Here is a 69,993-nt window from a genome sequence, read left to right as displayed (position 1 = left end):
ATCATGCTTATTGGTCTAAATTCTCATGCCCACATCCCCATGTACTATTTTCTCTTCAACCTATCCTTCATTGATCTCTGTTACTCTTCTGTTTTCACCCCCAAGATGCTGATGAACTTTGTATCAAAGAAGAATATCATCTCCTATGTCAGGTGCATGACTCAGCTCTTCATTTTTCTCTTTTCTGTCATCTCTGAACGCTATATGTTGACCTCAATGGCCTATGATCGCTATGTGGCCATCTGTAAACCATTATTGATGTATAAGGTCACCATGTCCCATCAGGTGTTTTCTGTGCTAAGTTTTGCTGCATATTTGATGGGATTTGCTGGAGCCACTGCCCACATGGGGCATATGCTTAGACTATCCTTCTGCAATGTTAATATCATCAACCATTACTTGTGTGACATCCTACCTCTCATCCAATTTTCTTTTACCAGTACCTATGTCACCGGGATAGTATTTCTCATTGTTGTGGGTATTAATATCACTGCCAAATTTTACCACCCTAATTTTTTGTATCTTTATCCTTAGTAGCAGTGTTCTTATCAAATCCACTTAAGGGAGATCAAAACTTTCAGTACCTGTAGCTCCCAGATCATTGCTCTTTCTCTTTTTTGGGTGTCAGCAGCATTCATGTTTCTTAAATATTCATCTCCTGGATCTATGGACCCACAAAAATTTTCTTCTAATTTTATACTGATGTGGTGCCCATGCTCAATCCCTTGCTCTACAGTTTGAGGAACAAGGATATCAAAGTTACACTGAGGAAAGCTCTGTTTAAAATCCGGAGGAGAAACATATTCTAATTCAAAGCAGCAATAATGTAAAGAATATCAGTTTTTTATTTAATTTTATTGGTATTTTTCAAGATGAGATTTGCCCATAACCATGTTGCTTCTACAGATTGTGTTATGTGTGGTGTGATAGACTAGTCTTATTATTTCCCTTAAAGCTGACTTTGTCTCATTATTTTGCCTTTGTATCTCTTGCACCTTGTACCAGTTTATTTAATAACTGGGAATGTGTTTATAAAAGGAAGAAATTTACTTTAATTTTTTTCCCCATATTGTCTCCTGGGTTATTCCTAATCTGGACAAATAGAGTTTCATAAGTTACTGAAAGTTAAATAACAGCTTGCTCACCTAAACGCAGAAGTGCCAAATACTATAGAAGCATTCTCATTCTTATCAATATTGTTGCTGGTATAGGCAGCAGGATTCAATGAAATGTCTTCATTACAAACTGTGTATATAGCTTAAAGTATAATCAGATCCCTCTGATCTTTTCCTTTTATTCTATTTTTCTTACCAACTTTCTTTTTATATTCTGTCCTTTCTTGTTCCCTTTGAGAATGGCAAAATCTGTACCATGTGTCACTGTTTTTAAGAGCTTCTATCAGCCCAGTTCATTTAATGTTGAAGAGAATACATATAACTCCACCTTTTACTGCCAAAGAGCATTAACAGAGTATGATTAAAGGCATAACACACATCTTAGGATCTCAATAAGGGGGGTAACTGGTTTATTATAAAATGTACATTCATTACTATCTAAAATGACATAAAATATTTTGAAAAAGAGCATGTAGTTCTTACTGTAGAGTTTATTTATCACTTAAAGGAAAATATTTCACATTAAGTTAGGAGAAACATGTTAGACGTTCTTTTACTTATCTAATAAGATTTACCATGAAAAAAGGTATATATTAATCATAATAAACTATATTGCTAGCAATATTTTGTGAGCTTATTTAAACCTTTGTCTTGGTCCACTTGGGTTGCTATAACAAAATACCACAGACTCAGTGGCTTATAAAAAATAGAAATTTATTTCTCACAGTTCTGGAGGCTGGAAGTCCAATATCAGGGTGTCAGCATGAATGGGTGAGGGTCCTCTTCTGAGTCACACACTTCTCATTATAGCCTCACAGGTTGGAAGGAGTAAGTGATCTCTATGGAGGCTCTTTTATAAGGCACTAATCCCATTCATGAGGATTACATCTTCATGACTTAACACCTCCTAAATGCCCCACCTCCTAATATCAACACCTTTGGGGGTTAGTATTTCAAAATTTGACCGTAGCACCTTGTCTCACCAATAAGATAATAAACATATTCAAAGTAGATGCTGTTTTCTATAATTTCCTTATTTCTCCAATGCTTTTCCCATTTGCATATTTAGTGTGTCAGACATATTTGGAAGACAAGAAATTCTTATTGAATTGTCTTATCTTGTTTAAATAACAACAATAGTAAATTTTACTTTTATAAGTAATGATTAATAAAATATAATAATAAATAACAAGAATATTAAATAAATACATCAGAAAGAACTTTGGAGTACAATTTATTTTGGGGGGCGTGTACTGTGGCAGCCATAGATGTGCTGCTCAGCTCCTTTTCAAGGGACCCAGCTATAGGGAGCATTATGAATGAAAGTCTGTAGCTGATACTTTGGATCCACCATAGTGTTCAGACAGAGCCCATGCTTATTCTGAGATGCCCCAGCCAATGGCTTAGCATGGTTGTCATACAGGAGCTGGCCAATTACTGTGCAACGTGGGTTTTTTTCTGATACACAATCTTTGCTTAGGGAATCCTATTATTCTAACTAAGACTTTTTAGGACTGCACTGTGGTCTGAGACGTGCCTACCCAACCCTTCCCTCTCTCTGTCCTTTCTTACGTGTCAGACTTTCATCCAGGTCTGAAGACCTTTGTGATTGACTGCCACTTCCTCCTATTTTATCCTTCAACACAAAGCTTAAACATAAGTCTTCTAGAAGAAATCATGGGAAAATATGTTGGTATTGGCACAGATTTCTTAGAATTATTATAGAAAGCACTAAACCCCCAAGGAAAAAAAAGATAAAATAAACTTCATTAAAATTAGAACCTCTATTTATCAAAAAAAAATTTCATAGGCAAGGCACAGACTTGAAGAATATTTGCAATACATATATCTGTTAAAATTATTGTATCCAGAATACATGATAACTTAAAAATTAAAAGATATTTAAATAATAAAAAGACCATTTCTTAAATAGGCAAATTATTTGAGAGAAACATCCCAAGGGAAGGAGTGGAAATGGCCAATAAGTGAATGAAAACGTGCATAACTTGCGGCAGCCCTTAGATGTATAGTCAGTAAGTGGACAATTTTCCCTTAGCAGCTGTAGCATCCTCCCTCACCTCATTACCTGGGCTGTGCCCCTTGAGTGGTTCAAGCAGATGTCAGGCCTTCTTGTTGGTCTCCCTCCATGTTGGACCCTGCAGCCTCTGGGCAGAGCCTCTAGTTCAGAGGTCCAAGCACCAGCTGTGGGCACCTCCAAACCCTCCATTAATCCCAGCACCAATCCTATAGAGCTTCTCCTCTGAGATTCTAGAATTTCTGTAGCTTCTTCCTCTTTCTACTTCTTCCACCAGTCCTGGGAGTGGTGGCTATTTTCTGCAGTTTATTAGTCTTTATATTTTTAAGCAACAACTTTTGGCTCTTTCCTTCTTGAAATATCTGTAGAATCGATTCTCTAGTTTAAATACTCTCTGTAGGAACCACATAGTATGCCAATTCTTTTTCTGATTAGACCTTGTCGGATAGAGGATACACAATTTAAGCGATTTTGGTGGACTGACTTGCCCACCTAACAAGACATAATCCTGTGGAATTTGCACCTTGATGACAGTGATTAGTCAGAAATAGCCATTTCAATATAATCTTTTCCACCAAAATTTTTTTAACGAACTTTTCTTTTCCTGGAATTACTGAACTGGTAAGATTAAATCTAGGGATTCTGGTAGTCCTATTTTCACTATATGGGAAAAGCCCATTTGAAATTAAAACCTAGTAGAACCAAGTAGTACAGAAATTGGGAAGGGAAACACAGTCCCATGAATGATTGGCCCTGTCCAGCCAAATAAGAAACCACGTACATCCTTGACTGACCAGTTTCATAGACTTTTTTGGCATAGGCTCTTTTATCTAGGCAAGTTCAACTTGGATTCTTATCACCTAAATTGAAAGAGTCACTTAAATTGAAAGAATCCTGAATGTACACTGTACAAAACTGTTATAGCACATACCACACAATTCTGCATAGGGTAGTGATTACAGAAATCAATTTTGGATTCATACATACCTAAATATGAATCTTACTCTGACAGTAGCTGTTTTCACTTTGTATCAACCAATTAATCCCTCTCACCTTTAGGTTTCTTGTATATGAGACAACGCTGTGTGATTTAGAGAGTGGTTGTAAGGGTGGCCTGAGGGAAGGTGTGTAAAGAATTTAATACTGTGATTGGCTAACAATAAGTAATAGTGGTGCAAATCTCAGTTTCTTTGGTTCTCTCTCTAATTATACTGAGAAATCATAGGGGCGAGGCCTATATCTCATTCTGTGTGTGTTCACTGTGACTTTCCGTCTCCATGCTCAACAAATGTTTATTGGATGAAATGAATCAGTAAAATCTCTAAAATAAAGAGATAGTCTATTGATGGAGTTTTAGGCCTCGTGTACTGTGTACTCTGAGTAGAATAGAGCTACTGGAGACCTGGGGGTTTCACTGCCAGGCTCCAGGTTCCAGCTAATTTAGAGTGCTCCTTGGTGTCATCCTAGAAATAAAGGAGGGAACTCTAGTTAAAAACGGTAAACTTAGGGGCTAGCCTGGTGGCACAGTGGTTAAGTTCGTGCACTCTGTTTTGGTGGCCTGGGATTCATCAAGCCATGCTGTAGCATTGTCCCATATACAAAATAGAGGAATACTGGCACAGATGTTAGCTCAGTGACAATCTTCCTCAAGGAGAAAGAGAAAGATTGGCAACGGATGTTAGCTCAGGGCCACTCTTCCTCACACACGCACAAAAAAAGGTGTATTTAATGTAGGCAACCTGTCTCTATTTCTTCCTGAAACTCATTAACATGATAGAAAAAAGATTAAAAAATGGCATTAGCCACAATGACAAAAAAGAAAAAAACAGATAGTCACAAACAACCATGAAATTTTGGAAGCTAGAAAGTAGATAAATGAGCAATATTTGAAATGGCATACTTATGATATCTGACATTAAGATAGAACTGTGGAAGCCAAGAAAACAACTGATTTACACCATATTATCACTCATATACCCGGGATTTTGTGGCACCAGGTATTTTTGGAAGAACTCATGAAGGTGAGGATAGAACAAATGGAATGCTTTAGAAATCTGTTTAAGAGGTAATTGGATCTTCAGATCTCCTCTACCTCTCCATGCAGCCAGAAGACTGCCTCTATTATCATCCAGTAAAAGACTAGAGGTTTACTGTTAAAGAAAGTAAAACAGAGTCTCTTAATTAGGAGACTATGTGCACATTTGAGGGAGAGTTTACCATGCTGAAAACAGGGCAAGAAAGTAGAAATTTCACCTAGTGAGTGTTGACATCATTAGGCTTCTTCCACTTCTCAGCTCAAATAATGTTGAAAGCTAGGATTATATCCTTCAGGAATATTGAAAGACTCTTTTTTGAGGTATTCATCACCAAAGACCTGTTAGTATTACCACTGAGTTGTTCCCTTGAAATGGAACGTTAGGCAATGAAGCCACAGCTGGCAAGCACTAAGCCCTTACATGGAGTTGCTAGTCAGCTTTCTAGAATCCCACTCTTAAATGTTAATATTGCACAAGTATTCTGAGACAGTTAAAAAGAATGTGTAATATAAAATATACAATGTGACCAAACATAAATAATTTGAAGGAAATAGACAATTCAGGAGAAGAAAACTTCAGAAAACATTATAAGGGAACAAAATATACCCCTGAACATTAGAAATTAGAGCAAAAAGAAAAAATCTGTAGAAGTCTTAGAAGAAAAAGTTGAAATTATCCCCCAGAGAGTAGAGTAAAAGGATGGAAAATAGAAGAGAAAATATAGCACAAAAAGAGGACATTCATGATTTCAGCACCTGAATAATAAAATTTCCAGAAAGAGAACAGAAAGTGAAGTGAGGATGAAATAATAATCTGTATAATTTAAGAAATATTTTCCAGAACTGAAGGACTTGATTTTCCTGAGTGGACTGAACTAATGCTCTCCTTAATGTTTAATCAGACATATATCAAGATACAACATTGTGAGTGTTCAAAACAATGGAAACAAATATAAAATATTAAAAGCTTCCAAAATGTAGGGAAAGTAACAAGTTTTCATAAAATAATACTAAGATTCAGGGAGATATTGAGCTTCTTAAGATTGGATCAATGCCATCAAAGTTTTGAGGGAAAGTGAGTTCTAAATTAGTTGTTTATTCCCATGCAAATGGCTGATATATTGGGAGATACAATAAATATATTTTCAGACATGCAAGATCAGTAAAATTTGCATTACATGGATCTTTTTCAAGAGAGCAAGGTAGTATGTCTTGTACCAAAATGAATGAGAAAACCAAAAAATAGGGGGATATGTGATTGAGGAAACGGAGGATCCAGCACATGACAGAGATAAAGGGAATCTCTACTACAGCAATAGAGGAAGATCTCAAGATTTTGGATTTGTGTCACAGCTGCAAGAAAATCTGTCAAGACAAGAATGGGTCAAAAAATGCTGGAAAGACTTCTTTAAGAAGATGAAATTGAATACCAGTGACTGAATATACTGAGATGAGATTTACAAAAACTGGGGAAGAAGTTGGGGAGGAATCAGGAAAATTCTATGAAATAATAAGAAAAACAAAAAAACAGAAAGAATTATGGAAATAAAAACAATCATAATATATGATGGATTAGCTGTGAATAGTGCTTAAAGTCGTAAAAATAGTGTAACACAGGAATATTGACCTAACTTAATTTATGATTATAACCATATTGGTCAGAATTAGGAATGGAAATCAGGAAGAGAAATGGGTGTACGTGTGTGTGTGTGTGTGTGTGTGTGTGTGTGTGTACAGTGATGCTGAGGAGAGTGAAAAAGGTCCAAATTGTCATCTTCCAGAGGAGTCCAAGTTAGAACACTGTTAGAGTGGTCTAAATTTGAAATGAAAAGCTACTACAGATGTTTTTTAAGTGAGAGGAAAGGCCACGTCTTTCAGGGAGATAGATTCTCTGGGACTTGGAGACTGGATGAAGATGCTGATTGAGAAGAAGGTGCTTAAGTTTACTTTATGGGGTAGCTCCCTGGTAAAAATAACTTTGACAACGTTGACCTGCAAGAGCAGCGCTAGGAATCATAAGAAAATGCTGAATTCAGTTTGGGGCACTTTGAGCTTGAGGAACATAAATAGACATAAAATAGCATTGTCTGAGAGGCATTTATAGCAGAATTCCAGGCTATCCATACAAACGAATAATTCTCAAATATGGATGATTTTACCACCCGGGGGAAGTATGACAATGTCTGGAGAACATTTTGATTGTCGCAACTAGGGAAGGGGGCTACTACAGTGCCTTGACATGAGTACAGCCATGTTTGGCCATTCCAGTAACCTACTGCCACCAACACACACAGAAATATAAAGTTGCTTTCTGTGTGGTGGGAACTGGCCTTTTTCCCAGAAACTGGCCTTTCTCCCACGGAGATAGTTGCAATTTGTAAGAATTTCAAGGTCCTTTGGGCATCACGGCCTGGGGCAGACTGGCCATCTGTGCCAGGCTGGGATGATAACCAGGGAAAACAATGCACATACACAACTGCCAGGCTGGGATGATAGCCAGGAGGCTCAGTGCACGTATGCCACTGATAACCACTTGCGCATGGGAACATTGAATGCTTGCTCTGAAAAAACTCTGTAACTGCTTATATAAACTTCTGGAAACTGAGACCTGGTGAGAGTCTCACCTGCGGAAGGGACGCCTTGCCCAGGACGTGTGATTCCCACCCAGCTGTGTCAATTGAAGGGACTCTCCCGGCAGTGGGGCATGGATATTTTGAGTAACTGGTCTAATGTGTTCTCTTTTTGGTCAACCTGCTGTTTCTCTTTCCAGTTGATTTGTGTCATTTCCCTTCAGTTGATCTGGTGTTTCCTTTTCTGATTGATCTGATATTTTTCCCTTTTATTATATGACCTATTCTAATCTGCTGCTGTCTCAGCTGATCTGGTGTTTCCCTTTCCAATCGAGCTGGTGTTTTTCCCTCTTATTATTTGACCTATTCGGATCTGTTTGTGGACTATCACCTTTACTATCCTCTATATAATAAAATATAGCTTCAGTGCATTTATTTGGAGTGAAAAGTTTCTTTTACATCTCTGGTCGAATCCCCAAACCTCTCACAACATACAGGCATCTAATGAGTAGAGGCCAGGGATACTCTGTATCCTATAATACACAGGACGGCCCCACAACATAGAATTACCTAGTTCAAAACTCAGTCTAACTTGAGAGGCCCATCCCCACCCTCTGAACCACTTTCCTACATCTCTTAATGGAGGAAAAATCCACAAGCATAGAGAGTGCTAAAAGCTGAGATTTAGTACTTTACTAACGCAATGTCAGAGGCTCTAGGAAAGTGTTAGAAATAGCAAGTGACCATGCCGCAGACCTTCCTCTTTTACAACTGTGCATTGACTCCAGGAGATGATGAAGAAAGTGACAAAGGGGAACACTCATTCCTCTGCATTGGAGCTTAGGAATTCCTGTTGTGAAATTGTAAACTGAAGTAGAACATTGCGTCTCAAAGGATCCAATGTTAGGTCTATGACACAGGATGTAAACACAGGCTCAGTAATTTCCACCCTCAGTGGGCTCAATTAACTTGGAAGGGAATCATGAGAGAAAGAATAATTTTCTGGGCTTCTAATCAATTTTCCCAGAAGTACAGGGCATGGAACAGATTCTCACTGGAGTCAACCGATTGTTGTGGAGGTCATATATAAGGTTGTTTTCCTCCTTGAAAGTGAAGAGGAATTTCTGGGAAAATTCTCAAATAGAAATCATGTCCTACTTCGCAGAATAACTCTTTTAGCACGTCAAAGGCTGAAGACACTGCCGATGTATATTGTCTCCCTCATTGTCTTTGACTCCCTCAGGACTGTAAAGTAAAAGGGGCCTTAAGATCCAGTAGCAGTGACACTTCCAGGAAAAGGAAGATGAGAGTGGAATCACCTTTGTTTTGACAATTTCCTTTCAAAGCCCAACTGCATGAATCAAGGGTTCTGGGGAGCACCATCTATTTATTGCTCTTTTCAACCTTGATCCTTAATGGAGACTTGAGAGAAGGGAGGAAATGATGTGCAAAGACATTGGGGGTCTATTAGCCTTCTTTCTAGACGGAGGTGAACAACATGAGTGGGGATAAAGGAGGAAATGAGGAATCATTAGGAATAATCACAGGAAGCCTTGCTCCTTGCTGTATGTCTTCAGACAACCCTGAGCTTGGAAATTGGCAGATCCTGCTCTCCCTTTGGAGACAAAGAATGAGAGTCCGTTGTTAATGTCACCTTCTACCCCTGTTCCTGCAGATCACACCTGTGAAGTGATGGCTGTGGAAAATGACTCCTCTGTGACTGAGTTTATCCTTATGGGATTCACAGATGAACCTGAACTCCAGCTGCCCCTGTTTTTTCTGTTTCTGGTGAACTATGTGGTCACTGTGGTGGGCAATTTGAGCTTAGTTAATCTAATATGTCTGAATTTGCACCTTCACACCCCCATGTACTTTTTCCTCTTCAATCTGTCCTTTATCGATCTCTGTTATTCATCTGTATTTACCCCCAAAATGCTAATGAGTTTTATTTCAGAGAGGAACTTCATTTCCTTTACAGGATGTATGACTCAGCTTTTTTTCTTGTGCTTTTTTGTCAACTCTGAGTGCTATGTATTGACAGCCATGGCCTATGATCGCTATGTGGCCATCTGTAAACCCCTGCTGTACACGGTCACCATGTCTCCCCAGATCTGTTCTGTGTTGATGTCTGGTTCATACGTGATGGGTTTTGCTGGTGCCATGGTCCACACAGGGTGTATGATCAGGCTGATCTTTTGTGATTCCAACATCATCAACCATTACATGTGTGACATCTTCCCCCTCCTCCATCTCTCCTGCAGTAGCACCTATGCCAGTGAGTTTGTGGTTTCTGTTATTGTGGGCACAGTTGTCATAGCATCTAGCCTCATTATCTTTATTTCTTATGCTTTGATTATTTTCAACATCCTTCACATCTCATCAACTAAAGGTTTGTCCAAAGCCTTCAGCACCTGTGGTTCCCACATAATGACAGTTGGTCTATTCTACGGATTTGGGCTGCTCACTCATGTCAAGACATCATCTGCTGGGTTTGTGGGCCAAGGGAAATTCTTCTCAGTGTTTTGCACCAATGTGGTGCCCATGTTGAAGCCTCTCATTTATAGCCTCAGGAACGAGGATGTCAAACTTGCTCTGAAGCAAATCCTGAAGAGAATTACAAACTGAGGAGAACCATCTATCCTTCTTTTTCTGTGTTTTTTTCCTGTTCTTGCTCTGCCTCAACATCTTCCTCCTATTCTTTTTCTATTCTCTTCATTTTTCTTTCTAAAATTTTCTTGGCAGGATTTAGCTCTAATATCTTTTCTTCTCTTGCCATATAGTGTAACTCTATGGGCTTATTCTTAGACTTGAGGATCATCCTCAGTGCTTAGGTGACTCCATACTAGTTGGAGACAATGGGCTGATAACCTTTCCTATGTACAGATAACACCACCTACTACTTTTTTGGTAGTAGCTAAGCCATGGTAAGCCATGGAGTGGCATGCTCTCTTACCAGTTCATTTCTTTTTTGCTTTCTCTGAAACAATTACATACAGCCCCTTCCTGTTTCAAGGGTTTTATTGCTTATAATTGCATTAAAACAGAGAAAGAATGACAAAAATTGTCGACTTGGTAAATGTGTAAAAATTTCCAGAGTTTTTCAGGGATTTTTTTTTTTTTTAGTAATGCTTCTTGTTTTGGAATTTCAATCATGTGTATGTAAAGGAATTGAATACCTTGTTGAACCAAGGTTTTTTGTTTTATTCTTGAGGACGCTTGAGAATGAATGAACCACACTGTTCTGCCTACCTTTCTAAATCCCCACCAATAATGAAAGCCTCTATTTATTGCATTGGTCAACTGATATTTTGTCATGAATAGAATTAGAATTGTCACCAATTTTTCTATGTATCTGTGGATTATTATTGTGATTAAAAATTACACAATAATGTTCTTGCTGTAGAATAGAGTATCACGTTATGTCAAGATTTTTTCTTTTCCCAACTGTGTAATAGGGCTTCCTCTTTGCTAAGGAAGATCTGTTTCCTACTTTAAAAAACAAAAATATGTGGCAGAAACCTTGTCCTATTGGGATTTTTCTTTCAATATGTAAATTTGACTTCTCCCTTTTGTCTCTTAGAAGAAAGATTGAATCTGTGATCCATACTGTGTGCCACATTTTTTACAAATCCCATTAAAAGATAATTCTCTTTATTGTGTTCTTTAGATAAAGAAATAGTTATGTGACTTGCTCAAGATCACACAGCTAATGATGCAGAGCCCAGTTTTTGAATTGCTCCTCCCACAAAGAAGTGTGAGAAAAGAAGAATAGTGAAAGAAGAGAGAGAAATTCTGAAGATTTGTTTCAGAATGAGCTTGAAAATGAGAGTTTTCTTAGGAATGATGTCCTCAGCCAAGATGGCTGTTGCAGAGAGATGGTCTGCAAGGTTTGATGCCCAACCAGAAAAATGTGCCTGCCCCTGAAGAAGTTATTCTAAAGTGGGGTAAATAGGATGAGTTACAATGAAATATTTTACCACAATTTTTTAATAATAGTGATCATTTCCTGGGATAGTGAGGCTGACGAGTTTGGGGACAAGCCTCCCTGGTGAGACATGTCACAATTTTCATAGTAGTATGTACTTTATCAAGGCTATTAAATATTATGCTATCACTTGGAAACAAACAAACAAAAAGAGTTGTTTATAACAAAACCATCAGTAGAAAACAGGGCTCTACAATTTCTTTTTTTAAATTGTGTGTTACACAGAAGATAAACTATCTACTGTCCATTACTACTTTCAGTAAGTTTAGGGCAAGATGTCCCTCAGAGGATATATCCTCGTCTGGGGATGTAATTCATTATCTCTATAACTTGTATGATTATACAAAGATACCATTGGTTTTGAAAATTTCTAAAACATCAGTTTATAAGAATAGGCTTATGGGATAACTGATCCAGTTAAGAACTTCACTTAAATCTGATTAAAATTACTGTTATGAGAGCAGATAAACAGGTAACTATATTTATTATAACACTTATCTTACTGCCATAATTTTGTTTAAAACTTTTATTCCTCAAGCAGAATCTGAATGCCTAGTATCTGCTTCTATTCTTTTTTTGTCTACATCCACTGAAGTGCCTGGTGAAACAGATAGCTTAAAACTCTTTGGTTTGAATTTTACTCTAAAGGACATGTCTTTAGAAGTTCACATGCTTTACTAAAGCAAAAAAAGTGAAATGTGAATCACAGGCACAGCACATAACTTGTGGTCTGAGTACTGTATGTGGGTACCAGCACTCCCTGCCTGGTGGAGTATGAATCAGCAAATAGCCTGGCTCAGTTCTGTGAAGTCAACAGTCTCATTTTACAGGTCGAATTTCTTATGCTGATGTGGAAAATCTAATTGATTTAACTTTTTAATTAAAAAAGCCTTTTAGAATATTGATAAATAAAATAGTTTAAATCCAAGCCTAGTGTTTTTTAAATTAATATAATTTAATTAAAAAATAAGGAAATTCAACGTAAAATAATTTCAGAATCTGTAATATTATTTTACAACTATTGAATGTTTGGAAATTTTGTGTGTATAATTTGGTGAATTTCTTAAATTAACCTGTAATGGCAATATCCTACCATTTAACTTTGAGGAAAAAGCAAAAAGTTAAAATCTTAGAAATATATTATTTTCATGCTCATAGAATGGTGCCTGTTTATCAACCAAGTTCATTCCATCATCTAAAGGAATTGAAATGTTATTAGGTCCTTGATTTGCCATAGAACCGAAGCCAAGTTATTAATGGAAAAGATTTTAGATTCTTTTGTCCAAAGTTCTCATTCTTTCCCCTCCATGAATGAAAATTAGGGACAGAGCTTTCTAACCACCGCATAGCAGACAGCATGGCAAATGGGTTACAGGTTAAGGTATTGAAGCTAGGCCAGCGAAATCTGGCCCTGTCCAGCTGGGGGTTCAGTCTGATTGCTCTGGCAGATTGTAGCCTGGAAAGGGGCTCCTGGGAGGTCAAGAATAGAGGAGGTTTGATGTGATCACACTCCCGTGTCTTTGTCAAGCAGCAGGAACAATGAGACAAAATGTCACTCGCTGCTCCATTTAAGAAGCCCAACCAAAGAGGCGCTCTACCACCTGGTCACCTGCTACAGCAGCCACGCGCAGAAGGAGAGTGCCCATCGTGGACAAGAGGCACATGGGCCGCTGGAGGAGTTTGTGATTCAGGTGCCCAAGGGGCACAGTGGTCACCTGTAGGTGCTGCAGCCTGTGGTGATGGGGGCCAGAGAGGAATCCTGAATATGGTAGAAGGCAGAAGCCCCGATCCCTGTCTCCTCATTTCAGATACTCTGTCCATTTCCAGCTGTGTATCCTCTTAGCACCATCTAAGTTGGTATGAGTGCTCTAAGAATGCACAAGCCTTCTATAAATTAGGGCTTCTTTATTGTTCTGAAGTATTTGAAATGAAAAAAATGCACTTCGTTCTAAATTGGTTTAACATTAAATTTGTCAATGAAAGGAAAAAGTTCTAACAGGATTTGAATGATTTCAGTTGTAAATTTGGGGATGTTTTAAAAATAATTTAAATCGCTGGGTTACATTTCCACTCAGAATTTTTTTGTAGTGGCGATTATAAAAAAAATTATGGTTATAAGTTTTAAGAAATCTTGGTTAGCAATTGCTCATAAATCATAAAACCTGATTAAAAAATATGTTCTAGATCTAAGCACACATATTCATTAAGGATTATGAAAATATTTTATTGGAAATATTATGTGCTAAATAAAATAATTATAACTGTATTTTAATTGTAAGTGTATTTTGAGTTTTAAATAATTTACATTAATATGGGTATATACTGAAAATACCAATTTTTCTTATTTTACCATTAAACATATCACACATAATGAGAAGTTCACAGAACATTCATTTATAGTTTACTAAATACTAAAAAAAAAAATCCCTGTAATCTCTTTCCAGGTCATAAAATATTGCCAGAATAGTTTATACAGTATTTATAGATGTATTTTTTCCAAATGAGTGTTTAGGTCCCCAAAACTTAGCCCAATGGTAAGACATAGGTAACTTCTTAAATAGCTTAGTTAGTCAAATTAGGATAAATGGAGTGTGTGAATTCATTACATAGTTGTATTTTTGGTTAATGTCTTCATAGTTGGAGAAATATTTGTATAAACAGACATATTTAGTATTAAAAAAGTGAAGTGTCTTATATCGGTGTGGTTCAGGAGGCCCCCAAACAATTACATTAGTAACATCAAAAGTCACTGATTACAGGTCACCATAACAAATATGAAAATAATGAAAAAGTTAGAAATATTTTGAGAATTACCAAAATGTGACAGAGAGACAGAAAGCGAGCAAATATTGGAAAAATGACACCAATAGAGTTGCTTGATGCAGGTTGCCGGAAACCTTTAATTTGTAAAAAATGCAACATCAAGGAAGCACAATAAAGTGAAGCACAATAAAATGAGGTATGTCTGTGCATGGATCTATTTCTGGACTCTATATTCTGTTTATTTGAGCCATCTGTGTATCCTTTTGCCAATACTGCATTGTCTTGCTTATTGTAGCATTATAGTAACTCTTGAAATCAGGTAGTGTGAGTCTTCCAACTTTGTTCCTTTAAAATATTGTTTTGGCCTTTCTTGTTTCTTTGGCTTTCCATATATATTTGAGAATCAGCTTTCTATAAATCATCCTGCTTGGCATTTAATGTAATTATATAGAATACATACATCAGTTTACACAGGATGGACATCTTCATATTGAATTTTCCAATTCCTAGATACAGTTTACCTTCCATTTTTATAGGTCTACTTCGATTTATTTCCTCAGTGTTTTGCAGTTCAGAGTGTACAGATCTTGCATATATTTTATTAAATTTGTACTTAAATTTTCATTATTTTTGGTGCTACTGTGAATGGTACTCCTTTTTAAAAATGTCAATTTCCAATTGTTCATTGCTAATAAATAGAAATAACACTGATCTTATAGTCTGTGACTATGCTAAAATCCTTTATGAGTCCTAGTAGGATTATTTTATATTTGTTTGGATTTTTTTTGTTACAGCATCATGTCTTTTTCTATTAGAAGTAATCTTATTTTTTCCTTTGCAACGTTATCTTCCGTTTATTTATTTTTCTTGCCTTATTGAATTATCTATGACCTCCAATACAAAGTCAAATAGCAGCAGCAAGAGTGGATATTGTATTGTTTCCATACTTTGCAGTAAAGGATTCACTCTTCACCTTTAAATGTGAAGTTAGCCATAGATTTTTTTGTAGATGACCTTCAATGGTAGAGGAACTTCCCTTCCCTTCTACATATAGATTTTTATCTTTTTCTGCATCTTTTTGGAGAATCATTTAGTTTTACTTCTTCACTCTTTTAACATGGTGAATTACATTGATTAATATTCAAGTATTAAACCAACCTTGCATTTCGAAGATTAAACTTTACTTTTCATGATGCATTTTTGTTTTTACATATTGTTTGTTTCAATTTGCTAAAACAAAAAAAATGTCATCCATATTTATGAAGGCTATTTGTCTTCAGTCTTGTTTAGGTTATAAATTGCCTATAAATATTTTCTTAAAGTATTATAAATTGCCATGTAAGCTCTATATTTATATCACATGTATTTTGATATGTTGTGTTTATGTTTTCATTCACTTCAAAATGTTTTCTGATTTCTCTTTTATTTCATTTTCTTTTTTTAGAGTTTTACTATTATTTTTCTGGTAGCAACTTCCTTGATATTACCTATATACTCTACAATTCATACATTTAAAGTGTAAAATTAAATGTTTTTTACTTTATTCACAGAGTTATACAATCATAATCACAGTCAATTTTAGAACATTTTTACCATTCCCCAAAGTTTCTTATACCCTTTAGCCAACACCCCTCAACTTTCTCACCCTCAGCCCTATGCAACCACCAATCTACTTAATGTATCTATACATTTGAATGTTCCATGTAATGGAATAGGATAATATATGGTCTCTTGTGATTGGCTTTTCTTGCTTTACATAATTTTCATCCATGTTGTAACTTATATAGGTACTTCATTCCTTTTTTCTTTGTTGAATAATATTCCATTGCATGGCTATATATATTTGTTTACCCATTCATCAGTTGATGGACATTTGGATTTTTCTAGTTTTTTGCTATTATGAATAATGGTGCTATGAACATTCATATTACAGTTTTTGTGTGGATGTATGTTCTCTTAGTCACATATCTAGAAAATAAATTCCTGGGTCTTGTGACAATTCTGTTATTACATTTTTGGGGAACTGACAGGTTGATTTCCCAAGTGGCTCCACCACTTGACATTCCAACCATCAGTGTATGAGTTTCTGATTTCTTCACAGCCTCATCAACACTTAATATTATCTGTCTTTTTTATTGTAGTCATCCTAAGGTATGTGGGGTGATATTTTGTTGTGGTTTTGATTTGCATTTCCCTGCTTACTAATGATATTGAACGTCTTTTTGTATGATTATTGGCCATTTGTATGTATTCTTTGGAGAAATGTCTATTCGATTAATTTGCTCATTTAAAATTAGATTATTTGTCTTTTCATTATTGAGCTGAATAGTGGTTTATGCATTGTAGATACTTGATCCTTATCGAATATATGATTTGTACATATTTCTTTCATTCTAAGTGTTTCTTTTTTTACTTTCTCATTGATATCCTTTGGAGGCACTCCTTATTCTGAGCAGTTTGAACGTTTGGAGTGTCTGATAGTTTTTGACTAATGAGGGAACCCTCTCTATTAAGTATAGCATGATACCCTTTTCCCTTCACTTCATATAAGCATTGTGCATGTAAATATTTACTTATATATATATATATACTTTACATATATATATATTTATACATGGTTTAAATGTCTGAGGCAACCGAGTTAATTTAAAGCTCAAAAGAGTAAATTCACTTAAAAATAAGAAATATGTCTATGGTGAAATTGAACAAGCACAATTTCCTGTTACAAACATCTTTCAAAAGCTTTTTGATTGTAGCAGGCAGTGTTGGTGTCTTACACAACAGATGTTCCTCTCTTTCTTTCTAATTCCAGGAACTTCCTTCCATGATGGTGCCTAAAAATGGAAGATGGCCATTGAGTCAGTACTCCTAGCATCTAGGCTGGCTGTGAGGCAGAGTCCAGACTAAAGGGAAGTCATCTTTTTGCTTTTTGAGAAGAGTTACTTCATGATATAAAGAGAGAGAGATTTGAGGGGAGGTCTTTTGCCTTGTTCTCTTGCTTTCTTCTTTGGATATAATTGTCCTTAGATGTGATTCCCAGAGCTATAGCTGTCATTTTGTGACCATGATGTGAACAGCTTGAGGACTAAGGACGACAATCTGAGGACAGAGAAATGAAAGTATCCATCTGGGTCTTTGGAGTGTTTAGTTGCTGACCCAACCTCAGGACACTGTACCTCTGGCTTTATTATTACATGAGAAAAATAAGTGCCTATTTTGTGTGAGTTTTTAACTGAGAATGCTGAAACTTAAAGCAAGAAACTTTCTAATTGATAACTTGGGGTAAAAGTTACATTCCTGAAATATTAAATTGAAAGTATATTATTTTAACAGATCTTGAGAGATAGTCTTACAACCTTTCAGTAAACATTGAAGAGAAAAAAACGTAACATGATGATAGAAAGGAGCATATGTCCAGATTTAAACTTAAATTTTAAATATACTCTTTGGTTCACTTGGCTAGTGCCTTTTGTTGATTATACTCTTGTGGTCTCTGAAATGTAAACATTCTCCCACATTATCTTTTTTATATTTGTTGAGAAAGTAAGAGTTTGCCCAATACTTAATACCCTCAAAACACTAAGGCAACCAGATGAGTACTTTCACAGTTTTTTAACAAATTTAACTCTCACTTGATTTCTTCTTTAATTTTATCTAACACTTAATCATTATTTTGATACTAATGCTTTTATTGCAATATTTCAATTGTCCCTTGGGTAATTGAGAACCGCTGAAACTTCTTAGAAGCGCATATCTGTGTTTTCAGAACTTATTCTAGCAAGCAGTGTATATGCCCAAATAAGAGATAGTGTGTGGGAAAAATCTAGAATGATAGTTGGGGCCACTAAAATTCATCAGTACAGTTCAATTAAAACCTAAAAGGTACTTGAACTTGTGTGGTGGCTGAGGGAAATGGATGGGAGTCAGTGTGGTTGTAGACTCTCTTGCTTAGCATGTGAGAAATGTGCAAAACATTCTGAAAGTTTTTCACCAGAGAACAATATAATTTAGAGGATTATTTATCAAGTGCCTACTATGTACTCTGCACTATACATGGCACCATGAGAAAAGTAGTAAACAAGACAGACAACATGTTTGTCCTTATAGAACTTATACTTTATGGGGAAACACGGGAATTAAATGGAAAAAAAATGTCTGATGAATGTTATGACAAAGGATCTACTAGAAGTTTTGAGAACATAAATAATCTCAGCTGACATCAATTGACTATTTACCAAATGCCAGACACTGTTCTAACCATTTTACATAAATTTTCTCATTTAATCATCAAAACAATCCAGTGAATGAGCTGCCATTATTATCATCACTATTTTAGAAATTATGAGCCTGATGCATAGAGAGTTTAATAAAATGTCCAAGTTAGTAAGCATGGCAGTAGGAATCAACACATGCCCTATAATCCACAGCCTACACTCTTTTCTAGAATGAGAAGGAATTGATGACCTCGGTTAATGAAATATTATATTTAAAGGCCTAGCAGGTTCCTTAGTTTGAAATTTCCAGTAGATGGTTAGAAGTAAAAACTTTAGGAGAGAAAAAGTAATTTTTTTTGAGATAACCCAGGACAGATAACAACTGAATTGAGTTACTGCAGTTTTTGAAAAATTTCATGTAAAGAAATGAATAAGCCTGTATGTAGACTCTGTGGAAAATTTCCATTTAGGATATGGGAAGAAACAGAGGAAGAACCTACATATAGATCTTCTTTAAGAGATGAAGAGGATAGGAAGATGGGAGTTTACTTTTGCATCTGCTTTACGGGATGTAAATCCCTAGAGTGAAGTGTAAACTAGATTAATATATGGAGTTCCTAAGGAACTAAAGAGAGATCATGGTCCAGAGTGAAAGTATAATTCCCTTATTTCTCTTTTACACATAGAATCTATTCCCTGGGGAAGAGAATGAGCAAGCTTCTCCCCTATTTATGATCAAGTGCACTATATTAATAAACTCAAATTCAATCTTCTGTGTCCTATCAAGTGGCAAATGTGATAATAATAAACAGTGTTTATTTTTCTCTGCTACTTGAGAGGGCTCAAAGTCATAATCAGAAATTGTGATTTGTAGTTCAGAAGAATTTCCAGGGCATATATGAAATTAAGTCTGGGCTGCCTCCTTTTAGAATCAAAGGAAACAAAGCCTCGGAACCTGAATTTGCCTTTCCAGGACCACGGGAGTAAATACCAAGAATACCAGAGCCTTAAGGTTTTCTGGCCTAAGGAAGGTGAGTTTCTGAATTCTGTTTATATTAATGTCCTTCTTGTTTTGAGAAGGAAGGTCAGGGACATAAGATCTGCCACTTTATTTCCCATTTTGTGCAGTCCTGAGATTCAAGTGAAACTGCCAGGGGAATGTGTTCAATGGAGATCAGAGAATGTTCATAGATTAGGAGGCTCAGAGGGTGCAGTATCTTAGTCAGCACATTCCTTCTCCATGGATGGAACTCTCACTCTTCTAGATTTATGGCTTTTACCCTGTGACATGGGCAGTCACTCAACCTCTCCTAGACTTCAGTCCCTTAGTTTTTGATTAGAAACAATCTTTTTCATTCCCAGTCCACCAAGGCTAACTTGTATTAAAGGCCATTACCACGTTGCTAGAGTGGCTGCTTCCAAGTTTACCGGTGGGAGGGGGGGCTTAAGTGAGTGAAGAAATGGTGAGATGAGAGAAGGATGGTTCTGTCCTGGTGCATCCTTCTCCCTAGGTTTTCCCAGCAGTTATGATTGCATATGGCAGCATTGGCCTTCTCTCTGTAGGTTGTTTGTGACCCTCTTTGCTATATTTAGCTTAATAAAACTCCAGTTATGGGAAAGTTCACATCTGTCAGTGTCATGATAATGGTAAACACAGATCCATGGGTCCAGGTTGGGCTAGTCTCAGGTATACCCAGTGTATACACTTTCTTATAGGAGGAGATATTGCAAGAAGAGCTGAGCTGTTCTCTAATGTAAACTTTTCTCCTGTGTTCACAGCTTCCCTTAGAGAAGAATGGTTCCTAGAAATGGTTCCTTGGTGACTGAATTCATTCTGGTGGGGTTAACAGACCTACCAGATCTCCAACTCCCCCTCTTCTTCCTGTTTCTAGTAATGTATATGGTCACTGTGTTTGGGAATTTGGGCTTGATAACTCTAATTGGGCTGAATTCATACCTACACACCCCCATGTACTTTTTCCTCTTTAACTTGTCCTTCATAGACCTCTGCTATTCTTCAGTATTTACGCCAAAAATACTGACAAATTTCTTATCAAACAAGAATACTATCTCTTACATGGGATGCATGACTCAGCTCTACTTTTTCTGTTTTTTGTCATTTCTGAATGCTATTTGCTGACATCAATGGCTTATGATCACTATGTGGCCATCTGTAACCCACTTTTGTATAACATTGCCATGTCCCCTAGAGTGCGTTCCAACTTTATGCTTGGTTCATACTTGATGGCATTTTCTGGTGCCACGGCCCACACTGGATGCATGCTGAGACTGACGTTCTGTGATGCAAACACCATCAACCACTATTTGTGTGACATTCTCCCTGTGCTCCAGCTCTCCTGCACGAGCACCTACATCAATGAGCTGGTAGTATTCATTGTGGTGGGCATCAACATCATTGTGCCCAGTCTCACCATCTTTGTCTCTTATGGTTTCATCCTCTCCGGCATCCTCCACATCAGCTCCATTGAGGGCAGGTCCAAAGCCTTCAGCACCTGTAGATCCCACATAATTGCTGTTTCTCTGTTCTTTGGATCAGGGGCAATTATGTACCTCAAACCTTCTGCTGTGTCTATGGATGAGGGAAAAATCTCTTCTGTCTTTTATACCAATGTGATTCCCATGATGAACCCCTTAATCTATGGCTTGAGGAACAAAGATGTTAAAATTGCTCTTAGAAAAACCCTGAGGAGCAGAAAATTTTGATTAGAATCAGTGTCTCTCTGTGCAGGTAGTCAGAGGACAGGGAGATTCCTTGATGTGACTCAAAATACAATGAAATGTTTCTCTTCAGAAAAAAATATTCTTTCTTTAAGTTCCATTCTTTTAGATTATTTTGGAAGAGATTAACCAGAAAAACAGATGAATAGATAGACTGTAAAAGTTAGGGGTGGCAAAATTTTAAAAGACAAAATTTAGGTTTTCGCGTTTTTGTTTTTTTTTTTTTTTTTTTTGGTGAGGAAGATCGCCCCTGAGCTAACATCTGTTGCCAATCTTCCTCTTTTTGCTTGAGGAAGATTGTTGCTGAGCTACAATCTGCCCCAATATTCCTGTATTTTGGTTTTAGGACACTGTTACAGCATAGCTGAGAGTGGTGTAGGTCCATGCCTGAGATCTGAATCTGTGAACCAGGGGCTGCTGAAGAGAATCATGCGAACTTAACCACTAAGCCACTGGGCCGGCATCTTAATTTAGTTTTTTATTTAGTGCATTTAAGGACTATATAGCTATTTGAACTTCTTTCAAACAGGAGGGATATGTCAGAGGAAACAAGTCAGGTGTTTTATATGCACAGCATAGAGTTATTATTTCTAGGTTTTTGTTCTATTTGTTATATGAAATATGATAAAAGGTGTTATGAGAGAAAGAGTAATTCTATTGAAGTTGTCACAGCTGAAAGTCAAACAGGTAAGCCATGGGATTTGCCTGTTCCTATGTACTAGGAAGGGCATTTTTCTAATTCAGTGGACATTCTGGGCAATAACAGAGAAGGGTCCCCTTAGTTAAACCATAAAGAAAATTTCCCAACTACATGCTGAATTTCTTTAATGTAAACTTTCTCTGAGCGAGCCGCTATCGTTGCTCAGGGTCAGGTTTGGAATGAGCATGATCAGGGTGCACTGTGTAAAAAGCTAAGGAAAACCAGAAGTAAAAGGGGTTTTGAGTTCTATATCCTGTAATTCCTGAACCTCCATCCTCCACATCTCTTTGCACTGCCTCCTTACACACACACACACACACACACACACACACACGGTGTCTTCAAGGCTTGTATTTTATGAGATCGCTGCCTAACATTGACTGTATGGCATGTGATCCACATTTAATCTTTGCAAGCACATTCAGATACATGGTTCCAAGTTCCAGCTCCAGAGAGGCAGGGCTTAACAGGAAGTATTTGTTGAATCAAGCAAGAGGAATTGGTTATTGATTCAGTTATCTATTTAATTATGTAAAAACAATAAACAAACAATGTATTTTATACCTACTAAGGTTCTGGCAATGTGTATAATGTGCTGTATGTCACAAACATAAATAAGCCACACTAAGAGAAAGATATAAAGGCGGATTCTCATATTACAACATAGAGGAATTACATGCTACACATGAATAGCATCTAAAATCAGTCTTATGTATTCAAAACTATTACTGAAAGTTGACTGCGGAGAATTGATGTCCATGCTGGGAACAGACGTAGTGTTTTTCCATAAGTCTGGCACAGTTGGTTTTTCTTTCTAGCTTTGGGATGTTTCAATATATATTTGGCTCAACACCAGATAAAATAGTAGGTTTATATGCAGAGCTTTGTTCTAAAAAATACGCACCTTTAAATCTAAATTTATGCAGCAAAATCTCACTCAGTGTTGGGAAGTTTTATATTCTGGGACAGAGACTCCCATCTTCCTCAGTGAGTGAAAGGGCTGCTGGAATCACCTGGGTTGTTTAAAGTTTCTCTCTGGCATAATGTTGAATAGACCCACTTCAAATATTAATATAGAGAATGTACAGGGTGATACAATTGCTCTTAGAAGTAGTGCTGCAGTTTTCTCTACACTGTCACGTCTGTCCCTCTATGTGCTCCTCATGGTAGAGCTGGGAGGTAAATGGGGAAGAGGATCCTAGTTCCCGTTTCATAGATAATGAAATTAATGCCAGAGATGTTCATGGCTTGGCTAGATCACAATTTATATGTAGTAGAGCTGAGACTAGGACTGGGGTCTTTTGACTCTAAATGTATCAGGTTTTTAAAAATTAGACAAAATTTTCCATAATTTTAAAAATCAGTGAAATATGAACAATTGTTTCAGTGAATAAAAATGCTTCTGAATGCAACTGAAAGCAAAATACTCAGATAAGAAAGTGTCTATAAACTTTCACATTTTATTGACAGCCATTGTCTAATTTAGAATATATGAATATACTAGTGGATATATTCTTATTTCATACTGCCCTAGGCAATGAATGAAAACACGTAAGTGTAGTCTATAGTAAGCATTACTGTTAATAGGTGTTTACTAAGTGCCAGAGCCAATGGTAAGCTCTTCCACTCAAGTTCTTATTGAATCTTCACATCAATGATATTGGTAGACATCAGTATGATTAGCCCATTCTGGAAGAGTTGGCTAGCTGTTCACCTCTTCTTCCAGAGCACACATTTCCCAGTCATTCTTGCAGTACATGTAGCATGCGACTGAGATCTATACATTATGGGCACTATTCCAAGGCCATGGTGTGTCCTTTCCACACTCTCTTTGTGCTGGATGCAAATGACAATGAGGCCCTATTTAGGTGTAAAGCTATAAAGAAAAGTCAGAAAGGGAATGCAACAGAGTCACGATGGAGAATAGAAGAATGGATGGAGCTACCATCAAGTAGGGGCACATAGAGGGCTCTGGGATGCTGGCAGTAATCTATTTACACATCTGCATGGTGATTATAAGTTGTTCATTTTATAATAGACATTTGAAGTATATATTTTATAGACTTTTATATATGTATTTATGATAAATTTTATAGTAAATCCAGGTCACAAAACTTTGATTATACTTCTACTTAACTGAACATTAAACTAATCCATAAATAAAGATTGAGAATAACAATCCAAGTATGTGGGAACAGCCTTCCTAGTACAGATTGGCTCACACAGAAAAAACCACCAGAGGTCGAGTAAAATGTACAAAATATTCCAGACCAGTCCAGGGCAGAGATAATCCCTTTACCACAGTCAATGAAGAATTTCCACCAGTGTCTGTGGGAGGAGGAGAGTCAATGTACAATCTCATTTTATAGATTTGTAGTAGGAATATAACATTATATTAAGTTTAATGGCATAGTAAAGAGTTTATAGTTCTCATTCCATACCATATAATTTAATTTTCTCAACACTTTCTACTTTGTTCATAGAATCTTTCCTTAAAGAACTTCTTCAGAGATTATATTTAATAACTCTGTGATTAAAAGAATTTGAGAATATATAAATATAGAAATATTTAGACATAGATAAAACACTGTGCTTCAATTGCCAGAGTGTTATAAAAGATAATGACTGAATCAGAATGAGGTATCACAATTGTAATTCAAGTTTAGAGATGACCAACTTTGTGTCTAATCCCAGAATGTTGGGTTAGAGCACTTTACATTTCACTTGTCTGGTTAAGCATTGTTCCTGGATACCAGGAGGGGCCTGAATCTGGATATGGAGGTCAGGTGGTCTCTGTCCAGTAAAGTGCAGAGTGAATAAGTAGTTGGCTCTTGGTCTTTGCATGTTTGTGCTCATAATGCAATCATCACGGTTATTAACTTTCTATAAACTTGTCACTACATGGAACTTGGCATGGAACCAAAATAAATGATTTAATTTATAAAAGTGATGGTAAAATATGATGGTCATAAAGTGGTGAAAATGAACATTTTGTTAGTTATTGCTAGGAATTATAAAGATAAATGAAACAAAAAAGATTAAAATTAGAAAGGGACAATTACATAAACTAAAGGCCAAGGAAAAGAGTTTCTTATCACTGATTGTGGGAACAAATGTGAAAAGGCAGAATTCTGACTTGAATCTTTGGATTGGAGTTATCAAACTGGTATAGTCTGCTGAGACAAAGATTCAATGGGATTTGTAATTTGGAGTTGTATTTTGCAGGCAAGAACCTTCTGACACCCTCTTACTGAAAAAAAGAAAAAAAAAGGCTTTTCATAATTTCCTAAGTTTCTTTTATTTTTTAAACCACTTTATTGAGGCATGATTGATGTGTAAAAAGCTGTACATACTTAATGTCATCACCCAGATGAGTTTGGGGATAAGTATTTACCTGTGAAGCTATCATCACTATCAAGACCATAGACATACACATCACCTCCCAAAATTTCCTCCCACTCTTTAATTATTATTTTTTTGTCATAAGAACACTTCAGTTCTACTCTCTTAGCAAATTTTATGTATGCAACACAGTGCTGTTAGCTATAGACATTATGTTGTGTTGGAGATCACGAGAACTTAGATCATGAGATCACACTTGTATGACTGAAACATTGCAGCCTTTGACTGTTACTTCTCCACTTTCTCTCCCAAAGAAAAATCAATGACTGTGACAATTTTAGATTCTTCATGTAAGTGAAATCATACACTATTTATCCTGTGTGGCTTATTTCACTCAGCATTATGTTCTCCAGTTCCATCCATGTTGTTGCCAACCACAGAATATTTTTTTAAGGCTGAAAAGTGTTCCATTGTATCTATTTACCACATTTTCTTTATCCATTTATCTGTCAACAAACATTTACATTGTTTCCATATCTTGGCTATTGTGAATAATGCTTCAATGAACATAGGAGTGCAGATATCTCTTTGAGATACAGATTTAATTTCCTTTGGGTATATACCCAGAAGTGGGATTACTGTTTAATTTTTAACTTTTTGAGGAATCTCAATACTATCTTACATAATGGCTATATCAATTTTACATTCCCACCAACTCTGTACAAGGATTCCCTCTTCTGTATATCCTCACCAGTACTTACTATCTCTTGTTATTTTGATGATGGCCATTCTAACAGACATGGAGTAATATCTCACTGTGGTTTTGATGTGCATTTCCCTGATTATGAGTGTTGTCAAGCACTTTTTTGTGTATCTGTCGGCCATTTGTATGTGTTTTTGGAAAAATGTGTATTCAGTTCCTCTGTCTGTTTTTTAATTGAGTTGCTAGCTTTTTTGTTATTCAGTTGTATGTGTTCTTTATATTTTTTGAATATTAACCTATTGTTAAATATATGGTTTACAAATATTTTTCCCAAATCATAGATTGTCTTTTCATATTGATCGTTTCTTTTGTTGTGCAGAAACTTTTTAGTTTGATATAGTCCCACTTATTTATTTTTGTTTTTCTTATTTGTTCTTTTGGTGCCATCTCCAAAAAATCTTTGCCAGGACCAATGCCAAGGAGATATCTATGCTTTCTTCTAGCAGTTTCACAGTTTCAGATTTTATGTTGAAATCTTTAATCCATTACATTTTAATTATTTTATTGATGTCACATCAGTTTATAACATTGTGTAAATTTCAGGTGTACATTATTATATTTCACCTTCTGTATAGACTGCATTGTGTTCACCACCAAAAGTCTGGTTTCAATCCATCAGTATACCTATGTGCCCCTTTACCACTTTTGCCCTACTCCCACACTCTTCTCCTCTGGGGACTACCAATCTGTTGTCCTTATCTATGTGTTTGCTTGTTTGTTTATTTTCCACATCTGAGTGAAATCATACAGTAGTTGTCTTCATATGTTTGTCTTATTTTGCTTAGCATGATACCCTCAAAGTCCATCCATAGTCTCACAAATGGCTCAATTTTGTCTTTTTTGTGGCTGAGTAGTATTCCATTGTATATGTATATCACATCTTCTTTATCCATTCATCCATTGATGGTCACTAGGGTTGCTTCCATGTCCTGGCTATTTTGAATAATGCCGTGATGTCACCAGGTTGCATATATCTTTTCTAATTAGTGTTCCCATGTTCTTTCGATAAACACCCAGGAGTGGAATAGCTGGATCAAATGTTATGTCTATTTTTAATTTTTTGAGAAATCTCCATACTGATTTTGATAGTGACTGTGCCAGTTTTCATTCCCCCCAGCAGTGTATGAGGGTTCCCTTTTCTCCACATCCTCCCCAACAATTGTTATTTCTTGTCTTTTTAATAATAGTCATTCTGAGTGGTATGAAGTGATATCTCATTGTTGTTTTGATTTCTATTTCCCTAATAATTAGAGATGTTGAACATCTTTTCATGTGCTTGTTGGCCATCTCTATCTCTTTTTGGAAAAATGTCTGTTCATGTCATCTGCCCATTTTTTGACTGCGTTTTCTTGTTGTTGTTGAGTTGTATGAGTTCTTTATATATTTTGGAAATTAACCCCTTGTCAGACATATTATTGGCAAATATTTTCTCCCATTTTGTGCCTTGTCTTCTCATGTTGTTGCTGGTTTTCTTTGCTGTGCAGAAGCTTTTACGTCTGATGTAGTCTCATTTTTTTTATTTTTTTCTTCTGTTTTTCTTGCCTGAGAAGATATGATATTCAAACAGATGCTGCAGAGACCAGTGTCAAAGAGCATATGGCCTGTGTTTTCTTCTAGGAGTTTCATGGTTTCAGGTCTTACATTCGTCTTTCATCCATTTTGAGTTAATTTTTGTGTGTGGTGTAGTATAATGGTCTACTTTCATGTTTTGCATGTGGCTGTCCAGTTTTCCCAACACCGTTTATTAAAGAGACTTTTGTTTCTCCATTGTATGTTCTTGGATCCTTTGTTGAAGATTAGCAGTCCTTGGATGTGTCGTTTTATTTCTGGGCTCTCAATTCTGTTCATTGAACTGTGTGTCTGTTTTTGTGCCAGTACCACACTGTTTTGATTACTATAACTTTGTAGTGTATTTTGAATTCAAGGACTGTGATACCTCCAGCTTTGTTGTTTTTTTCTCGGAATTGCTTTGATTATTCAGGGTCTTTTGTTGTTCCATATAAATTTTAGGATTCTTTGTTCTATTTCTGTGAATAATGTCATTGGGATTGCATTGACTCTAAAGACATCCAAATTGGGAAGAAAGAAGTAAAATTGTCACTATTTGCATATGACATGATTCTATATATAGAAAACCCTAAAGAATCCATTAAAAAAAAACTAGTAGAAATAATCAATGAATACAGTAAAGTTGCAGGGTACAAAACCAACATTAAAAATCAGTTGTATTTTGACACACTAATAATGAACCAGCAGAAAGAGAAATCTAGAATACAATTAATTAACAATTGCCACAAAAAGAATAAGATATCTAGGCATAAATTTAACCAAGGAGGTGAAAGACATATACACAGAAAACTATAAGATATTATGGAAAGAAATTGAAGAAGACATAAAGAATTGGAAAGATATTCCAAGCTCATGCATTGGAAGAATAAACATAACTAAAAATGTCCATATTATCTAAAGCAATCCATTTTGAGTTGATTTTTGTGAGTGGTGTAATATATGGGTCCAATTTCATTCCTCTGTATGTCAATATCCAGTTTTCCTAACACCGTTTATTGAAGAGTTTATTCTTTCCTCATTTTGTATTCTTAGTGACATTGTTGATTAGATGACCATACGTGCATGGCTGTATTTTTAGGCTCTTTATTCTGTTCCATTGGTCTATGTGTTTGTTGTTAAACAAGTATCATACTGTTTTGATTACTATTGTGGTATAGTTTGAAATCAGGAAGTGTGGTGCCTCCAGCTTAGCTCTTCTTTCTCAGATAGCTTTGGCTATTTTAGATCTTTTGTGGTACAGTATGAATTATAAAATTTTTTTCCTATCTCTGTCAAAAACGTCTTTGGAATTTTGATAGTGATTGCAAAGAATCTGTACGTCACTTTAAATAGTATGAAGATTTTCACAATTTAATTCTTCCTATTCATTTACTTATGTCTTCTATTCTTTCATCAATGTTTTATGGTATCCAGTGTACAGATCTTTCACTTATTGGTTAAAATTATTCCTAAGTATTTTACTTTTACTGATGCTATTACAAATGTTTTCTAAATTTGTTGTTAGTACAAAGAAATGAAATTAATTTTTGTATGTTGATATTTCATCCTGCTACTTTACTTCATTTTTTTATTAGTTCTAACATTTTGGGTGGAGTTTTTAGAATTTTCTATATATAAGTTCATGCCATATATAAGGAGAGACAATTTTACTTCTTCCTTTCTCATTTGGATGCCATTTATATCTTTATCCTTCCTAATTAGTCTGCAAGGAATCCCACTACTATGCTGAATAGAAGTGGAAAGAATGTTTTGTACAAGATCTTAGAGGACAAGTGTTCAATTTTTCATCATAGAGTGTAATGATTTCATTTTACTAGTCATGTATGGCCTTTATTATGTTGAGCTTCATTCTTTTCGGACATAACTTGTTGAGAGGTTTTTTTTTTTTTTATCACAAATGGATGTTGAATTTGTCAAATGCTTTTTCTGCATCTGTCCAGATGCTCATTTGATTTTTTTGTACTTTTCAGCTCCAGAATTTTCTTTTTTCTTCTTTTAAAGTGTTCCATCTCTTTTTTGATATTTCCACTTCTTTCATATATTGTTTTCTAGACTTTCTTCAAATATTCCTTTAGTTCTTTCAGCTCTCTAAGACAGATGTTTTAAAGTCTTTGTCTAGTAGATCTGCCACCCTGTCTTTTCCTGAGACAGTTTCTGTTGATTAATTTTTCCCTTTAAATGGGCCATACTTTCTTATTTCTTTGTATGTCTTCTGATTTTTTGTTGAAAACTGGACATTTGAATCTAATAATGTGATAACTCTGGAGATCAGATTCCCCTGCTTCACCAGAGTTTGCTAGCATGGAGAAGTCAGGGGCAAATAATGAGTCACACGAATTTTTGTGTGTAATGTGAGTTCATTAGAGTTTGAATATGTGACTTCATGATTTAGTCCTTTCAGATTATATATTTTTTTCACATTAGAATTATTTGGGAGCATTAAGTGTTGATATTCATCAGATTTAAAACAGTTGTTGTCCCCTAAAAATCAGAATATATTAATTATTCAAATACAAGCATTAGTAAAATCCTTAGAAGCTATGAAGTGAAAAGACAAAAAATTAAGCTTTAGAATTTACTTTTACTTACACATCACTAAATTTAGCTATATCTATTTTTACCAATTAGCTGAGTTTCCACATCCAGGTCATTTCATAATTTCACCCTTTCTGCCTCCACTCTAATTTGACTTAGTCCTCTTGTTAATATTTTAATATACAACTGTAAGGCCTGATATGTATCCATACTTAGAATCTTTACTTTTAAAAATTGACTTCCTGAGTTGCACAAGATTACAAGCAACTTTATCAAAATAAAGAAGACATTGAACAGGAAATTCAAAGGAAATCAACAATATTTGTCATCTTTCTTTCTCCTTTTTCTGCATTAGAGTCTCATATGAGAAAATATTGGAATGTCAGATACTAGGATATGTATTTTATTCCTCCAGGAAACCACTCAGCCTTATGACAAATACATTTTCTGTCATTTTAAAATAAAAATACGTTATTGATTTAAATAGTAGCTCTTAAGCAATCTATTCAAATAAAATATTTTAGAGTTAACCAAATTAAACTTTATTTTAAAATCGAGACAGCCTCATAGTTATCCCCACCCACACTCCATGGCATCTAAGAAGGAGAAAGTATCCAGAGGACAAAACTTGTGTCAGGAAATATATTAAATATTGGTAATGCAAAGATAAATTTGACATGGATCCTAGTTCATTCAGACAGTGACATTTTAAGTAGATATCTGGGAAAATATGCTTTTAAGGAGGAGCAATCTGTGAAACCTCTAAGGTGATATTTTTGATATACGTGCAAAACAGTAAGAGATATTATACTGAATGAAAGGCGTGAGAGAGGAAGTTGAAGAGGATGGCAGAGATATAACAGGGGACAAAATCATGTTGACTTTTGTAGGCCATTGTGAAACTTGGCTTTTTCTCTGAATGAAATGAAGCACAGGAAATTAAAACACAATGACTTATGTTTTAAAAAGATGATTTTGCCTGCTGTGTTGGAAATAGACTACATGAGTCATCTAGTTAAGGAACCTTTTAGTAATGCTAGTATGAGGCAATTCTTTCTCAAATGAAGGTTGTAGTATCATAGCTGTGATATGTGGGGTAGTTATGTATATATTATGTATGTAAATGTAGAAGTAGTTGACTTTATAAAAATGTTAAAATTTTCTTTTGTAATAGATACTTAAGCAAAACAGTGGACTGACAGAAACTTAAGAAAACAAGGAATTTGGGCCAGCCCCGTGGCTTAGCAGTTAAGTGTGTGCGCTCCGCTGCTGGCAGCCCGGGTTCACATCCCGGGCGTGCACCGATGCACTGCTTCTCTGGCCATCTGAGGCCACGTCCCACATACACCAACTAGAAGGATGTGCAGCTATGACATACGACTATCTACTGGGGCTTTGGGGGAAAAATATATAAAAATAAAAATTAAAGAAAACAAGGAATTTAAATGCAGGTGAGAGATACAGGATTAATATAGATTATATTTATACAATTGGACAAGAAGGGAGATACAAACCTACAGACAATGAGAAAAAGACATAAATATACAAGTCCCAGAAAAGCAAATTACAAAAGTTTACAAAGTTACAAAAGATACTCCAGTTGATTAATATTTAGGAGAATGCAATTTAAAAATGCTGAGAGAGGGAAAGATTGTTTCATAAATAACCTATGGGAATGTGAATTTTAATAGCCTTTGGGAAGCCCAGCTGAACATATACATTAAACTGAAGGACAACATTCCATGAATTAATCTTAATGAAATAAAAGTACCATCATATAAAGATGTATGTATAATGGGTATTATTTTAGCATTGTTTTTGATGGCAAATACACTGGAAAAACAGTGAATTTCCATCAATATGGAGTGGATGGATATGTTTTAATACGTCTATAATGCAAAAAATTGGAGAGACTTCAGTGATGTGTTTTTGTTTTTGTGAGGCAGACAAGCCCTGAGCTAACATCCGTTCCCAATCTTCCTCTTTGTGCTGAGGAAGATTGGTCCTGGGCTAGCATCTGTGTGCATCTTCCTCCACTTTATAAGGGATGCTGCCACAGCCTGGCTTGACAAGCAGTGCGTTGGTGCGTGCTCAAGATCCAAACCTGTGAACCCCAGGCCACCAAAGCAGAGCGCATGCACTTAATTGCTGTGCCACCAGGCCTGCCCCATCAATGATGTGTTTTTAAATGACAAAAACATGAGGTTAAAAATGTTTGTTTATAAATCAAGGACATAACTCATATGAATGCATTTCAGTGTATGACGTACAAATAAGACAATATGGGAGTGTGTATGCTAGGTTTAAACATGAATAACTAGCAGTGATGAGTTGGAGGAGAGCTGTAAGGAAAAGGATGTACTGAGAAAAAAGAAAAAGAGGAGGAATCTGGGAAAACAGCAGAGTACAAAGTACCAGTAATCTGTCTCCTTGCTTGGACAACAATTGCGCTTGCAGAATCCATCTGATGTAACTATTTTGAAACTCTGGAGTCTATTGAAGGTTTGCAATTTCCAGGGAAGGCTTGGACAGACAGTAAATTCTAGTTAATTTTGGTCAATTTAAGCTCTTAGCATGGTAATAACTGCCCATCTCTTACTCTCCAGCCCCGTGGCAGAGAGTTATTCATGTGTTCTGGGAGAAGCTTGCCTACAGCTTGTGGGAGACATGGTGGACAAATAGGACCCTGACCTCCAAATACCCGAGGTCTGTGCTCTGATTGACGCTGCTGCTTTTGATCTCAGAGGTACAGAGAAAGAAGTGGGTGACATTTGTTGTTGCATCACCTCCCATTATTGCAAACACCTCTTCCTCTTGCTGGATTAACTTCCAGTTGATTTAAAGGCCAGTGCCCATTTTTTCTCCCTTAATTTTTCACTTTTTCAACTTTGGGAGCAAGATATTACAAATTAGGAATTTCAAAAGCAATTGTATAAACAGGGGAAATTCGAATCTCTTTATACATGTACAGAGCATGGTGTAGGCTCAGAAAAAGCTGAGATGACCTTTATTTAGTATCTCAGGATGATCCTTTGTACAGATGCCATCTATAACAATAAAACAAAATAAATAAACAGTAACAAAAAAACGCAGTAAACTTTGGTGAAGAGGGAGAATCTGATTTCCGGAATTACCATATTATTAGGTTCATATGTTGAGTTATCAACAAGAAATTAAAAGAGGTACAATAAAACAGGACAGCATGAGCCATACAAAGGAAAAAGAAATCAACAGAAACTGTCACTGAAAAAGAGATGATGGCAGATCTACTGGACAAATACTTTAAAACAGCTGTTTAAAAAGGCTGAAAGAACTAAGGATGATTTGTGGAAAGTAAAAAATGAATTATGAACAAAATGGAAATATCAATAATGAAATAGAAAACCTACAAAGAAACTAAAAGGAAATTCTGGAACCAAAAAGTGCAGAATTGAAATAAAAAATTCACTAGAGGAATTCAAAGGCAGAATTTAGAAATCAAAAGAAAAAACAGTAAACTTGAAAGTAGGACAATGGAAATTATCGAGTACAAGAAACAGAAAGAAAAAAAATTGAATAAAAGTGAACAGAGCCTAAGAGATATATGGCATACCATCAAGATGTCTGTCATAAATGTTCTGAGAGACCCAGGACATGAGAGAGACAAAGGATCAGAGAGTCTACTGGAAGAAATACTGCCTGAAAACTTCCCAAATTTAATGAAAGTCATGAATATAAACATCCAATGAGCCAAATGAATTTGAAGAAAGTTGAGCTGAAAGGGACTCACACCTAAACAAATTATAATTAAACTTTAAAAAGGCAAAGACAAAGAGAAACCCTAGGAAGCAGCAAGAGAGAAACAACACATCAAATACAAGGGATTATTAATAAAATTATCAGCAGATTTCTGAGCAGATACTTTGGAGGTCAGAAAGCAGTGGACTGATATATTCAAAGTGTTAAATAAAACCTCCCAAACTGTCATCCAAGATTCTATATTTGGCAAAACTATCCTTCAAAAGTGAGGGAGAAATTAAGACATTTCCAGAAAAACAAAAGGTGAAGGAGTTTGTTACCATTAGACCTGATCTGCAAGAAATGCTAAAGGGAACCTGCCTTGTCTAATGAACACTAGACAGTAACTCTAAGCTGTATGAAGAAATAAAGTTATCAGTAAATATAAATGCAAAGGCAATTTTAAAAGCTGGTATCATTGTTACAATGGTTGGTAATGCCACTTTTTGTTATCTACATTATTTATGAGACTAATACATTAAAAAATCACTATAAGTCTAAAAGCTAGTATTATTGTAACTTTGGTTTGTAAATCCACATTTTATTTTCTTCAAATGTATAATGTATATAAATGTATATAAATAAGTTGTTACTTCATGTTTTAGGCACATAATGTAAAAAGATGTAATTTTATGACATCAACCACTAAAAAGGGTGAAGAAGGAGTGTAAAAGAATACATTTTGTGTATATTGTTAAAGTTTAACTGACATAAATTCAAATTAGAGTGTTATAGTGCTAGCGGTGTTATAGTGCTAACATTCTAAATATAATCCCTATGGTAACCACAAAGAAAATATCTAGAGAATACCCAAAAGGAAATGAAATAGAAATTTAAAATTTTCACTGCAAAATAAATTAGCTAAAGACACACAAAAAACAGTAATGCCAAAAATGAGGGACAAAATAGTTATAAGATGTGGAAAACAAATAGCAAAATGGTAGAAATAAATGTCTCCACATCAGTAATTACTTTAAATGAAAGTGGCTTAATCTCTCCAAAAAAAAGATGGAGAATGGCAGAATGGATAAAAAAAAATCCAACTATGTGCTGTTTGCAAAGGATTTAACTTAGATGCAAAGACACAAATTGCTTGAAAGTGAAAGGATGGAAATAGATATTGCATTCAAATAACCAAAATAGAGCATGGGTGGCTATACTAATATAAGACAAAATAGACTTCAAATCAAAAGTTCAACAAGAGAATGACATCAGCATCATGACAGAGTGAGATGTTACCCTTGTCTGTCCTCTCTAAATTACAACCAAACAGACATCCATTGACCAATAGAGGATTCCCTACAAAGCAGAAGGACACCTAAGAGATCCAGGCAGGTACATCAGAAAGTGTGTGGACTAGGCCTCCGGGAAGCAGTGGAAATAGGGGAGCAGCCCTCTCCCCCTCCTCTGTTAGCAGAGATCTAGGTTGTGGATCCTCATACAGCGGCCAGGGTGATGTGAGTGGAGGCCAGGGCAGCCTGGCCCTGTGAACCTGAATGCCTGCAGAAGCAACAGCCCTGTATGCATAAGAACACCCAGAACGTGGTGGCAGTGAGTAGTGGCAGCCCTGTGTGCATGCAAATGCCCAAATGGCATTGGAAATGGAAGGTGATAGCAGTCCCACACTCACATGAACACCCTCTTTGTGGAAGCTGGTGGCAGACCTGTGTGTATGCATGCACACACACTTTAATGCCTGAGGGGTGGCAGCAGCAGCATGGCAGCAGCCCCACCCTGCAATGGTCAGGGGAGGGGTGACATATTTAAAAAAAAGAAATTATTTGAGAAATATCCAATCAACTAGGAAAAGTAAAAACAAAAATATTGCAGGTATCCTAGAGGGAGGAGAGAGGGAGGAAGGAGCAAAAAGCTCATTCAAACAAATAATATCTGAGAATTTCCCACATCTGAGGAAGGAACTGGATATAAAAGTACATGAGGCTAATAGAACTCCAAATTACATCAATCCAAAAAGAACTTTTTCAAGGCATATAATACTAAAACTGTCAAAAGTCAATGACGGTGAAAAAGGGCAGCAAGACAGAATAAAATAAGCCACAAAGGAACTCCCATCAGGCTTTCAGTAAATTTCTCAGCAGAGACCTTATGGCCTAGGAGAAAGTGGAATGATATATTTAAAATACAGAAGGACAAAAACTGTCAGCCCAGAATACTCTATCCAGTGAAATTATCCTTCAATTTTGACGGAGAAATAAAAACTTTTCCAGACAAACAAAAGCTGAGGGAGTTCATTGACACTAGAGCTGTCCTACAAGAAATGTTGAAAGGAGTTCTCCTACCTGAAACAAAAAGGCAAACTTTACAAGGCTTTGAGTAAGGAGATAAATAGATAGACAAAATCAGAAAATTTCAGCTGTATATCAGAAAAGTGAGGCAAACACTTAATTATAACATAAAAGAAAAAGGGAATGAAAGCATCAAAAATAACTATAAACACTTCAATTTGGTCACAAATCACAACACAAATAAGAATAGTTTTGACAAGAAAAACATAGAAGGGGAAAAAGAAAGATGGAACCTACATAGACTAATGGAGATAACAGGCTACAAGAAAAAGGACTATCTCATCTATGACATCTTTTTATACAAACTTCATGGTACACACTAAACAAAAAGTCAGAGCAGAGTCACAAATCATAAATAAAGAGAAAACTGAGAAAATCATCAGAGAAAACAACCAAACAGAAAAGGCAGACAGAAAAACAAGGATAGAGAAAAAATGGAAATATAGAACAACAAGAAAACAAGAGATAAAATGGTAGAATTAAGCCCTCATATAGCAACAATGACTCTAAATGTAAATGGATGGAATTTACCAATCAAAAGACACTGAATACCTGGATAGATTAAAAATAAGACCCAACAATATGCCGACTCCAGGAAACACATCTCCGTTCTAAAGACAAACATAGGCTCAAAGTGATGGGACACAAGATGACACTCCAAGCAAATGGCAAGGAAAAGAAAGCAGGTGTAGCCATACTAAAATCAAATAAAGCAGACTTCAAAATAAAAAAGATAATGAGAGACAATAATGGGCATTATATAATGATAAAAGGGACATTCCACCAAGAAGACATAACATTTATTAATATATATGCACCTAACACAGGAGCACCAAAGTATATAAAGCAACTATTAACAGAAGTAAAGGGAGAAATTGACACCAACACACTAATAGTAGGGGAACTTAACACCCCACTTACATCAATAGATAGATCATCCAGACAGAAGGTCAGCAAGGAAACAGGGACCTTTAATGAAGCACTAGATCAGATGGACTTAATAGATATATATAGAACATTCCATCCAAAACCAGCAGAATACACATTCTTCTCAATTGCACATGGAATATTCTCAAAGAGGGACCATGTATTGGGAAACAAGACAAGCCTCAATAAATTTAGGAAGATTGAAATCATATCAAGCATCTTTTCCGATCACAAAGCTTTGAAATTAGAAATCAACTACAAGGTAAAAGCTGAGAAAATCACAAATTTGTGGAAACTAAAAACATGCTACTGAAAAACTTATTGAAGCAATGAAAAAATCAAAGGAGAAAGAAAAAAATACTGGGAGAGAAATGAAAATAAAAACTCAAGATACCAACTCTTTTTGGATGCAGCAAAAGTGGTAGTAAGAGGGAAATACATAGCAATACAGGCCTACCCAACAATATGCTGGGTAAGAAACAAACAAGAAAAGTCTCAAATAAGTAATCTTAAATTACACCTAAAGAACTAGTAAAAGAAAAACAAATAAAGCCCAAAGTCAGCAGAAGGAGGGAAATAATAAAGATCAAAGCAGAAATAAATAAAATAGAGACTGAAAAAACAATAGAAAGGATCAATGAAACTAAGAGCTGGTTGTTTGAGAAGATGAACAAAATTGACAAATCCTTAGCCAGACTCACTAAGAAAAAAAGACTAAAATAAATAAAATTAGAAATGAAAGAGAAAAAATTACAATGGATACTACAGAAATACAAAGAATTATAAGAGAACACTATGAAAAGCTGTGTGCAAGCAAACTGGATAACCTAGAAGAAATGGATAAATTCTTAGAATCATACAACCTCCAAAAACTGAATCAAGAAGAAATAGAGAATCTTAATAGACCAATTACAAGTAAAAAGATTGAATCAGTAATCAGAAACTTCCCCAAAACCAAAAGTCAAGGAGCAATTGGTTTCTCTGATGAATTATACTAACAATTCAAAGAAGATTTTATACATCTCTTTCTAAAATTATTTGGAAATATTAAAGAGAACAGAATGCTTCCTAACTCATTCTATGACTCCAACGTTACCCTGATACCAAAATGAGACAAGGACGACACAAAAAAGGAAAATTACAGGGTAATATTGCTGATGAATGTAGATGCAAAAATCCTCAACAAAATATTAGAAAATTGAATACAATACATTAAAAGGATCATATACCACCATCAAGTGGGATTTATTCCAGGGATGCAGGCATGGTTCAACATCCACAAGTAAATCTATGTGATACACCACATTAACAAAATGAGGAATAAAAATCACAAGATCATCTCAGTGGATCCAGAGAAAGCATTTGACAAGATGCAACAACTATTTATGATACAACTCTGAATATAATGGGTATAGAAGGACAGTACTTCAGCATAATAAAGGCCATATATGCCAACTCCACAGCCAACATCATACTTAATTGAGAAAAACTGAAAGCCATTCCTCTGAGAACAGGAACAAGACAAGGCTGTCCACTCTAAACACTCTTATTCAACATAGTCCTGAAGGTTTTGGCCAGAGAAATTAGGCTAGAAAAAGAAATAAAAGTGATCCAAATTGGAAAGGAAGAAGTAAAACTCTCACTGTTTGTGGCTGACATGATTCTACATATAGAAAACCCTAAAGAATCCACCAAAAAACTAGTAGAAATAATCAACAGCTACAGCAAAATTGCAGGGTACAAAATCAACATACAAAAATCAGTTGCATATCTATACACTAATAACAAACTAACAGAAAGAGAAGTCAAGAATGTAATCTTATTTACAATCACAATAAAAAGAATAAGACACCTAGGAATAAATTTAACCAAGGAGAGGAAAGACCTATACACTGAAAACTATAAGACATTATTGAAAGAAATTGAAGAAGACATAAAGAAATGGAAAGACAGAGGAAGAAGTCAAGATGGCTGCATAAGAAGATTCTGAACTCACCTCCTCCCGTGGACACAACCAATTTACAACTACTTGTGGAAAAATTACCTGTCAGAGAGAACTGAAAACTGGATAAGAGGAACTCCTGCAACAAACGACAATCCTAATTGAGGTGGAAGAGGCAGAAACTCCCTTCTGGAGAGAAAAAACACCACCTGCACAAGCCACAGCGCTTCACTGCGACCCGGGAGCAGCCCTTCCTGGAGGAGCAGGGCCCTGAGCCAGGGAGCGCTCCCACTATAGGCATTTTGTGGACCCAGCACAATCGAGATGAGTGGCATAATATCTGACTTTGCCTGTTCATAAAACATTGGGGAGTACCCCCCAAAAAGCTGGTTTACAACGAAATTAAAACCAGCTCTTAAAAGGCCCATGCACAAACTCACCCATTTCAGAAAGCAACCTAAAATCACCAGAAAGAAAGGTGCACAGTGCTTTGGTGAAAAGAGACTCACCTGATAGGCTCTGAGTGCATTGCAGTGAGAGGTGAGACCTCTCCAGGGACTGGGACATTGGCGGCGGCCATTGTTGTGACCTGGTGTGGGTGTGCTGACACAGATGCTGGCAGATGCCATTGGAGTTCTCCCTGGGGCCTGCTAGCCCAGGGTCTGCCCCACCCACTAAAGGACCAATTTAATCCAGCTCAGCCAGGGCAGGCAGCCCACCCTAGAGACTGGCCCCACCCAACAACAAGCCCTCGGGCAACGTGTGGTCCCGCACAGATTGGTGACTGGATTCTCAGCAGCCTGGCGACTGGGACCACTTCAGTGGGGCAGGGCAGGCACAAGGAGCAGGTGTAGAGTGTGGGGTGTATGGGGCTCTGGCCATGGGGAGACTGGGTCTACTTCAGGTGGTCAGGGTGCACATACGGGGCAGGACTGTGTTGACTGTGTGTGTAGACCTGTGGGCAGCAGGGCTTGTCAGCTGCAGAAGACTTGTGCTTCTCAAAGACCCAAATAGGGGGTTTTCCCCATCTTCCAAAGCCTGAAACAATTGGGTGCTCCTGTGCTTGAGGCCAGCTCCATCCAGCTGCAATCCTCAGAGAGCTGACAAGAGAAATAAAGGCTGGAGGCTATTAGCATTTGTAAGCCCCTGAACCTAACAACCTGCCATGCTGGGGGCCTACTCACTTAAAAGAAATACTGCAACACAAATGTGGTATTAGAACTTGCAGCCAACTGCTGGGGCTCCCCACACTTGATAAAGAGGCTGAAGGGCCCACAACAACTACAAGCAGCTGAGCATTACGACAGATGGCCAGAAGCATAACTCAGCCTCCCTGGGTGCCTATAGGGAGAGCAAACAAGCCACAACAGAAGGACACACGTAGCCCACATAGGGGCCACCCCTGGAACATTGAGAACTGAGGGAAGCAGACTGTGGGCCTCCTAAGGAATTGCTTATATAAGGTCACCTATGCAAGAGCAGGAGACCTAGCTGACCTACCTAATACATAGACACAAGCACAGGGGAAGGGGCAAAATGAGAAGGCAAAGGAATACATTCCAAGTAAGGGAACAGGACAAAACCCCAGAAAAGGAACTAAGTGAAACAGAAATGAGAAACCTACCTGACAGAGAGTTCAAACAAAGAGTGTTAAGGATGCTCACTGATCTGGGGAGAAGAATAGATGAACTCAGTGAGAATGTGAACAAAGAAATGGAAGATATAAAAAAGAACCAATCAGAAATGAAGAATACAATACTGGAAATGAAAAATTCACTAGAGGGACTCAAAAACAGAGTAGAGGATACAGAAGAATGGATATGTGAGCTGGATGAAAGACTAGAAGAATTTACCCAAGCTGAACAGGTAAAAGGAAAAAGAATTAAAAAAAGTGATGACAGTCTAAGGGACCTCTCGGACAACATCAAGTGCACTAACATCCATGTTATACATGTCCCAGAAGGATAAGAGTGAGACAAAGGGGCAGAGAATCTATTTCAAGAAATAATAGATGAAAACTTCCCTAACCTAAGCAAGGAAACAGACATCCAGGTACAGGAAGCACAGAGAGCACCAAACAAGATACACCCCAAGAGGCCCACACCAAGACACATCATAATAAAAATGTCCAGAATTAAAGATAAAGAGAGAATCCTAAAAGCCGCAAGAGAATGTCAAGTTACATACAAAGGAAACCCCATAAGGCTATCAGCTGACTTCTCAGCAGAAACCTTACAGGCTAGAAGAGAATGGCATGATATATTTAAAGTGCTAAAAGGAGAAAACTTACAGCCAAGAATACTCTACCCAGCAAGGTTATCATTCAAAATGGAAGGAGAGATCAAAATTTTCCCAGATAAGCAAAAATTAAAGGAGTTTGTCACCAAGAAACCAGTGCTACAAGAAATGTTAAAGGGACTGATTTAAGGGGAAAAGAGAAGACCACAAATAGGGAAAATTATCTATTTCCATGATTAGAACATAATGGATACAAATACACAAAAAAGAGGTTAGATATGATATCAAACCCATAAAATGAGGGAGGAAGGGAGTTAAAGAGTAGAGCTTTCAGACAGAGGTCAAACTAAAGAGACCATCAATTCTGTATAGAAGGAGAAAGGAACAGAGAAGGCCTACTGAAACACTAAGAAACAAAAGTTAAAATGTGGCAGTAAGAACATACTTATCAATAGCTACTTTAGCGGTCAATGGACTAAATGATCCAATTAAAAGGCACAGGGTGGCTGATTGTATAAAACAACAAGACCCATATATATGCTGCATACAAGAGACACACTTCAGACCTAAAGACACTCACAAACTGAAAGTGAAGGGATGGAAAAAGATACTCCATGCAAATGGCAATGAAAAGAAAGCTGGGGTAGTAATACTCATATCAGACAAAATAGACTTTAAAACAAAAACTGTAAAAGAGACAAAGAAGGGCATTACATAATGATCAAGGGAACAATCCAACAAGAGGATATAACACTTGTAAATATCTATGCACCCAATGTAGGAGCACCTAAATATATAAAGCAATTATTAACAGACATAAAAAGAGAAATAGTAACACAATAATAGTAGGGGACTTTAACACTCCACTTACACCAACGGATAGATCATCCAAACAGAAGATCAATAAGGAAACATTGGCCTTAAATGACACACTAGAACAGATGGGCCTAGTCAATATATACAGAGCATTCCATCCAAAAACCAAAGAATACATGTTCTTTTCAAATGTACATGGAACATTATCCAGGATTGATCACATGTTAGGCCACAAAACAAGTCTCCATAAATTTAAGAAGATTGAAATAACCCCAAGCATCTTTTCTGACCACAACAGTATGAAACTAGAAATTAACTATAAGAAGAAAATCAGAAAAGCCACAAATACGTGGAGATTAAACAAAATACTACTGAACAATGACTGGATCAACAAAGAAGTCAAAGGAGAAATCAAAAAATATCTAGAGACAAAGGAAAATGAAAATACAACATGCCAGAATTTATGGGATACAGCAAAAGTGGTTCTAACAGGGAAGTTTATAGCAATACAGGCCTATCTCAACAAACAAGAAAAATCTCAAATAAACGATCTAACAATCCACCTAAAGGAACTGGAAAAAGAAGAACAAACAAAACCCCAAATCAGTAGAAGAAGGGAAATAATAAAAATCAGAGCAGAAATAAGTGAAATAGAGACTAAAAAAACAATAGAAAAAATTAATAAAACCAAGAGATGGTTCTTTGAAAAGATAAACAAAATTCACAAAACTTAAGCTAGACTCACCATGAACAAAAGAGAGAAGGCATAAATCAGTAAAATCGGAAAGGAAGAGGAGAAATTACAATGAACACCTGAGAAATAAAAAAGATTATAAGAGAATACTATAAAAAGCTATGTGCCAACAAATTCGATAATCTGGAAGAAATGGATAAATTCTTAGAATCATACAACTTTCCAAATCTGGATCAAGAAGAAAGAGAATTTGAATAGACAAATCACCAGTAAGGAGATGGCAACAGTAATCAAAAACTTCCCCAAAAATAAAAGTCCAGGACCAGACGGCTTCCCTGGTGAATTCTACCAAACATTCAAAGAAGACTTAATATCTATCCTTCTTAAACACCTCCAAAATTTGAAGGGGGGTGGGGAAGCTCCCTAACTCATTCTACAAAGCTGAAATTATCCTGATACCAAAACCAGACAAGGGCAATGCAAAAAAAGAAAATTACAGGCCAATATCACTGAATAACATCGATGTAATAATCCTCAACAAAATACTAGCAAATCGCATACAACAATACATTAAAAAGATTATATACCATGATCCAGTGGGATTTATTCCAGGTATGCAGGGATGGTTCAACCTTCGCAAATCACTCAACGTGATACACCACATTAATAAAATGAAGAATAAAAATCACATGATCATCTCAATAGATGCAGAGAAAGCATTTGACAAGATGCAGCATCCATTTACGATAAAAACTCTGAATAAAATGGGTATAGGAGGAAAGTACCTCAACATAATATAGGCCATATATGACAAACCCACAGCTAATACCATCCTCAATGGTGAAAAACTGAAAGCTATCTCTCTAAGAACAGGCACCAGACGAGGTAGCCCACTCTCACTACTCCTATTTAACATAGTACAGGAAGTCCTGGCCAGAGCAATCAGGCAAGAAAAAGAAATAAAAGGGATCCAAATTGGAAAGGAATAAGTGAAACTCTTACTATTTCCAGATGACATGATTTTATATATAGAAAACCCTAAAGAATCCACCAGAAAACTTTTAGAAGTAATAAACAAATAGGGTAAAGTTGCAGGATACAAAATCAACATACAAAAATCAGTTGCATTTCTATACACTAACAACAAAGTAGCAGAAAGATATTAAGAATACCATCCCATTTACAATTGCAACAAAAAGAATAAAATACCTAGGATTAAACTTAACCAAAGAGGTGAAAGATCTGTGCACTGAAAACTATAAAACATTGCTGAAAGAATTTGAAGAAGACACAAAGAAATGCAAAGATATTCTGTGCTCTTGGATTGGAAGAACTAACATAGTTAAGCTGTCCATACTTCCTAAAGCCATCTATAGACTCAATGCAATCCCTATCAAAGTTCCAACAACATTTTTCACAGAAATAGAACAAAGAATCCTAAAATGTATATGGAACAACAAAAGAGCCCGAACAGCTAAAGGAATTCTGAGGAAAAAGAACAAAGCTGGAGGTATCACTCTCCCTGATTTCAAAATATACTACTAAGCTATAGTAACCAAAACAGCATGGTACTGGCACAAAATCAGACACACAGATCAATGGAATAGAATCAAAAGCCCAGAAATAAACCCACACATCTATGGGCAGCTAATCTTTGACAAAGGAGCCAAGAACATACAATGGAGAAAAGAAAGTCTCTTCAACAAATGGTGTTGGGACTACTGTACAGCCACATACAAAAAAGTGAAAGTAGACCCTTACCTTACAACATACACAAAAATTAACTCAAAATTTGTTAAAGACTTGAATGTAAGACCTGAAACTATGAAATTTCTAGAAGAAAACATAGGCAGTACGCTCTTCGACATCGGTCTCAGCAACATGTTTTCAAGCACCATGTCTGACCGGGCAAGAGAACCAATAGAAAAAATATACAAATGGGACTACATCAAACTAAAAGCTTCTTCACAGCAAAGAAAACCATCAACAAAATGAAAAGACAACCTAACAATTGGGAGAAGATATTTGCAAACCATACATCTGATAAGGAGTTCATCTCCAAAATATATAAAGAACACATGCGTCTCAATAATAAAAAAACTAACAACCCAATTAAAAAATGGGCAAAAGACCTGAACAGATATTTCTCCAAAGAAGGTATACAGATGGCCAACAGGCACATGAAAAGATGTTCAACATCATTAACTATCAGAGAAATTCAAATCAAAACTACAATGAGATATCACCTCACACCCGTCAGAATGGCTATAATTAACAAGACAGGAAACAACAAGTGTTGGAGAGGATGAGGAGAGAAGGGAACTCTCATTCACTGCTGGTGGGAGTGCAAACTTGTGCAGCCACTATGGAAAACAGTATGGAAATTCCTCAAAAAATCAAGGATAGAACTACCATACGATCCAGCTATTCCACTGCTGGGTATTTATCCAAAGAACTTGAAAACACCAATGCGTAAAGATACATGCACCCCTGTGCTCATTGCAACATTATTCACAATAGCCAAGACTTGGAAGCAGCTTAAGTGCCCATCAAGGGATGAATGGATAAAGAAGCTGTGGTATATATACACAATGGAATACTATTCAGCCATAAGAGATGATGAAATCCAGCCATTTGTGACAACATGGATGGACATTGAGGGTATTATGCAAAGTGAAATAAGTCAGAGGGAGAAGGTCAAATAGCATATGATTTCCTTCATTAAGTAGTAGATAACAACAACAATAAACAAACACATAGAGACAGAGATTGGATTGGTGGTTACCAGAGGGGAAGGGGGGAGGGTGAAAGGGATAATTCGGCACATGTGTATGGTGATGTGTTGTAATTAGTATTTGGGTGGTGAACATGATGTAATCTATGCAGAAATAGAGGTATAATGATGTACACCTGAAACATACAATGTTATAAACCAATGTTATTGCAATAAACAAAAACAAAAAAAATTTTGATTATTCATGTTTTTGACTTTCCATGTAAATTTGAGTATCAGCTTTTTACAAAACATCTTGCTTGAAATTTAATGTAATTGCATGGAATATATACATCAGTTTACAGAAAATGGCTTCTTAGCAATATTAAATCTTTGAATTCATAAACAGTATAATTTTCTAGTTATATGTCTTTACTTTTTAGTTTGTAGTGTACATATCTTGCACATATTTTATTAGTTTTATACCTAAGTTTTCATTTTTTTTGGTGCTGTTGTTAATGGTATTGCATTTTAAAATGTTCAATTTCCAGTTGTTCATTGCTAATAAATAGAAATAACATTGACATTATATTCTGTGACTTTCCTAAAATCCCTATGAGTTCTACTAGGATTACTTTGTAGATTTTTAAAAAAATTTTATGTATGCAATCATGTCCTTTACTTATAGATGTAATCTTATTTTTTACAATACAATTAATTTACCGCATTTTTTTTTTTTTTTGGCCTTATTCCACTCTAATTTCCTGACAATGTAAAATACTACTAGTGAGAATGAAAATTCTTACCTTACTTCCAACTTAGGGGTAATGGATTCATTTGTCACCATTAAGTGTAATGTTAGCTGCAGATTTATTTTTTGTTAGATCTCTTCATCAGTTTGAGGAAGGTACATTTTACTTACAGGTTTTTATTTTTGTTTTTTTTAAAATAATAAACAGACATTGAATTCTGACAAGAGTTATTCTGTGTTATTAAGGTGATTATATAGTTTTACTACCTTACTTATTTGATATGGTAAATTATAGTTATTGATATATAGATATTAAATCAACTTTGCATTGTCAATATTAAACCTTACTTCTCATGCTGTATTATTCATTTGCATACTATTGGATTGAATTTGCTAAAATTCAAAAATAATTTTTGCCTCTATGATAATGAAGGATGTTGTTCTTTTCTTTTTTTGTGACTATTTTGTCTGGTTTTGATTACAATAGTGCTTGTAAAATGCAATGTTTCCCTGTTTTTTAATTTTTCAAAACACTTGTGTAGAATTGTTATTATATCTTTTGTAAATGTTTGGTAGAATGTAACAGCAAAGCTATCTGGGCCTAGAGTTTCTTTTCAGGAAAAGAAATTTTGTTGTTATTCTTTAAATTTTTTAAAAATTTTAATTTCTTAGAGCTGTTTAGGTTCACAGCAATATTGAAAGTACAGAGATTTCCCATATGTTCACACCTCCACACGTGCATAGCCTCCCCATTACAAACATTCTCAAAAAGAGTGGTACATTTGTTATAATTGTTGAACTTATGTTGACACATCATAATCACTCAAAAATCCATATTTTACTTTAGGGTTCGCTCGGTGTTTCACATCCTATGGGTTTGGCAAAGGTACAATGACATATATCCATTATCACGGTATAATATACAGTATTTTACACTGCCATAAAAATCACTTGTGCTCTGCCTATTCATTCCTCCTCCTCTTCAACACTTGGCAAACACTGATTTTCTCACTGTCTTCATAGTTGTGCCTTTTCCAGAATGTCATATAATTAGAATCAAATAGTATGTAGCCTTTTCAGATTGGCTTCTTTCACATAGTAGTATCATTTGGTTCTTCCATGTCTTTTTCTGGCTTGATAGCTCATTTATTTTTAGCACTGAATATTATTCCATTGTCTGGATGTGCCACAGTTTATTTATCCATTCACCTACTGAAGGAAATCTTGGTGCTTTCATGTTTTAGCAATTATAAATCAAGTTGCTATAATCATCATGTACAGGTTTTTGTGAAGGCATACTTTTTCTACTCCTCTGGGTAAGTATCAAGAAGCACCATTGCTGGACCAATGTAAGAGTAGATTTAGTTTTAAAAGAAATCAGTGAACTGTCTTCCAGAGTGACAGTTCCATGTTGCATTCCTATGAGCAAGGAATGATAGTCTCTGTTGCTCAACATCCTTGTCAGCATTTGGTGTTCTCAGTGCTTTGGATTTTAACCATGCTAATAGGGTATAGTGGTGTCTCATATTTGTTTTGATTTGCAGTTCCTTGATGACATGTGATGTGGAGCATCTTTCCATATGCTTATTTGTCATCTGTATATCTTCTTTGGTGAACTTTCTCTTAAGGTCTCTGACCCATTTTTTGTGTGTGTGTGAGGAAGATTAGCCTTGACCTAACATCCGATGCCAATCCTCCTCTTTTTGCTGAGAAAGATTGGTCCTGGGCTAACATCTGGGCCCCTTTTCCTCTACTTTATATGAGACACCACCACAGCATGGCTTGGCAAGCGATGCATCCATCCACTCCCCGGATCTGAAACTGCGAACCCTGGGCCGCTGAAGCAGAGCGTGCAAACTTAACCACTATGCCACTGGGCCAGCCCCTCTGACCCATTTTTTAATCAGGTCATTTTCTTATTGTTGAGTTTTAAGAGTTCGTTGCACATTGTAGATACCAGTCCTTTGTCAGATAAGTCTTTTAAAAATAGTTTCTCATGGTATTTAGATTGTCTTCTCATTATCTTCTGCAGAGCAGAAGTTTTTAATTTTAATGAAGTACAGCTTATCAATTATTTCTTTTGTGGATCATGCCTTTGGTCTTCTATGTAAAAAGTCAACACTACAGCCAAGGTCATCTAGGTTGTCTCCTACGACATCCTCTAGATGTTTTATAGTTTTGAATTTTACATTTAGGTTTCTGATCCATTTTGAGTTAATTTTTGTGAAGAGTATGAGGTCTTTGTCTAGGTTCATTTTTTTTGCTTGTGGATATCCAGTTTTTCCAATACCATTTGTTAAAAATACCCTATTTTCTCCATTGTATTGTCTTTGCTCTTATGTCAAAGATCAGTTGACTATATTTATGTGGGTCTATTTCTGGACTTCCTATTCGGTTCCATTTATCTATTCATCAGTTCTTTGACCAATACCACACTGTCTTTATTACCATAGCTTTATAGTAAGTTTTGATATTGTGTAGTATCAGTTTTCCAACTTTGTTCTTCTTATTCAATATTGGGTTGGTAATTCTAGATCTTTTACATCTCCATATAAACTTTAGAATCAGTTTGTCAATATCCACAAAATAACTTGCTGGGATTTTGGTTGAGATTGCTCTGAATCTATATATTATTTGGGAAGAAATGACATCTTGACAATATTGAGTCTTCCTATCCATGAAAACGAAATATCTCTCCATTTATTGTTTGTCTTTGATTTCTTTCGTTACAGTTCTGTAGTTTTCTCATATAGGTCTTACACATATTTTGTTAGACTTATACCTAAGAATTTTATTTTGGGGAGTGTGTGGAGCATTTTTAACTGAAAATTAATTTTCTTTAATATATAAGATCATTTTATTTACCTACTTCTTTCTCAGTGAAATACAGTATTTTGTGTCTTTCAATAGATTTGTCTATTTCATTGGTTCTAAAATTTATAAGTAAAAATTACTTTATATTGTTCCATTATTTTCTTTTTAATGCCTTAAGATCTGTACAAAGCCTTTTCATATTGGTAATTTATGTCTTTTCTCTTTTATGATTGACCAGTCTGGCTGGTGGATTGTCACTTTTAATTATCTCAAAAACCCAGCTTTTAGATTAAATGTTGACATTATACATTGTTCTTTGTTTCTTATTTTACTGTTTTCTGCCACTATATTAATCATTTTATTTTCTGCTTTTTTGTGTTTAGTTTTATTTATTTATTTATTTTTGGTTTCATAATATGGGAGTAAAGCCTTTGAGTTGAGACCATTGTTTTCCAATATAGTCACCTAGGTGCCATAAATCTCCAGGTAGTGATATACTTAACTATACTACCAGTTTTTTTATATGATGTGGTTGCATTTTCATTCTTTTCAAAATGTTTTCTGATTCCCCTTTTTATTTCATCTTTTTTTTTTTAATTTAGGATTTCCTATTTTTTTTTCTAACAGCTTTATTGGGATATAATTCACATAGTATATAATTCACACATTTAAATTGTAAAATTCAATAGTTTTTAATTTACTCCAGAGTGATGTAACTATCACCACAATATACGTTAGAACATTTTTATCATCTCCAAAGGGGACCCTTTAACCATCAGTCCCCTATGCCTTCACCCCAAATCCTAGACAACCAACAATTTACTTGATGTCTCTATAGATTTTCCTCTTCTGGATATTTTATATGAATGGAATAATATAATATGTGGCCTTTTGTGACTGACTTTTCTCACTTGGCATGATGTTTTCAAAGTTCATTCATGTTGTAACTTGTAAAGTTACCTCATTGCTTTTTCTTTGTTGAATAATATTCCATTGTATGGATATACCACTTTTTTTATCACTTCATCAGTTAATGGGCACTTGAATTTTTCTACTTGGCTATGATGAGTAATTTTCCTTGAAACCTTCATATATAAGTTTTTGCATGAATATATGTTTTCATTCCTCTTAGGCATATACCTAGGAGATGAATTGCTGGGTCATATGGTAATTATATGTTTAATCTTTTGAGGAACTACCAATCTGTTTTCTAAAGTGGCTACACCATTTGACATTCCCACTAACAGTATGTGAATTTTCTAATTTCTTGATAGGCTCACCAACATCTGTTATTATCTCTCTTATTTATTATTGCAATTCTAGTGTGAGTGTGAGGTGATATTTCATTTTGTTTCTAATTTGTATTTCTCTGATTACTAATGATATTGACTATATTTTAATGTGCTTATTGGCCTTTTGTATATCTTCCTTGGAGAAATGTCTATTCAAATTCTTTCCCCATTTAAAAATGTGTTGTCCTTTATATCTTATATTTGTTAGAATTCTCAATGTATTCTGAATACTAGATACTTATCAGATATATGATTTGCAAATATTTCTCCCATTCTGTGAGTTCTCTATTCACTCTCTTGATATTACTTTTGAACCTCAAAAGTTTTTAATTTTGATGAAGTCCAATTAACCTATTTTTTCTTTTGTCATTTGTGCCTTATGTGTCCTACCTAAGAAACCATTGCCAAACCCAAGGTCACGTAAATTTACTCTGATGTGTTCTTCTAGGAGTCTAATAATATTACTTTTTACATTTAGATCTAAAATTTAGTTTAATTTTGTTTATTTTGTCAGATAGGGCTCCAAATTTATTCCTGTGAATGTGTGCTTCCAGTTGTTTCAGTACAATTTGTTGAAGTCTATTCTTTCCATCAAATAGTCTTGGCATCCTTGTTGAAAATCAAGTGATTATATATGTGATGGGTTTAATTTTGGACTCTCTATTTCATTGAAATATATGTGTTATATACACATACCTCTTGTATTAAAATGCAATCAATTCCTCTTTGTGCTGTAGCTCTTCTGTTTTCTTTCACATGTCATTTGTATGAATTCTCAACTACATTTGCATCATTTGTTTAAGGTTTTTTATTCCCATTGGTTAATGATTAAAAACAAAGGTGGGAGTGGTGTTAGAATGCTTTTGAGCTATTATTCTCATTTTTTCTGTTCAACAACAACAGGAAGATTGAAGATGAAGATGAAGATTGAGTTCTAAAGAACTCAAATGCTTCTCACAATAAGATAAGGGGAAGTAAAAGGAGAGTGCAAAATAGTTACCAATGTTTTCTCCCACTGTATTACAATTTATAATATTTTCTGCAATTTAAAAAATTAGACTAATATATTGCAAGGATCTTAATTTGATTTTTAAATATTTTATGAAAACGCTCCATTTGGGAAATTCCCTAGAGCATTTTTTTTTCCTTTAATCAATTCAGATCTTGTCTGTCAGAAATTTCCATCAAAGGGAGCTGTCTACCTATATTATCATGGAAACAGTAATTTCCAAAAGAGAAAATTTCCCCTCTCTGATAAGGACCTACTTCGACTACACACCTCTATTCCTTAATTCACAGGGAAAGTTAACACAGATTAATTTTTCAAATTGTAGTAGTTTTGATACAGAAAAAATGTTTACTTTTAGGATATTTTGAAATTTGTGAGAAGACTTTCCCTTGAAGACTCATTGTTCTCTTTTTCCTTTACCATGAGTTATGTTTTAGACTATTTAGAGAATTTATGATCTAAAAAATCTCAGAAGCAACAAATTTTTCCTATAGGTAGGTCATTGATAGGACACTTGATACCCAAAATAGCTTAAACCTTAGATTACTTCACCTCTCCTCAAATAATATGAATCATCACAGTGTAGGATGTGATAAGTCACATTTCTGAATACTATTTCCCAGAAATGTGATTGTTCATTGCTTTTGCCCACAGAATTTCCATTCTTTCAATCTATTCAGAAATTTCAAGCTATGGGATAGTTTGAGAGAATGAAAGGGAACCTCTCAAACATGGTACTTAGTTTGGAACAGGGGATGAAAATTGAGCACTGGTTAAATAGGTCATGGATTGTTCACACAAGTAGGTCTGTTTCTTCACCTTTACTCAGGGTTGTAGAAACAATGTCAGGTTAGTCAGCCTTTAATACATCATAACTTCCACTTGAAGCTTTATTGTCTATAATCAGACTTTCTTTGAGATGGAGAGCCAGGGTTGGTACACGAATACCCCTAAAGAGAGCCTTATATCTCTTTTTTAACTTCATAAGCAGTCGTGGAGTTTCTTTGGTGGATTTCTAACCTCAATTTGATTAATTAATAATTTTCTCTTTACCTCAGACCCTTTTCCAAAGTGTGACATCATGAATATCTGTTTTCTTACCTAACTGAGTTAGTCTGGCTGTTTCAAATATTATATGATACATTGGGAAGATTCTAAACAAGAGATAGAGAATTAAGAAGAAGCTTCAGAAAAACCTAAAATTAAAATATCAGAAGATATAATCTTAATTTTGATCCATCAGAAGTTTAGTGCCTAATGGCCTGTTCCAGTTCTGTTTTTTTGGTGTTGCCATGCCACAAAAAGGGAAAAGTCCCACAGTCACTATTTTGTGTTTGGTGGCACTCATTATTTTAAGCAGTTTGAAGATTTCAGAAATTTTGATTTTTTTTTTGAGGTGCATTTGACATTCAGTATTATATTAGTTTCATATGTATGACTTAGTAATTTGATATCTGTGTACATTGCAAAATGGTCACCACAATAAGTCTAGTTATTGTCTGTCATCTTACAAAATTAATACAATATTATTGGCTATATTCCCCATGCTGTACATTACGTCACCATAACTTATTTATTTTATAACTGGAAGTTTGTACTTCTTAACCCCCTTCACTCATTTCATTTTCCATCTAACTGCTCTCCCCTCTGGCAACCACCAAAATGTTCTCTATATCTTTGAGTTTTGTTCTGTTTGTTTCATTTTTTCGCTTCCACATATAAGTGGAATTTGTCCTCTCTGACTTATTTCACTTAGCATAACACCTCAAGGTCCATCCATGTTGTCCAAAATGACAAGACTTCATTCTTTTTTATAGTGAAGTAGTATTCCATTATAGATATAGATATAGATATAGATATAGATATAGATATAGATATAGATACATATATACATATACAAAGATCTATCTACCTACCTATCTACCTGTCTGTCTGTCTATCTATCTATCTATCTATTTATCTATCTATCTATCTATCTATCTAATCTATATACATACCACATCTTCTATATCCATTCATCAATCAGTGGACCCTTAGGTTGTTTCCAAACCTTGGCTATTGCAAATAATGCTGCAATGAACATAGGGGTACATGTATCTTTTTAATTTAGCCTTTTTGTTTTCTTTGGATATATACCAGGTAGTGGAATTGTTGGATCATATAGTAGTTCTATTTTTAATTTTTTGAGGAAACTCCATACTATTTTCCAAAGTGGCTGCACCAATTTACATTCCCATCAACAGTGCAGGAGTGTTTCCCTTTTCTCAATATCCTTGTCAACACTTGTTATTTTTGTCTTTTTGGTAAAAAGACATTCTGAAAGGTGTGAGGTAATATCTCATTGTGATTTTGATTTGCATTTCCCTGATGATTAGTGATGTTCAGCATCTTTTCGTGTGCTTTTAGGCCATCTGTATATCTTCGTTGGAAAAATGTATATTCAGATCCTCTGCCTATTTGTTTATTGGATTGTTTAAGTTTTTTGTTGTTGAGTTGTATAAGTTCTTTATATATTTTGAATATTAATTTTTTATCAAATATATGATTTGCAAATATCTTCTCCCATTGAGGAGGTTGCCTTTTTGTTTGTTTATGGTTTCCTTTACTGTGTAGAAGCTTTTAAGTTTGATGTGATCCCATTTTTTTATTTTTGCTTTTGTTTCCTTTGTCTTTGGAGTCAGATTTGAAAACATTGCAAAGACTGATGTCAAGGAGCTTCCTGCCAAAGTTTTCTTCTATGAGTTTTTGATGTAGGTCTTAGATTCAAGTCTTTAACCCATTTTGAGTTAATTTTTGTGTATAGTATAATATAGTGGTCCAGTTTCATTCTTTCCCATGTAGCTGTCCAGTTATCCCAACAACATTTATTGAAAATACTGTCCTTTTTCTATTGCATATTCTTGTCTCCTTTGTCATAAATTAATTGACCATGTGTGTGTGCATTTATTTATGGGCTCTTTATTCTGTTTCATCTCTCTATGTGTCTCTTTTTATGCCAAAACCATACTATTTTGGTTACTATAGCTTTGTAGCATAGTTTAAAATTAAGAAGCGTGATACCTCTGGCTTTGTTCTTCTTTTTCAAGATTATTTTGGCTACCTGGGGTCTTTTTGGTTCCACACTAATTTTAGAATTATTTGTTCTAGTTCTAGGAAAAACTGCCATTGGAATTTTGACAGGGATTGCACTGAATCTGTAGACTGCTTTGGGTAGTATGGACATTTTAACAATATTAATTCTTCCAATCCATGAGCACAAAATATCTTTTCCATTTATTTGCGTCTTCTTAAATTTATTTCAACATCTTATAATTTTCAGTGTACAAGTCTTTTACATCCTTGGTTAAATTTATTCTTAGGTATTTTATTCTTTTTGATGAAATTGTAAATGGAATTGTTTTCTTGATTTCGCTTTCTGATACTTGATAATTAGTGTAGAAACACAACAGATTTTTGCATATTAATTTTGCATCCTGGACCTTTACTCTATTCTTGTATCAGTTCTAACAGTTTTTTGGTGGAGACTTTAAGTTTTTCTATATATTGTATCATCTAATCTGCAAATAGAGACAGTTTTACTTCTTTCTTTCCAATTTGTATGCCTTTTATTTCTTTTACTTTCCTAATTTCTTTGGCCAAGACTTCCAATAATATGTTGAATAAAAGTGGGGAGTGTGGGTGTCCTTGTCTTGCTCTTGATCTTAGAAGAAAAGCTATCAGATATACTGGTGAGTATATCAGTTGTGGGTTTATCATATGTAGCCTTTATCATGTTGAGGCACGTTCCCTCTATATCCATTTTGCTGAGTGTTTTTATCATAAATAAATGTTGAATTTTGTCAAATACTTTTTCTGCATCTATTAGATGATCATATAAGTTTTACCTTTCATTTTGTTAATGTGGTATATCACATTGATTTGTGGATGTTGAACCATCCTTGCATCCCTGAAATAAATCCCACTTGATCATAGTGTACCATCCTTTTAATTCATTGATGAATTTGGTTTGCTAATATTTTGTTGAAGATTTTACACATGTGTTCATCTGGGATATTGGTCCATAGTTTACTTTTTGTGTAGTATCCTTGATTAGTTTTGGTATCAGGGTGTTACTGGCCTCGTAAAATGAGTTTGGAAGCTTTCCTTTCTCTTCAATTTTTGGAAGATTTTGAGAAGAATAGGTATTAAATCTTCCTTGAATGTTTGGTAGAGTTCACCAGTGAAGCTATCTGGTCCTGAATTTTTGTTTCCTTGAAAGTTTTTTATTACTGTTTCATCTCTTTGCTAGTAATCAGTCTAGTTGGATTTTCTATTCTTTATGATTCAGTCTTGAAAGAACGGAAATTTCTGGTAATTTATCCATTTCTTCTAGGTTATCCTATTTGTTGGCATATATTGCTTATAGTATTCTCTTATGATCCTTTGTTTTTCTGTGGTAGCAGTTATAATTTCTCTTCTTTCATTTTTGATTATACATATTTGAGATCTCTCTTTTTTCTTAGTGAGAGTGGCTAAAGATTTGCCAAATTTCTTTATCTTTTCAAAGAACTGTCTCTCAGTTTCATTGATCTTCTCTATTGTCTTTTTAGTCTCTATTTTATTTTTTTCACTCTGATCTTTATTATTTCCTTTCTTCTACTAACTTGGGTTTCATTTGTTCTTTTTCTAGTTCCTTTAGGTGAAAAATTAAATTGTTTATTGGAGATTTGTCTTCTTTCTTAATGTAGGCCTGTAACGCTATGAACTTTTCTCTTAGATCCACTTTTGCTGCATCCTGTAGGTGTTCATAGTTCATATTTCTGCTTTCATTTTTCTCTAGGTGTTTTTTGATTTCTCCTTCTATGGTTCCTTCTATGAACCAATAGTTGTTCAGTATCATGTTGCTTAATCTCCACATGTTTTTAGTTTTTTTCTTGCAATTGGTTTCTAGTTTCATACTGTTATGGTTGAAAAAGATGCTTGATATGATTTTAACCTCCATGAATTTATTGAAACTCTTTGTTGCCTAACATGATTTCTTCTGGAGAATGTTACATGTGCACTTGAGAAAAATGTGTATTCTGCTACTTTGGGATGGAGTGTTATGTATTTATTAAGTCCATCTGGCCTTATGTGTCATTTAAGGCCAATGTTTCCTTATTGATTACTCTCTGAATGGTCTATCCATTGATATAAGTATGGTATTAAATTCTCCTACTATTATTGTATTTCTGCCAACTTCTCCCTTTATGACTGTTAGTATTTGCTTTATATATTTTGGTGCTGCTATGTTGACTGTATATATATTTATAAATTTTATCTTGCAGGATTGACCCCTTTATCATTATGGAGTTCCCCTCTTTGCCTTTTGTTACATTCTTTGTTTTAAAGTCTATTTTCTCTGACATAAATATAGTTACACCAGCTTCCTTTTCATTCCCATGTGCGTGGTGTACATTTTTCCGTCCCATCATTTTCAGTCTGTGTGCATCCTTACTTCTGAAGCGAATCTCTTGTAGGCAGTATATGTGTGTCTTGTTTTTTTTTCCATTCAGCTATTCTATATCTTTTGATTGGAGAATTTAATTCATTTACATTGAAAATAATTAATGATAGGTATGTACTTGTGGACATTTTGTTAATTGTTTTCCGGATGTTTTGTAGGTCATCTCTGTTCTGTTCTTGTTCTTTTCCTTTCTTACCTTGTGGTTTGATGACTTTCTTTGGTGTTATGTTTAGAATCCTTTCTTATTTTCTTTTGTGCATTTACAATTTTTTTTTGATTTGCAGTTATTGTGAGGTTCATATATACTATTCTATGTAAATAATAGTCTTTTAATTTGATAGGAACTTAAATTTGAACACAGTCCCAAATTCTACATTTTTAACTTCCCCCACCCATGTTTTGTGCTTTTGATGTCACTTTTTACATCTTTTTATTTTATGTATCCATTAACTAATTATTGTAGCTTTAGCTAACTTTTCTACTTTTGTCTTTTAACCTTCTTAGTAGCTTTATAAGTGATTAAACCACTACCTTTACTATGTATTCACCTGTGCCAGTGAGACTTTTACTTTTGCATGTTTTCTTGATGTTCATTAGCACATTTTCTTTTCAGCTTAAAGAAGTCTCTTTAATATTTCTTGTAAGTCCAATTGAGTAGTAATTAACTCCTTTAGTTTTTGCTTATCTGGAAAACTCTGTATCTCTCCTTCAAATCTTAATGATAATTTTGCCAGGTAGAGTACTCTCAGTTGGAATTTTTTCCTTTCAGCGCTTTGAATATTTCATGCCACCCTCTTCTGGCCTGAAAACTTTCTCCTCAGAAATCTGCTGGTAGCCTTATGATGTTTCCCTTATATGTAACAATTTGTTTTTCTATTGCTGTTTTTCAGATTCTTTCTTTATCTTTAACTTTTGGCATTTTAATTATAATGTGTCTTGGTGTGGATCTCTTTGCTTTCATCCTATTTGGACTCTCAGACTTCCTAGACCTGGTTGTTGGCTTCCTTTCCTATGTTAGGGAAGTTTTCATCCATTATTTTTTAAAATAAATTTGCTCTCTCTTTTCCTGGAATGCCTATAATGTAAATGTTACTCCACTTGATGTTGTCCCAGAGGTCCCTTAATTTATCTTCCTTTCTTAAAATTTCTTTTTCTTTCTACTGCTCTGTCTGTGTGGGTTCCATTGCTTTATCTTCCAGCTCACTTATCTGTTCTACTTCATCCAGTTCATCCATTCTTCTCCAAATTCTTGTGAGCATTTTTATGACCATTACTTTGAATTCTCCTTATGTCTGTACCATTAAGGACTTTTTCTGAGGTTTTTCTCTTGTTCTTTTGTTTTGAACATATTTCTTTTTTTCCTCATTTTGCTTGACTTTCTGTGTTTGTTTCTACATGTTAGTGAAACAGCTATGTTTCTCAGTCTTGAAGGAGTGGCGTTGTATAGGTAATGATCCATCTCATTCAACCTTCCCTTAGCTCTTGGTTGTCTCTCAAACCTTTATGGTTGTCAACACCACCTGATTTATTCTTGATATGCTCTTGTTGTTGAGGTTGTGCCAAGAAATGTCAGTGTTCCAAAAGGAAGAATCTCATTTGCCACATAGTTTCAGGCTAACTGGAAGCCAGACTCTCAGGCAGCCATTTTAAAGTATGAAAATATATACAGTTTTGTTACAATAATAATCCCTGCTGGCCTCCACCAGGAGATCTATAGGTGTTCCTTGGGTGACAGTAACAGAAAATGGGGCTTCAGATGAGTAAATATGCTCCATTCTGGGAAGTCTCATCCAGCTGTAGTGAGACATCCTTCTATGAACCATAGAAGGAGAGACATCATTGATGTCTCCCTCCTTACATTCCCTGGGAGCATTTCCTTAGCCTCTAGCTGTATGGGAAACCTGAATCCTGTCCCCCAGGCTGAAGCTCCAGGCTAAGTGGATAGGCTTTTTTTTTCACAGGAAGATTGGAGCTATGTTTCAGTCTGCATCTGTGCAGTTCCCTGATGGTGGTGGCCTGCCAAGAACTGTCTCTCTGGTTATACAGATCCTGTGGAGCTCAGATATGCCAGCATTCTTGGCCACCAGAGTCAGATGATCAAGGGATGTCCCCTGTGTGCTTTAGCAAGGTGTCTGGAGATTGGGTGGAGATGCACACTCTCCGGCTTCAGGAAGGCTGCAGAAAATTGTATTGACTGTGTGCACCCCTGGTCTTCAACAATGCAGCATGAGAGTGCCTTGTCTGTGCACACATCCCAGCTTTGGGCTGGGAGTGGGAGAATGCCATGACTGCTCATGCTCTCCAGCCCCATCCAGAGAGTGGGGGAGTATAGCAACTGCTTGAACTGGCAAACTTTAATTAGGGAGCAGGAGAATGCCACCACAGTTTCCACTCACCTTTCCTAACCAGAGAATGGGGAGTGATACAATCACCCATGCTCTTGAGTCTCAGCAAGGGATTGTGCGATGACTGCTTGCCTCTGCCTGTCTTAGCAAGGCAGTGAGAAGGTGCCACACCTAAGCGTGCTCACTTGTGTTATCAGGTTATGTAGAGAGTGCAATAATATGTGCGCTAGCTCACTTCCTCTGGGAAGTATTTCAACTGCCCCTCAACCCTCTAGCTGACACTAAATTAATCTCCATCACATGTAGTTTAGGCACTTTTCAAACTGCTGGGGCTTTTATTGCTTTGTTTTGGGGCAAGTCATACCTCATATGAGCCCCTTAAAAGGGGAACCTCCTTTACCTATAGCACTTGGGGTCCCTTGGATGACAGCCCTGGTAGTTTTCTAAACCAGACATTTTCGAGTCTTGTCTCTCTGCTGCAGATCCCAGGGTTTGGGGTGCCTGCTGTGGGGCACCAACCCCTTGCTTCTCTGGGAGAAGCACCTGTCAAGTGAGACCCCTCCCTGTTGCTGGGCCAGGGGTGGTAATTTACTTTTCCTCCCCAAAGCCCCAGTGCGGGGTTGTATATCCTAGTTGTAAGTCCTTCTAGTTCTTCTATGTGAGCTATCTCCACAACACGGCTACTGATAGACAGGTGGTGTGGTTCCGCGACCGGGAAATGAGCCCAGGCTGCTGAAGCAGTGACAGCACTGAACTTTAACCAGTAGGCCAACAAGGCTGGCTGGGAGGTAAGAATTTTTGCCACACCTTATGTTTGCATCTCCTACCCATCTCGGTGTGCTCCTTTTATCTTTTGTTTTGGAGAGCAGTTCATCTAGTTTTCAGATCTTTCTCAGCGGGAAAAGATTCATGTGGCTGTAGATTTGGGCTATCCCTGGTAGGAGGTGAGTTTAGGATCTTCTTACACCACCATCTTGGGCCAACCTGCTGATGCCTTTTTTACTAGTAAGAGAGCACTCTCTTATTATAGAATGATGTTCTTCCCTCTCCCCCCACTACGTATGAGTAGTGTGTGTAAATACATACCTATGTGTGTTTATTTTTCACTCACAAATATATATATATATTTATAAAATAGTTTGACTATCCGAAGGCAACTGAGTTGATTTAAGCATAAAAGAGGAAGTTCACTTTAACAAACGAATATTCTATATTTAAATTGAAAAACAGTTTCTTACTACAAGTATCTTCCATGAGCTTTTTGTTTGTGGCAGATTGTGTTGGTGCTCTGCCCAATAGATATTCCTCCTCCCTTTCTTCCTAATGCCAGAAACTTCTTTTTTGATACATGCTGAAAAGGGGAGATTCTCACTTTGTCAGTATTCCTTGCAGCTGGGTTGGCCATGTGACATAGCCACATGACTGAAGAAAAAGTAAAGGGAGTCATCCATTGGCCTCTGGAGACAAATCATTTCATGGTATAAAGACATATATCAAAGGAGTTCTTTTGCCTCTTTGCTTGCTTTCTCCTTTGGATATATTTGTGTTTAGATGTGACTTGTGGAACTTTGAAAGCCTCCTTTGTGGCCATGAGGTGACAAGCCTGAGGATTAAGGCCAACAAACTGAGGACAGTGGAATGGAAGAGACTGAGTCATTGATGAGAGTGTTTTGTGGCTGAACCGAACCTTGGATACTTTATCCCTAGTTTTATTGCTAGGTGAGAAAAATAACCTCCTATTTTAAATGAGTTTTTAATTGAATATTTTGCAACTTGAAGCTAGAAACCTTCTAACTGATAATACAGGTTGAAGGTTACATTCTCAAAATATCAAATAAAAACATTATAACAAATGAACACTTTAGTAAGACTCTTCCTCCTTTTCAGTAAACATTGAAGAGAGAAACTGTAATTTATTATGATGAGAAGGTGAGTTTGTGCAGATTTAAATTTAAATTTAAAATTTTACCTTTGGTTCACCTGGTCTGTGATCTTTGTTTATTATACCCTGTGACCTCTGAAATATAAATATTTTCCCACATTCTTTCTTATTTTTGTGAGAAAGCTAAAAGTTTGTACAATACTTAATGTATGCAAAATATTTAAATCAATCAAAATAGTTCTTTCATGATTTCTTATCGAATAAAACTCTGACTCAATTTCTTCTTTAGTTTTAATCAAGACTGAATCATAGTTTTGAGACTTTTACTTTTATTACATAGCTTCAATTGTCAGGTGGGTAACGGAGAACCATTGAAAGTTCTTGAACTAGAGAGGGACAGAGCTGTGCTTTCAGAGCTTATTCCAGCAGCAGTGTACATGGTTAAATAAGAGGGAATATGTGGCAAAATGCTAGAATAATAGTTAAGAGACACTACAGTTGAACACTATTTTTCAGTTAAAACCTAAAAAGCCAGATGTTGTGTGGAAGCTGAAGGACACAGATGGAGATCGTTGTGGTTGTAGACACTATTGCTTAGCATGTGAGAAATGTGAAATATATTATTAAGGTTATGAAGGTTCTCAGCCAAAGAACAACATGATTTCACATAATTGCTATTTTTCTATTCTTTGGATCAAGTGCATTTATGTGTCTCAAGCCATCTTCTGCTGGATCTTTCTTTTTTTTTTTTCTTTTTTGGATCTTTCAATGAGGGAAAAATCTTTTCTGTCTTTTGTGCCAATACAGTTCCCATGATGAACACTTTAATCTACAGCTTGAGAAATTAAGACATTAAACTTGCTCTGAGAAAATCACTGAACAGAGAATGAATTGAAACAGTATCACGGTGCGGTTGTTCATAGGACAGGGAGATTCTTTGTGTTTAATTAAAATAATTTTATTGGTGGCTCTCTTATTCTATTTCTTTCTTACTATGTTGAAGGAAATTTGAGTTTTCTCTCAATAATTTATCTTCACCCTTCGTGGAATAGGTCTTCTCTCTTTGCTCACCATTCACACAATTTCTTTCTTCATCTTTTTTCACATTTAGTCGAAATTTTTAAGAAAGCAATTTATTATCTGCTTTTTGTCTTTATCATTTTGAACTTATTTTTCTCTCTAGAAATAGAAGACTGGTCTACAAATGATCAAATCAAGAAATAGTGTCATTGGGGATGTCTTATCTGTCATTTTCCCTTGGAGACATAAATCAGACAATGTGTTTCTCTCCCTATTTTTACAGCTTTCACTGAGCAAGAATATGTCTCCTTTAACGTCAAAGATGGAAGACTTCATAAAGACTGTGAAGTATAATCCAATTTACATCAGGAAACACTATGCATTACACTTCTTTTGGCAAAGGGTTTTCTTACCTTTGCACACTCAACCCTGCATGTAACAGACTGTCAAATATATTTCTTGAGGCTGGCCCAGTGGCATACTGGTTAAGTTTGTGTACTCCACTTCAGTGGCCAATGTTCACAGGTTTGGATTCTGGGTGCAGACCTACACACTGCTCATCAAGCCATGCTCTGGCAGCATCCCACCTACAAAAATAGGAAGATTGGCACAGATGTTAGCTCAGGGCCAATCTTCCTCACCAAAAATAAATAAATAAATATATAATATATGTGCAGAGTGTTATAATTGCTCTTAGGTGGAGTGTTGTGTTGCAGTTTTCTGTGGACAGTCACATCTGTCAGTCTAGGTCTTTACAGGGAAAAACTTTGAGGTGCAAGAGGAAGGGGATCTCATAGATGATGAAATTAGTGCTCAGAGATTTTCATGGCCTGTTCCATATCACACCTTATAAGTCGTGGGGCTGAGATGAGGACTTGGGTGTTTTGATTCTCCACCTATCAGGATTGTTTTTTTATTACACAAAATTTACCATACTTTTAAAACTCAGTGAAACTTGAACAATGGTTTTAGTGAATAAAAATGTCTCAGAACACAAATAAAAGGAAAAAACTCAAGTAAGAAATAGTCCAGAAAGCATCTTTCACATTTTGTATTTAACATCTCTATCGCCTAATTTAGAATTTGTGAGTATATTCTTAATTTATACTTGCCTATACAATGAACATAAAGCCATAAAGGTAGCCTAGAGTAATCATTATTGTTAGTAGTTCTTACTAGGTCCCAGGGTCAGCACTAAGTTCTTACATTCAATATCTTATTTAACCTTCACATCGATGATATTGGTAGACACCAATATTATTAACCCAATGTGGCAGAAATTGCTGCTGTCCACTTCTTCCAGAACATCCATTTCTCAGTCTTTTTTGCAGTAAGATGTGGCATGTGATTGAGATCTACACACGATGGAAACCATTCCAGGGCCAAGGTGGGTCCTTTCCACATTCTCTTCAACCTTCTGTACACTAGATGCTGATGACAGTGAGGCTTTACATAGGTGATGAAGCTAGAAAGAAAAGCCAGAAAGTGATTCCAACAGGTTCAGGATAGAGAATGGAAGAATGGGGCACATAGCATCTCAAGGGTTCTTCCAGTACTCTATTTATAGATCTTCATGTTGGTTATGTCCTGTTCATTTTGTTTACACTACCAGAAGTGTTTATTTTATAGACTTTTTTTTATGTGTTTATCCTAAATTTCACAATAAATTAAGTCTGGAAAACTTTGATTTGAGCTCTACTGAAACTGAACATTAAACTAATCTATAAGCGAAAACTGAGAATAAAGGCCCAAGTATATGGAACAGCCTTCCTAGTACAGAATGCCTCCCTCAGAAGAAACCAGTGGAGGTAGGGTAACATGTACAAAATTATCCTGACCAGTCCAAGGAAGAGACAATTCTCTTTCCCAACCTGATTAAGAATTTCCACCAGTCTGTGGGAGTAGTAAAGTTGGTGTATGATCCTATTGTGTAGATTTGGAATATGTTACATAACACTGTGCTTAGGTTAATGGTATTGTAAAGAGGGTATAGTTCTCATTCCATATTATATAATTTTATTTTCTCAACCCTTTCTACATTCTTGATAAAGGCTTTCCTAAAGAACTTCTTCAGTCAATATATTTTTTTTTTTTTTTTTTGTGAGGAGATCAGCCCTGTGCTAACATCCGCTGATCCTCCTCTTTTTTTGCTGAGGAAGACGGCCCTGGGCTAACATCTGTGCCCATCTTCCTCCACTTTATATGGGACGCCGCCACAGCATGGCTTGCCAAGCAGTGCGTCGGTGCGCGCCCGGGATCTGAACCAGCAAACCCCGGGCCGCCGCAGCAGAGTGCGCGCACTTAACCACTTGCGCCACCGGGCCGGCCCCCTTCAGTCAATATTTTTGACAACTATGTGATGATAACAATTTGGGAATATAGAAATATAGTTGTATTTAGGCATAGAGAATAGACTGTACTTCAATCATCAGAAATATTATAAAACACGACTGACTCAGAATCAGGTATCACAATTATAATAGAAGTTCAGAGTAAGTAACTTTGTGTTGAGCCTCAGAATATTGGGTTAGAGCATTTTATATCTCACCTGCCTGGATAAGCATTGTTTCTGGAGATTGGGATAGACCTGAGTCTGAAGGTAGAAATCAGATACACTCAGTGGAGTGGAGAATGAATAAGTGGCTGGCCATTGGTCTTTGCATGTATATACTCATAATGCAATCATCATGGCTTTTCACTTTCTGTCAATAGGTCACATTATTGAGAACTTGCCATGGATTCTAAAGAAATGATTTTATTTTTAAAAATGGTGAAAAAGAACATTTTGGAAGTTATTGCTGTGAATAATAAAGAAAAATGAACCATAAAAACTAAAACTGGAAAAGGACAATTAAATAAAATAAGGGCCTAGGATAAGAGCTTATTCACCACTGAACCTGGGATTAAGAAATGTGAAAATGTTAACATTACTTTGACAGAACTCTGACTTCAATCTTTTCAATCACAAACTAGTAAATTCTGCGGAGAAAAATTCAGTGAAAGTTTTAACTTGCTCTTGCAATGCTCAGGCTAAAGCCTTCTACTACCCTATTATTCACACACAACAAAAGAGTCTTCTAATTTTCCCTAAAGTTCTAAACCCATGCCTATTCTCTAAGGAAATCTCAATAAATGGGAACTGCGTCAATGAAATGATACTTTCTGCTTACCGAAACCTTAGGTTGGAATTGGAGCTCATTACAGAAATTGTAATGTATGGCAGGATTCCATGTGCCAGATAAGCCACTGTGGATTAAATAGTACAGAGAACATTTATTTTGTTGTTAGTACAATTTTCACCTTCCATTCATACTTTTTCCACTGCTTGGACTCATGATCTCTGCCTTTCTTTATCCTATTACCTACTATTTTCAGATTCCCTGAGACTGGATGAGGTTTCCCTCCTTTGGCTTTCATCCCATTGATATTTACTTCTACTATAGCATGTATCACATTGTATTTAAATATTTTATAGGTATTTGTCAACGTTAATATAATACCACTAGAAGCAGACTATTTTCCCTCTAAATGAGTGGGCCTTTTCACAGAGAACACACCCAAATATATGCATAAAAAACTCCAAATATTTCAATGTCATCTCCTCTCTTCAGAGCAATGGAGAATAAAATGGAGTAAAGTAAGACTTTACAGTCTTAGTAAGGTAGATGCATCCTCAATGAGTATGGTAAATGGAGTTGATGTAGCATGCTGAGGTTTCCGCCAAACTGGTCCTTTCTTATCTGGTCAGGCAGAAAACCCGCTACTATGAGCAAGTCTAAGCAGGTACAAGTCTTCTTGCCTTATTTGCCTGGAGAAATGTCCACACTGATTCTTATGGGTCTGCTGGATGTAGTCCTGACTTTTGTGGACAGATGCCAGACATTCAGGAGCTCACATGTTAAGCTACAAACTACAAGCTATATATCTCTATCTCTATCATCTCTCTCTCTCTCTCATCTATCATCTCTCTATATCTATCTATCATCTGACATATCTAAGACTCATTGACATGCTCACATTTCAAATGTAAAATTGATGTCTAAACTCAAACTAGTATAACTTGAATGTATTAGCCAATTTTATATTTAAGTCAAATGACCTTTAATGAATGTTTATTTGATTGAAGAGCTCCAGCTCCCGACTGAAGAATGTCCTGGGCTTCTCTACCCAGAAAATATCTCCATCCTTTACTAAAATATACGATCCCTAGGGGTATAACAATACTTTGTTAACTGTTATAGCCCGTTTCTAGTACCTCATTGGTGTTCGACTAATATGATTTGAATAAATTAGTGGCTGAGCAACAGGATTCATGCTGCCAAGTTGTCGTAGTGAATCACAGAGCTCTGGTGTGTGATGTCTGCTTACTTGAACTTGGTTGTGGTGACTTCATGAGTTATTCCTTTCAGATTATTTTCTCTTTGCAAGTTAGAATTATTTGGGAGCTTTAAGTAAGCTCTGAGATTCATCAGATTTAAAATAAGAGTTCTCCCCTTAAAATCAGAATAAAATATGCTGTTTTATTCAAATATATAAACTTTAGAAACTATGCAATGAATTGAAAACACGGCTTTTGAATTGAGATTTTTACTTAAACACCAGTAAGTTTAGCTGTGACTGTTTTTAACCAATAAACCAAGCATCCATCTCTTGGTCGTTTCTTCATTTCACAATTTTTACTCTCACTCATTTGACTTAGAACTGTTGGTAATATTTTAATTGGCAATCCTATAGCCAGACCTGTATCCACTTTAGAATACTTTTCAAAAAAAATGACTTCCTGAGATACACAAAGTTGTAAGTGTTTTCACCAAAATAAAGAGGAAATTAAAAAGAAAATCAACCATACTTGTCTTCTATATTCCTCCTTCTTCTGCAGTAGAGTCTCACGTAAGAAAATATCAGAGTTCCAGGTCCCTTTAGAAGTGAATCATTCAGCAGATATGTTGTGCTCATCTATGAACCCAACCAGATTTAGGATCATAATTTTTCTCTTATTTAAAAACACAAAGACATTAGTTATTTAAATAGAATCTCTTAAGCAAACTCTCCAAATAGAATATTTTATAGACAACCAAATTAAACTTGAATTTTATTTATTTATTTATTTTTTGTGTGTGAGGAAGATCAGCCCTGAGCTAACATCTGTGCTAATCCTCCTCTTTTTGCTGAGGAAGACCTGCTCTGAGCTAACATCTATTGCCAATCCTCCTCCTTTTTTTCCCCCAAAGCCCCTAAACTTGAATTTTAAAAGACACCCTCATACTAGTCCCAGCCCAGGTACATGGCATTTAAGAAAAAGAAGCTATCCAAAGAGAGGACAAACTCTATGTCAAGAACAATGTTATATGTTAAGGATATGAAGATGATTCACAATTGGTGAATATTTCACTGAGAAGGCTATATTTAAAGTAGCTATCTGGAAGAATATCCTTTAGGCAGGAGTAACAGCCACTGCAGAACCCCTAAGGTGATACTTTTTGCATGTTTGGAAAACACTAAGGCCTGTTGTCTTGAAGGAAAGAAGTGAGGGAGAGAGTTGAAAGAGATGAGGACAGAGATTAAACAAGCGGCAAGATCATGTTGGATCTCATAGGCCATTGTGAAACTTAGTTTTTTTTTCTCTGAGTGAAATGGAATCTAGGAATTTAAAGCACAATCTGTCTTACGTTTTAGAAAGAGTATTTTCGCTGCTGTGTTGTGACTAGACTGTATGAGGCAATGGGTGAATCAAGGACTCAGGAGGGCTTTGTGATAATGCAAGTAAGATATAATGGCTTCTTAAATGAAGATGGTTGCCTCAGAGTTGTGATATGTAGTGTAATTATGTATACACAATGAATATAAAAGTAGACATATTTCATTGTATGAAGTCTACAAACTTTTGTTTCAGAAAAGATACCTTAAGCAAATCAGTGGGACTAATTGTGGATTAGAAAAAATATAGCTTAATGCAACTGAAAGACATTGGATTAACATCCATTGTATTCTACAATTGGACAAGAAGTGAAAAAAACAACACCACAGAATATGGGGAAAGGACATTACCAAGCAAGTTACAGAAAAGCAAATTCCAAAGTTTTACAATTTATGAAAAGATACTCAAGATCAATAATAGGGGAATGCAATTTATCGTTACAATGATACATAACTTACATCTGTCAGACTGTCACGTTTACAAAAACACCAATACCATTTTTGCTTAGACATCCTGGGAGAAGAAAAGGGTAGTTTTATACATTGCCTGGGGAAATGTGAATTATAGTCTTTGGCAAAACCATCTGATATTAAACTGAAAGACAACATTCTGGGAATTTATTCCATTGAAATAAAAGTATTGGTATATCAAGGTGTATGCACAATGACGATTACCTTAGTATTGCTTTTGGAGTTAGAAAAAAATGAAAAATTTGTGGATTTCTATCAAGGTGGAGTGGTTAGATAGGTTATGCCGTACCCACAACATAGAATACTAGAGAGATTTTAATGAAGTATTGTCAAATGACAAAAGCAAGAGGTCAAAAAGTATGTAGTTTTTAATCAGTTGTAAGGCCTCTATAATTGAATTTGGTTATATGAACAAGTAGGAAAATGTGGGAAGGTGTTACCGATTATGAACATGAATAACTGGGGGTGATGGATGGAGGGGAGCTAAGACAAGAAAAGGAGTGCTAAGAAGAAAGGAAAAGGAAGTGATGTGCTGTAAAAGATGTAAAGTATGCATCACATGCTCATGTATGCCACAGCGTTAAAAACATATATGTGTGCGAGGATGAGGATGTGCATGTAATATTTTTTGATAGGTGTTTTATATGTCATTAGCTATGTGCTAGCAATTGTACCTAAAAGTCAAGGAAGCACTAGGAGAAAGAGGAAAGGAGAGAAAAGATTTCTACTTCATTTGTCCTGGGGGAACGTGCAATCCCTGATGTGAAATTTTGAGTAGAATATTGAGCTTCCAAAGACACCAGGTTAAAGCATTTTCACTTGTGTATAAACAATCTCATAAATCTGTCTTTCCTCAAGGATTTGAATTATGGAGGGCTCCTGGGAAAGCCTCTATATCAAACTCCTGAGACCATGAAGCTCAGAATAAAACGCTGTACCTGATGCAACCTATTATCATCTTGAAACAAAGAGTGCTTTTTATTCCTTTTTTGTAGTTTAATGATCACCTCTGGGCAAAATAATAATTAAAAACCATGATCTTTACCTGAGTGACTCTCAGAGCTGAGATTTATAAATGCTCTGAGCCCCTCCATACAGATGGAAGAGGGGAGATTTAGTTCACTTCTATTTACTCTTACAGAGCAGATCTTTCTCTTTGGAGAACAGTGCTGGAAAGGGGACCGCTAGGACGGTTCTGATGCCTCTGAGCAACGAAAAATGAGAATTGAATCCTTTATGCTATTATGTCTTTCAAAACCAAGAGCCGTGAAAAGTAGTAGACTTTTCTGCATTCCCCAGCTCAGGCCCTGAGGTGCAGATGATTAGAGAGTCTGTGTGGGAGAAAAGCAGAGAATAGAAGTAGTGCTAAGATTCTAGGGTTTGCAGTACCTCCAAACTTTCTGCTCCTTAGAGAATTTTCTCTGTAGGAGATCCTGGTTCCATTCCTGA

General features: G+C 35.8%; 1 protein-coding gene and 2 pseudogenes across 1 annotated transcript; all 3 read left to right on the top strand.

The window, feature by feature from the left end:
* LOC101392903 (olfactory receptor 8B3-like) overlaps window positions 1-809 on the top strand; it is a 1,144-nt pseudogene extending 335 nt beyond the window's left edge.
* An 8,638-nt stretch (window positions 810-9,447) lies between these two features.
* LOC101387323 (olfactory receptor 8C8-like) lies at window positions 9,448-10,380 on the top strand. Its single transcript, XM_004438396.1, has one exon. It carries the CDS (start codon window positions 9,448-9,450, stop codon window positions 10,378-10,380), a length of 933 nt encoding a protein of 310 aa, XP_004438453.1.
* Window positions 10,381-20,512: 10,132 nt separating this feature from the next.
* On the top strand, window positions 20,513-21,441 carry LOC101409185 (olfactory receptor 8B3-like; annotated as a pseudogene).
* Window positions 21,442-69,993: the final 48,552 nt, after the last annotated feature.

Source organism: Ceratotherium simum, chromosome 7 (assembly GCF_057802395.1).
Source record: "Ceratotherium simum simum isolate JZ-2026a chromosome 7, ASM5780239v1, whole genome shotgun sequence".
Lineage (NCBI taxonomy): Eukaryota > Metazoa > Chordata > Mammalia > Perissodactyla > Rhinocerotidae > Ceratotherium > Ceratotherium simum.
Note: the sequence above shows the minus strand (reverse complement) of the source record. Positions and strands in the feature narration are given on the sequence as shown.

Excerpts from the sequence above, each read along its gene's own strand:
- LOC101387323 (XM_004438396.1), top strand. The coding sequence starts at position 9,448 with ATGGCTGTGGAAAATGACTCCTCTGTGACTGAGTTTATCCTTATGGGA.